The sequence below is a fragment of the Hydractinia symbiolongicarpus genome, chromosome 11 (genome assembly GCF_029227915.1).
Source record: "Hydractinia symbiolongicarpus strain clone_291-10 chromosome 11, HSymV2.1, whole genome shotgun sequence".
Taxonomy (NCBI): domain Eukaryota; kingdom Metazoa; phylum Cnidaria; class Hydrozoa; order Anthoathecata; family Hydractiniidae; genus Hydractinia; species Hydractinia symbiolongicarpus.
This window is the reverse complement of record NC_079885.1, coordinates 23,325,696-23,395,151: the sequence shown is the minus strand read 5'-3', so window position 1 is coordinate 23,395,151 and position 69,456 is coordinate 23,325,696. Positions and strand designations below refer to the sequence as shown.

Below are 69,456 nucleotides of genomic sequence, written 5' to 3'. Positions count from 1 at the left end.
CAAACAGCAATATGGAGAATCCATCTTGGCAGAAGTCAGATCGCTAGAGAAATCAAGAATAAAATACGCAAGATACACCAACCATCTTCGGTTTTCTCTACGTTGTCTTCACAACGAGATAACACCTAAAGATCTTCGACTTACCTGCAGAGTCAAGACTGAAAGAAGTAGGAAAATCTTACAACGCGGAAGCCGCCAGTTGTTGCAAGAAAGAATCCATCTAAATCACGTAACACGTAACACCCTACATCGCCAAATACTTGATCTTGACAACACCATCAAATCGAGACTCTCCACCGACCAATATAAACAGGTTAAGAATATTCATGATATCGTGTATGAAAAAGAAATGAGATCGGTTAAAGACAGACACCTTAAAAAGTTCAACAAAATCAATGACAGATTCAATGATGATACACAAATGGGTATAGAAAAGAGCAAATGGATTGTCAATCTCTCCAACAGACAACTCACGACAGAAGAAAAAAACCTTCTATCAAAAGGAATGAATTTCTGCATGACACCAGCTTCAATTCCAAAGAAAGAAATAGTTGCGAAAGTGGAAGAGGCAATTAAAGATATACCAAAAGAAGAGGCAGACACAGTAAGAGCTAAAGTAAGCCTCACGCTACAGAAAAGCAAAACACCAAAGGACAATTTGCAAAAATCTGAAAGACTGTCATTGAAGAATCTAAAGAAGGACAAAGATATCATAATCCTACCAGCAGACAAGGGGAGAACAACGTTCATCATGAATACACTTGACTACATCAACAAGTCCAACGAACACATCAACAACGGGCCTTACAAACTTCTCAAGAAAGATCCCACAGAAGTCATCAAACGAGAAGCGAGGAACATCTTAATGGAGTTGAAGAGAAAAGAATACATCGACGATAAGCAGTATTACCGACTGAAACCTTGTGACGGACCACCACCGCGATTTTACGGACTACCCAAAATTCATAAACAGGGAAATCCAATTCGACCAATAGTTTCCTGCACTGGAACACCGTTATACAACCTATCAAAATTTGTTGCTTCCATCCTCAGCAAATTCACAGCAAGTGACCACAGCAAAAACTCAAAAGAATTTTCGGAATACATCAGAGAAATAAAGATAGCAGACGACGAATGCATGGTATCATTTGATGTCACATCACTCTACACAAATGTTCCCATAAAAGACACCTTAAACATCATTAAAGACATTATCGAAAACGATGCTGCATTCGGTGAAAAGACAAAGATTCCAGTACCCGATTTTCTGCGTTTGGTCGAACTTGTTCTAACCAAAACATGGTATCTGTTTAATAAGAACTTCTACACTCAAACAGACGGAGTTGCCATGGAAGGCCCTGCATCATCAGTAGTCGCAGAAATATACATGCAAGCACACGAGACAACAGCATTAGTCACATCAGACAGACGTCCAAAGGTTTGGAAAAGATTTGTTGACGACGTATTTGCCATAATCAAAAGATCTCATCTAGAAGAGTTCCATGAACACATCAACGGCCTACATCGACAAATCAAATTCACTGTTGAGCTTGAACACAATGGAAGTATCGCTTTCCTGGACACTTTGGTCAAACGCAAGAATGGTTCCATTTCAGTTTCAGTGTATCGTAAACCAGCACACACTGACCAGTACCTTAACTTCGAATCAAACCATCAGAAATCTTGCAAAGAAAGTGTCATATCTTCATTACTGAATCGTGCCAACAGTGTAGTCAGTGACAAACAGGAGAGGAAAATAGAAATTCGACGTGTAAGAAATGCATTAATCACAAATGGATACAGTCATAAAGTCATCACGCAAGTAGAAAATAAAATGAAGAGAAGATGCAACGGAGACAACAAGGAAACATCAGAGGAATTTATCGCATCAGCATTCCTACCCTTCGTACCAGGTACCAGCGAGATCCTTCGTCGAGTTTTAAGGCAACACAAGATCAAATGCATTCTTACCTCTAAAGACACCCTAAGAAGCACTTTGTCTAAACCAAAAGACAAAATAAACTTGGAAGAGCAAAACAATGTTGTTTACGAAATCCCGTGTAAAGATTGTGATGCAGTGTATATAGGCGAAACAAAAAGAAAGTTTAAGCAACGAGTACAAGAACATATGCGCGCAGTGAGAAACGGAGATGTGAAGAAAAACGAAATTGCGGACCACAGCTGGAGCAGAAGTCATCAGTTTAATTGGGATGAGAAGAAAATCATTGACAGAGAATCCAGAACAACGGCCAGGAAGATTAAAGAAACCATCAACAGTGTAGAACGTAACAAACACATAAACAGCATCTCGTATCAACTTCCTGAGATTTGGTTACCAGCCCTACAGAAGAAGTAGTTACCTACATCCAGGTCCGAAAATGTTAATTACCGTAATTAACTGTAATTATCAGCTCGTTTCTGATTGGTTAATTTTTATGAATTTCGATCCTCTGCAATTATATAAATACATGCGCAACATCATTTTACTTTGCCCGATGGTGGGAGAAGGATCTCCCGAAACGTCGCCTACTAAACTATCATATTCAAAAAATGATAAACTTTCCACAGTAATAACTTGACAACTTGTAGAAATAACTCGGAAGGTTTTGATCGACGTTTTATGTAAACAAATGCAGACGTGCATTGACGTAAATCCAAAAATATTTTTTTATTGGTTCATTTACAAAAGCACCATTGTAATCAGAATAATTTGGCAAAGAAACGAGACCACAGTTATTATTCCTAGTGAAAAAAACGCACTCTAGTGATTTTAGCCATTTTCGTTTCCTGAGCTCTTCTAGGTGTGTCTCAAAGAGCTCTGGCGACGAGAACGGATTTTGCCGTGTCTTGTTTTATGAATTCGATTATTTTTTGTGTTATTTAGTTCCTTCTTCAGTCTCGTCACCTCTTTCAAAAATTGAATATCACAACTGTGATGGGTATAGCTTGGTATCTGATTTAACGTCTCGATGCACGAGTATTGTAGTTGCTAGACAAATGCATCAATAGGGGTACATAGGATTGTCTTACTCATCCAATGCATTTTTGTCTCAATTATGAGACTATGTGTCATAGATTAGAGCAACTTTCTTCTTGTTGATACTTTAGGGCATGAGACTACAGATATGGGTACCTAGTCTGCCCTAGCCAGGAGACCCATCATAATTTCTCTTACCACCAGGAAATCGGAATAGTAAAGGTGGGAAAAATTTCGCTGTGTGTCAAACAATTTTTCTGCAGTCAGAATACTGGACCCGCTTTTTGGTCGGTTAATTCTGTTGTTCTTTGCTCACGTGGTTAATCTCGAAAATCCTTTGTTTTCAGCGCAAATGGCCTCACTCACCCGGAAAAATATAATTTATTCTTGTATTATGTAAGAGGGTGAGATTTGACCACACCGACTTTGTGCTTGGTAGATTGTAATTCGGGGTTTGCTGTGAGGTGGATTGAAATTTTAGGGATTTGCTCTGATATTTGTTTGCGTCTAAGCTTTCGTTTGAGAGAAACTGAATTTGATATCCTCGAAGAAGAAAGCTTAGTTAACTAGGCTACTAACCGGAATCTTGCATTTTGAAACCAAAATCCCGGCAGACTGGACTGACTTTTCTATTTTGTGCATGTTTTGTGATAACAAAAATATTGAAGAATAAACTTTAAATACAAATTTATTTTATTTCTTTGTTAAAAATAATACATTTTTTTAAGGAAAATAAATTTTATGCATTAGGAACAACAAATATATATAAAAAAACTAAATTTTTATATTTTTCAATCTTGACCGAGAAACAACCTTCATGTGAAACGATCTGAACTTAAAGGAGAACTAACGAAAAAACTTATATATTGATATACTTTTTGTAATAAATACATTCTTACATATCCCGAAAACAACATGGCATAAATTTTTTTTTAATTTTTTCACATTTGCATCCTGAAGCAGTACGCAGCTTTTAAATGGGCCTAAAAAGAGAATACAAAATTACTTCTCAAGCACACTTTATTGCGCATATCATTTGACGCTTTTTTAAGTCTAGCAAATTAAATAAAACACCTGTTGTCTTCCAAGATGTTTTGATACAAAAATAACAGAAGAAAAATTTCATAATAAGGTTGAATAAACGTAATACTTATTTTTTTTAAGTGATAACTCATGTTTAAAACTCTAAAACTATATTTATAACAGTGAAACATTTTTTTTTATTCTGATAAAGATCTTTACTTTTCAAACCAAAATAAATAAAGTTTGTATACATCCCCGCGGACTTACGTCACACAAGTTAGTATTTTACCGAACGGAAAGTCCTAATCGACACTGTTATGCCGACCGTAGGACTACTTTGACCTTTTATAAAACTCGAGAATCAAATATAAAAATATAAAAAAATTAACACAGTTCATATTCACATCAATCGTTAGTTCTCCTTTATAAGCAAGTCATCTAATTTTATTTTGAATTTTTGTCTACTCTTTATAGACGTTTATATGTTCATTTCAGGGTTGATTTTATTTTGGTTTATGACTGGACATGAAATTTTATTTCGCCTAAAAATATTTATGTAAACAAGACTTACCCGAAATGAAACCATTGCACATGTGTAAAAGAGTTACTACGCATGTGTACAAAGTTTCTGCGCATGTGCAGTTCACGCAACCTCGGTATGAAAAAATCCATGTAAACGGAACGAAATTTTATAGCGGTTTAAATTCTCTTTTTAGCCCTATTTAAAAGCTGAGTACTGTAGGCTTCAGGATGCCAATACTTCCAGTTTATCTCCAGTTTAGTGTTGTAAATTCAAACAAGAAACCCCGGGGGCTCTAAGAATTTACGCTCGCTACCAAAATATTTGATGACCACCTGCTAATTCGTTGTGTTATCGTGCCAAACATTCGAAGAGGTTTGGTGCATAAAGCTCTAAAGATAAAGCACAAAAGTGACATTATATCTTACAACAAACGCAAACAAAACGAAACGTGTCATGGTTGAAAGTCCTGCGATTAAAACGTTTATGGTCTTAAACGGCATTTAGTTGACAAAAAATTAAAATTTTGATGTGACCATCATATTCAGCATATTTTTTTTATTAACTGGGCCAATTTTTGTCGAAAATAAAGTAGTTTTAATCTTTGGACAAATTTTGGCCTGAAATAACATTTAGGTGACAAAAAATCAGACTTTTGTATCATCATCATGTTCAGCATACTTTATTTGTTAACTGTGCCAGATTTAGCCAAAAATGAAGTGGTTTTAGTTTTTGGACCAATTTTGGCTTAGGTGACAAAAATCAAAATTTTTGGACCAATTTTTGGCCTAAAATGACATTTAAGGTGGCAAAAAATCAAAACCATTATGTTCAGCATACTTTATTTGTTTACTGTGCCAAATTTTGTTGAAAATAAAGTAGTTTTAATTTTTGGAACAATTTTGGCCTAAAATGACATTTAAGGTGGCAAAAAATCAAAATTTTGATCTCACCATTATGTTTAGCATACTTTATTTGTTTACTGTGCCAAATTTTGTTGAAAATAAAGTAGTTTTAAATTTTGGACCAATTTTGGCCTAAAATAACATTTAGGTGACAAAAATCAAAATTATGATGTCACCATTATGTTCAGCATACTTTTTTTGTTAACTGTGTCAAATTTTGTCGTAAAAAAATACCAATTTTGGCCTGAAACGTCATTTAGATGACTTCCTAGTACTTAGGGAGCTTGAGTACGAAGTTTAAATCTGTGACGTTGCAATTGCAATTGACCATTTGGGACAGGGTTAGTTAGTTAGTCGGTGATACCAATACTATCCTCCTCTCAGAGGAACGTGAAATCCCAAGGTCGATTTTTTCTCAAAAAATGCTCTGCAAGAAAAAAACGACGGTTTTAAAGAATTTCCTACGCCTTCGGGCGCGGAAATTCAATGACCACAATAAAAACACCAGCTTGCTAGGAGAAGTTTGACTTCTTCTTTCACGAATTCACACATGTATATACATTGAATATAAATTAGTTATTAAAAAATTATAAAAAATACATTTAGGATAAAAAAATTAATACAAAATGTATTAAAAATATGGAGCCTTTAGGGTCGCCATGCAGCTGTGGAAACTCTAAAATAATAACAAGTTATAAAGAGTATGAAATATTGCATTTCTAAATACAGTATATTCAACAACCCGCAGATAGAAAGTCACTTTTTTGTGTTTGTATACTACCACGTTCCCAACACGTGGGTAATACGTGGGTTCAAGGTAAAAGCTCCCCCCCTCCAACTGTCGTAGTAGTCATGTGTCTACTGGGTGAAGGGCTATAATTCTGACTTTTTTATAATATATGTACAGAATATATTATTTGTTCCGATCATTCCGATAGGGTTTTAAAAGTATCCTGGAACAGAAAATATAAATCCAAGGAGTGAGCCTAAATGAGCAAGACAAGACAATTGATGATAATCGGGTTTTTGTTCTAAGTTTATTTTTCAATATTAATGTGATCAATCAAACTCCATGGAGAAACCATTCAAACATGGCTAGAGTATTTTCACCAAGTACATTTTGTTTTTGTGTTATCAGAAACAGTTAGCAGTTTAACAACCCTTCACCTCCACTCGCACATCAAATTTAGGGGTGATTTTTAGCATCACAACAAATTTGACATGGAACAAGGTAAAAAACAAAATGCCAAACTTAATCAAACAAAGAAACAGGGTAAAAAAAACTGAATAACACGAAAAAATACATACATTAAGAGCTAAAATTTTCAGCGGGAAAATTTCCGGACAAAATATATAAAGTCAAAAAATGTATGGGTAAGTCTTTTGAACGAATTTAAATTAAATTTCAAAAGTAATGATTACGGGAAATGATACAAAAAGAAGGCTAAAAGCATTTATAGTGTACATATATTGAATCAAGATCTAAAAAAGGGTCTTCATGATCCAACTTTATAGATAGAGCCTCAGCCAAATGTAAAAAGTAGAAAAAACAAAATATTCGGCCAAAAAAATTTCGGCAGACACAAACTTCGGGCGGAAAAATCTTTTGGACAAAAAAAATCCGAAAGTTTTCCGTCCGAAAATTTTCATTTCTTACGTAAGAAGCTTCTGAAAACTAATACTGAAACAAAATTTGTAAAATAGTTTAATAAAAATCTGCTTACTCAACTGTCATAAATTAAAGAACATCCCTCCCTCCCTCCACTCCTAACTACTAATTTCTAGTCTCTCTCTAGTAATTCAAAATTATCTATCCCCTAGTTAGTAATGAGAAGGTTTAAGCTATGGCGGTCCTGCCTTAAGATTTCTGGCGAACACACTGGCTACCATGATTTCTGTTCTCTTAAGATTTTTATAAACGACCCTTTTTTAAGGCCCCCCTGCAATTCAACGCACAATTTAAACTTTTCGAAATTAAATACCCGTCTTAAAAGTTTATCAAAGCAAGATAGTAGATGTATTACCTGTAGGAAGGAGATAAAGTTCTGTGGCGGCTGCTGAAATAAATAAAAAAATAAATAAATCAACGATTTTTAACCACGCTGTTGCAAACATGTTATTTCTCCAAAAAATAAAAATTTAAGAAAGTGCTTAAAACGCCAAGGCTTTAAACCTGCTTATAAGGGGGTTGCTTAAAAATCTCACGGAAATTATACTCCTCTAACAATAGCAGAGAAAAGAGGATTAGAGATATAAAGTAAGGAAACCGTTCAATATGGAGAACAGTCTTCTGGATACTACCAGGTGAAGGAAGTCAAGCAAACACACAAATAAACAAACAAAAACCAAACAAAAACAGACAAACAAACAATCCTTACAAGATGTTAGCCGGGACAGGTCTTTGTCCGTGCTGATCTATAAAAGGTTCTTGTCGTAAAGAATACTAAATATAAAATGGTAAATGTCTTTAGTAATACAATCATTTCCAATCGCAAATGCAAACTCTACAAAAGTTGTGGTAGCTATAATGGAAAGCTTGAAAGGTGGAACTCAGCAAATTTACCTGACATAAAAGTCAGGTTAGTTAGTTTTGCAGATATAAAAAAACAAGATTTTCCGATATGAAATGCACCTTTAACAAGTAAAGTCAAATTTGCACAAAATACTCATGCTTCTTTATATTAACTAAATTCCATTGATTTGGGTACCGTATGATTGGGTGCATATATTTGAAAGTTCGTTCGTCATCATTCTGTATTTTTAAAAAGGAAATGCCGAAAACGAAGGATACAGGTATATAATAAAGCCTTATTCATTACCATCTGTGGAAGTTGTATTTGCCTTGATAAGTGACCTTTGCTTAGTTCATTGAAGACCAAACTCAGAATCCGCATTGTACAAAAAAGGAAATAAATTTTCAAAGCAAAACGCAGCGATACCACTGACGAAATGCTAAAAGCAGCGCTTGACGATAAACGAACTTTTAAATAGAAATGGTCATATCTATTCAGCAAAACAGTCCAGGAAATGCTTCACTATCCGTTGGTAAAAATATATTTCCTGAATTTCCCTCACCTCCCCCAATCACTTTGCCCAATGCTACATAAACTGGGTATCGGTATTATGCTCTGAATATTTTTTAGATGAATTTGGTTTTTTGCTATCAAAATGGTATATACCACATATGACTTGTTTTATATATTGTCAACATCGTCGCCAATATCGTTATCGAAACTATTAAAAAAAAGAAAACACATTTCTTATTCTTCACTACTATCTTTTTACATGTCTATTTCAAATTTTTATCAAAAATGAAAGATTTAAATTAAGTATAACGGGGCGAGAGCGTTTTTATTTTTGTCATTTCTGTGAAAGTTTGAAAGTTTTCTTTTGCGCGACGGACCCAATCATGGTGTATCCTCCTGCGTCAATAAAACAGAAGCTGCAAAAAAATTGACATGTGGTACTACAATATCATTCGAAAGAATATGAATTACATGTTTCTGATCATAGTCCAAACTAAGAATATGCAAATATGAATGCATGATCAGCATTTTCAAATTGAGTAGTTTAACTTAATGAACATGTTCTCCGCGGCCTTTAACGAATTTTGCGTCGCGCTATACTGATATCCTGTTATAAAACCTTACTGTTATTATATTACCCAAAGGTCAGTTCGGAAGCACCGTATAAAACAGGAAGTACCGACGAAATTGATATTTAACAGTGCGACTGTTTAGGTGTCCCAATAACGTATCTATCATTTATGTGTGGTTTTTTATCTTGTGAATTTATCGTTGCGCTATACTAATTTCCTGTTTTTATGTTTTATGTAAGCATATGGTTCCTTTTTTTTACAGAGATAAATTTGAGGAGATCTGATGATTTTTGATAAGAGTTTTAAGCATGTTTTAAGAAGACGAGACGGTATTTTTGTAAAAAAAAAAGGTGAGGAGATTTAGGGGTATTCTCACATTTTCCATAGAAATTGAGAATATTTGACGAGATTTTAAAGGTATTGTTGTGGGTAAATTATGTTTTTGCCATACCCACGTAGCATTTCTATGTGTTTTACCATATAGTATTGTAAAACTAAAATTAAAGAGATTTGAGGGGAAAGTTGTTTTTAAAAAAAACAATTTTAGAGGAGATGTAAGGATGCTTTTCAAAATTGAGGAGGATTGAGGACATGTGAGGAGGTGTGGCATCCCAGGTAAGTTTGAGAAAATAAATCGTATATTTGGGAGTGGAAGTTTAATATTGATGAGATGGCCATCACATTGGGACAACACTACTAAGAAGGTCAGAGATTATGTCTTGCACCAAATGGAAAAAATCCTGACAGATGCTTAAGCCTTTTTACTGTTACATTCTATGTGGTTTTTTTCTCAAAGCAATTCTTTGAGAAATTTGCTGTCTATAAAGGTAACCAAAAATTTAACATGGGTAGAAAAAATAGACTAAAAGACTGCACAAACCTTCCATGAAGCAGTAACAACTGGTGATAAATATCTCATAGTATAACCAGAAAATGGCAACGTCCCTTCAATATCTACAATAAAAAGAAGATTCTTACACACTAAATGCAATAAAAAATTTACCTTACATCCCGCATTGTGTATATAAGTATCAACATTTTCATACCAGCTTTCGCAACTTCATTACATTCAAGCAATGGTCCATTTTGATTCAGTGGAATGATATGACTAAAAACCAACATGGATGTGCTTGACACATTACAATAAGGAAAAACCCATCTCATGGCAAACCAGAAACTTTATGTCCACTTACGAAGTGGTAAAATGAAATTGCTGCCTTTTTCCAACAAGAAATTGATTTTCTAAAGCATTGCAAAGTCGCTTATGTATCTGAAATGGTCAATAGAACCTAAAAAACTCTTGATCTTTTTTATGTTGAGACAACGTAGGTGTCATGTCAAGTTGCTAGGAATCCATCTTATTTAACCATCATATTTTAATTTAATGTTATAATATTTACAATATTGTGAATACCGTAATGATTAAGGAAGAAGTGGATGCAAAAATAAAGACAGTTGAAGAAAATGAAACAGAAATAAGGTTTGAGAATGTGCCTGCAGTTTGGAAATTAATCAGAATTCCTTATTCACTATTCTGTATATTTTACTAGTAAATGTTGTTAACATTGTTTGGACAAGTTGTTTTGTCTATTAACAGATGGATTTCATTACATATTCTATATGCAATGAAATTCATCTATTTCACATTTGAATATAAATAATATTGCTACTGTAATTTTGCTGTAAAATTTTGTAGGGACGGTCGCGTTATGGGAAATTATTTAAAGATAGCATAGTAGATCCGAACGAAAAATAATAAAATAATGTGTCCTGCAAAAAAAAATCATACAGAAATTTCCCAGACAAAATAATAACATATTTAAATAGACTCGTTTTAGATTTGGACTCACCTAAATTATGTACATAGTAAAACCACTGACAAAATTTGGCTTGGTTGAAATGAGGTCAAATTCTAGATATCATTGTTACTTGGAATCAACTCACCTGTTTGAAAGACTTGACAGTGGGCCATTGTTTTCCATAAAATTCTTTAAAAAAATAAAATGGTGTTAAATATCCCAATTATAATATACCGTGATGATCCAAACATTGAATTTTTCATGGGCGCTTAATCGAGGGGCCGCTTAAAAAATGCTGGGCGCTTATGAATTTTTCCTAATTTTGTACAAATTAAAGACAACAGTAATTTTTAAAAAACAGGTAGTAAAAAAGGTAGTTTTCGATTAAGCGCCCCCTTTTATCAGGTGGGCGTTTATTCGAGGGGGCGATTAATAAGTGCTGGACGCTTATTGAACTTTGAGAAAATTACCTGGGCGCTTATTTGAGGGGTGTGCTTAAAAAATGCTGGGCGCTTAATTGGATCATTACGGTATTTATTTATAAAGATGTAATGGCAAATTTCTTACCGTGCAGTTAAGTGGTTTCTCAGCTGGTCTATAAAGTGTGATTGTAGCACTTCTAAAATTATCTAAACATCAAAAAAGGTTCGAAAAAATTAAATTCACATACTCTTTGGAGCCTAATAGAGGAGAGAGTTTTGTGTCATCTGGATACTTTTCATCTTATTTCTTTTTTTGAAAACTGACTTGGAAATTCAATTTGCATTTTACTACTTTTCATCGGAAGATCTGTAAAATACTGCAACAAGCAACACATCTTACCATTTTTACACCTAGTTGTTGTCCGACAATGTTCATCTGGAAGTTTGTGGGCTGCAGTATCAATGTCCATACGTCTAAATGTTGGCAGTTGTGGATGATACAAGCATTCTTTAACAGCAGGAAGTTTGTAGAGGCGTGGTCCAAATGCTGTATTAGATTTAACACTGCTAGTAGATATCATTATAGCTTTGCTGAAAATAAAAAAGTGACTTACATGGTATGTTGAATTTCTTTTGTACTTTTTGTTACTAATTCTTTGAAATATTTAAATGATGATTTTATTGTTGTTGTTGCCTTACACTTTGTCACCCCTTTAATGGCCAAAATATGTTATATAATAATGAAAATCGATAGCCCCTACATCATATCAACCTATTTGTATTTTTTAAAACCTTAATCAGTTCTCAAGATTTTTGATTGGTATATTGAAATAAACATATATGGACAAATGGAATAGATGTATTATTATAAATCATAGGATTAGGATGTTTCTCACTTAACCAAATCGGGTAAATGTTAGAAACAGTGTCCATACTCAAGTTGTTAATTTGACATTTCTCTCCCAAACCCACCTGGTCATGTTAGAAATGTCAATGTATACAGACACATGCATTATTCTTAACCCTGAGTAATTAAAAGATTATTGTATAAAATGCCCCTAAAGATGGAAATCATGTGACTAGGATGTTTTAGGTGATTCCTTTTTCGCTCGAAATACATAGCTCGAGCTCTGTTCACCAGCCTATAGTCGAAACCATAAAGTTATGTATCATCTGGAGATGCAAGAGCTAGAACAGTTTGATAACTATGCAATAAAGGGCTGTATACGCTAGCTATACAAATAGCTAGCATCAAGTTGTATAAGTATGCCTACATTTCTGTAAAACTTGCGTAAAATGCGATACGCTTATAGTGCTGATTTCCTGCGTAAAATGACTCTCACTTGAATTACATCACCTCAGCCACCAATCGAGTATTGCAGAAGCTACCTCACCTCTCAAAGAGATAGATGTACATACTTTACACACCTAGCCTCACAAATATGAGGGTACACGCTGTCTATTATTTACATGTGGAACAGATGTACTATTTTTTCCACGAAAATAAGGCATTGCACTCCGTAAGCAGTTGCTGAGAGTCTTATAAGACCTGAGGCTAGCTATAAATTTTTTAAAAAAGAGAATTTTTGAGCACTATACATAAGTGGCTGGGTAGCTATCTGCCTCTTGCAGTTTTTATGTCAAATTAAATTTTTTTTCTGTAGCTAGCTAAATATTCTAAAGTTTAGTGCAAATGTAGTAGTATTAGTAGTAGTAAGAGTAGCTATACAACATTCTCCATCATATGGCAAAACTATACAGACAACCTGCAGCCCCACCAATCAGGAAGTGTTCCTTTACATAAAGACAAAATAATTATGTACAATTCCCCCTTTTAAATTAGCTATAAAAAATAAAATATATATTTAGATATAAAATATTACATTTGTCACGGTAAGCTCTCTACCTAGCTACTCTCAATATATAGTATAAAGGTAGCTATAAAGCCTCTCCACTAGATGTTTCCGTAGAAAGAGATGGTGGATGGGGTGAAAAAAGACCTTTATTCAGCGATCTCTCCTGCATTTTCTGCCTGTCACGCTGTTGTTAGAGCTAGAAGGGCCTAAACGAAAATTAAAACATTCAAAAACGTCTAGCTAGCTATAACTAGCTAGCTAGCTAGCTATACATTTTTTAAATAATTTTGTATCGTGTCGTGGGTGTCTTCACAGTTTGGGATTGTGGCTTCACGGCAATGTAATGTCTTCATATAAAGAACAAAAACTGAGTTAACAAAAATCTACAAGTCCAAAGCCAGATATTTTCTTTAGTAGAAAGGTAAAGAGGTAACAAGTATAGTCAAAAATATAAAGGAGCGCCATTAACGAACATTTTGTTTTGCTTTAATGTTGCTATGGGCCCTTTATGATCTTGTGATAAAAAATCACGAAATTAAAACGGATGTTCCGAAATAAACGGAATCTCAGGTGAGAGTATCGGGTTTGGTTGATGCAATCCATTCTCGATTAACCAAACCAAATGGTTCAATGAGTGAGCGAACTGCACACGAGTGAAGTGACGAAAAGGAATAAGGTTTCGTGAAACAAAAACAAAACAAGGCGGCTAGTGTAAAACCTAAGGACACAATGACAGAAGAAACTGGTGATATGGTAAAAAAAATTATAGTTTTGCTAGCTACATAATGCATTTCTATATTTATATTCACCTTGTGTATAACCTTTCCCATCCACATCATATCAGCAGTGTTGGGAACAAGATCAATCAAATTTTTTGCCAAATAATGTTCACCTTCGCAAAAGTTTGAGACAATGGGACGGCCAACAGCATTAACTCGTAAATTCTCTGGCCACTAGGCTTCAGAAGTGCTAGCTAGCTAGCTACTTTTTCAGTTGCATAGCTATAGCTAGCTGGCTAAAGGTTGGTCAAGAGAAATTACATAGCTTCTTACCTACGATTTTTAGCACCTGTATGACAAAGGTCATTATCTCTAAAATTATCATTAGTTAGCTAACGTAAAAAAATCTATTTTAGTAATGGTAAATGGATCCTACCATGCAAAATTATTAATGAGTCACACATTACAAAATATCTTCCTGTAACTAGCTAGCGTATAATCCGCAAATGCCGTAAAAAATATATTTAACCTCCTTTATATCCATATTGTCAACATATTTGTTATTTCAAACTTTTATTATCGTAGGGCTGTCTTTCGTGGACTATTCAGGGGGTACAACAAGAAAAACATTTATTAGTAGACAAATAAGCCGTATCCAACATGTACTATCATCCGATAAAGTCGTGGCGGATCCTTCAACCATGTGAAATTTAAAAAACATGTTTTCTTGCTTTCTGATGACCACCAAAAATAATAAATATTCATTAGAAAACATTTTTCAATCATTGGACAGAAAAGGTATAACATGACTATAATTATAATCAATTACCTGAGCTAACAATAGATATTAAAAATGACCACTGTTGTGCTTGACTTAAAAATCACAAAAAGGTGTAGCTGGCTGAACTTACCGGCAAATTTTTGTCATGCTTGAGTTCTGAGACTTCTTAAATGATTAAGTGGTAGTTTTAACCCACCTGAATCGAATTCATTCATTAAAAATGGTAGACAAAGCTGTCGTAAGTTGTTGTAGGCTTCGAAAGCAATTCACAGAGTTATCGGATTCACAGATTTGGCAGATCATACACTACAACAAAATAAAAATAATTTTTTCCAAATTTACAAAGGAGTGGAAACATCATAATGGTGCTTGCCATACATGTGATTATCAGAATCTTTACAGATCAGATTTTAGTATTATTAGTATTATTTGTTCAATATACTGTTCTGCCCAGATTATGAATGATGCCCAGATTATGTACAACAGCTTGCCCTATTTATAAGCAGGGCAGAAAATACATAACCAGGGCAACATAATCAGGACTAGCCGGCTTACGTACAACAGTTAAAAAAAATTATTTACATCAATCTTAATATTCCCATACAAAACGAATAATTTAGGTCATCCCTAGAATTCAATTTCCCTGATTAATATGTTGAAATGTACTCACAAGAGGAGTTTATAGTAAGAATTACATCAACAATTTTTTTGCTATGCCCAGTTTTCAATGGTGTTTTATGCTGCAGAAAAAAATTATGTCGAGACTTTTTTCTTTCTCATTGTCTAGTTTTCAATGGTGTTCTATTTGCAGAGGAAAATACATCAAGACTTTTTTTCACAGGCAGCCTGGCCAGGGAAATATTGTAACTGAATTCATGTAAACCAAAAATTTTCTCCTCCATAGAGCTCTTTGTGAGGTTTTATCACTAAAATGATCTGAGGACAAGAATGGACTGATACTGTCCCCTAAAGATGGATTTCCACTCAAAGGCAAAACAGATCAGAACAAGAGAAATACTTAAATTTAATTAGGATACATATCTGCTAATTCTTCTTTGTGAAAATTTTTCCTGTTCCTGTCAATAGAGTTTATTTCAACTTTTAGTTTGGATCTAAACGGATCAGAATGGAAAGTATTACAAACCAATCAGATTCTACAAGTCACAATTGTCCATTCCGATCTGTTACCATTTCTTTTGGAGTGAAAATACACCTTCAGTGAACTAGGTGACCGGCATTAAATCCTTATTTTAATTAAATCATAAGATTGGCAGTCTTTTTGAGTAGGTGTGCAATGATTCGCACGTGTAAATCAAGTAACGTGTGCAATGTAAAGCGCACGTGCAAAGAATGTTACGCGTACGGTACGGGCTCCAAGGTTATTTTTTGTTGCGCATTCATTTTGCCGTAGAAGAGTGGGGGACGTTTTAAATCGTGAACCCCAAACACGATGATGGAATGTCTACTGTTATAGCGACTCTCTCAATCTTAACTTCCTTTTCTACATGTCCGAAATAGTATGCATAGTATACTGTCATTTTTATATTTATTCTCTTTTCAGGTCATCACAAGCAAATAGGCAAAAATATGCTTTGTTTTCAAGTTAAAAAAACAATTTATCCACAGGGCTTAAAACTTAAAAAAATTTACACCGCATCTTCGGACCTGAAGAAGTTATCTACAATTAAATCCATGATAAAATGTCTATTTCGCCTATAAGTGCAGTTTTGCAGGCTTGCATCATCCGTGCTCCGTTCACCTCTTCATTAGTTAAAGACCGCATGGCTGGATTTCTTGTGCAAGACCTGGTTACCAACTACGAAGGGGCCAGAAAAGGGTTTTAAAGGTTGATTTTGAAAACTCAATATTTGTTTTTCAGGCATGTGATTAATCACACGCCTGAAAAGATATGGGCGTGTGCCAAGGCGTGTGTGCGATCGCACGCATCTCCTGAAAAAGACTGGATCGAAAATAAAATCAAGCTTTTGTCCACCAACAATATCCCAATAAATTTTATATGGAAGAGGATGTATTTCCTGGACACAGCAAACTCATCAATCATAATTTTTCCATCATATTTCTTTTATTGAATGTTTTTATTAAATCTGGCGTGACCTTCTAATGAACAAGATATTTTGCCTTGGACCAACACTGTATGTATTAAATTGTTTGCAGGCCAAGAAATAAAATTCAGATATCAGACAATGTACGATCATGCGCAAAATCAATTTTGATCTGTCATTTTGTCTAACTGTAGCTACCTTTTTTTTACTTTTGTCCAACTGTAGCTACCTTTTTTTTACATATTCAAAATTTAAAAATGCATTTCAACAAGTTGATCCAAATACTAACTGTCTATTTTAATCTTCATTTCGTATTGCTTTTGTTTTGTTACTGTGTGCTACGATTAGAGCTTCTTAAATCATGATCACGCGTACCAGAAATAAAGTGTTACAGACTATTGAAAAACAAAGTAAGGCCGCTCATTTTAGTTAATCTATTTTGTTCATCTATTTTGTTATTAAAGTTTGCAGCTGTTTTATTTAACAAACTTATTCAAATTGCACAGCAAAGTCATCTAGAATGTTTCTTTGACGTCACACAAAAAAACCATGAGCATTATTTGATGCGACATTTGATCTTTAGTGCTAAAATTTAAATTTTTAGATCTTTTTAAAACTAATTTCCTAAAAGTTTTTTATTGTCACTCAGGTTTTGTCAATTGTAGCTACAGTCAAAGTACTAGCTATGTAATTAGGCTACGGTGGATTAATTAACAAAGGTGGACAGACCCTAGACAAATACCCAGGGGTAATTACTCTAGTCTGGGGTTTGTTGTTCTCTTCTGGGGTAAATTTCGAATTAAAGAAACCCCTTTCCCTAGATTTTCGTTCTTGTGGCTGACTGTGGTACTTATTACAACACGGAATGGTTAATGGAGTTGCCTTCCTTTGTGTATTTATTTGTGATAATTAAACAGTCAAGTCAACTGCTGCATATGGTGTATGCGCATGATTTAGATGTTCGTGGGCTAAAAGAAGGGCGAAGAACTTTGCATGCTTTCAAAAAAACAACACCTGAGTGTAATTAGCAACAGTTACTCTAAAGTCATTTTACAAATTTAAAATAATTGCTGAACCCTTGCTAATTTTTCACCTTAAGCTGTCTATACTTGTTAACTGTTAGTTGACCAAATATTTTTTTAAAAAAAAACTCACATTTTGTTGATTCGGCATCATTAGCTAAGCTTTTTATTTAAAGTTAGCTGAAATTTTTATTATGTCTTGCCGTTAGCTAATTTATCAGTCCCTTTCCTCATTTTAGCATTCTTTCTCTCACGACCTATGTTTGTTTTTATCCAGCCTATTTATAAAAATGTCAGATGTACTTCAAATACAAATTTCAAACTTTCTTGTTACCGAAGACGTGTTTAAGACGTGTTTTTTTACTGAGATAAAACTGAGGTTGATGTGTTTATATAAAATGGAAGTAAAATAGACTTTAGCCGATAATGTGTCTACACTGGTTTAGGAATGAGTAAAGCTTTTAAGTTTTTAATTTTGTTCATTTATTACCCTGGAACAATTAGCCAGGGTAAAATTTAGAATTAAAATGAAATTCACAGAAAAGCATCAGAATGCCAGGCAACCCCTTGGGGCAACGCTAAGAATTTTTAGAAGAAATTTTGATTTTTTCACTTTATAAACTATAGAAAACTTATTTAGCCAAAGGGCTAACAAGTTAAAAACAGAAGCATCCTCTGGATCCTCTGGTATTCATCATTGGTGTAATATTGGCTCGTTGGCCATATATGTTTTGCTAAGTTGACTTTTGGGGAAATAATGGTTATTTCAGATCTATTTCTGGATATATTTTAAAAATTCATAAAAATGTTTTTACAGAAATAGATTTTAAGTAGTATAAAATCTTTTCGTTTTCTCAGTGTGTTTAGACAGTTTTTAGATTTCTTGAATTTTGGTTATTTTAGGGTCTGATATGAGGTTCTATAACCGTAACAATAACCAAAATGTGAATAGCACCGAACTACCACTTGTCAGTCACTAGTGGCCTGATTAGGCAATGTCACCTTACAACGTGGTTATGTTTACTGAATTAAACTGCTCTTGAAGTATTAACTGTTTTGTTTAACACTTACTTGTAGTGTGACCATTACCTGCCTGTTTGGCCTGACCTGTTCAAATCTGTAAATTTAACATACCAGAAAGTAATAAGGTTTTTAAACACTTTGAAAACAAGTTCAAATTAACTTATCATGGTGAAAAGTTAAAAGTTTTGATGAACTGGGTATGCAGAGACCATACTGTAGTTAAGAGATTTTTGTGATCGAATTAATATAGGATCCCGATTTCTAGCAAATACTGTTTCTCAATAGGTTTAGAAATTGAAAGGTTGAAAATTCTTGGAAGGTTGAAATTGGAAATTTTCTCTAAATTTTAACTCACATTTGACATTTTTAACATAGTATTTCTTATTTTTGCCACAATAAAAAAGACGCAGTTTGTCATCCATATACATCTAACCAGAGACCTTACATCTAACCAGAGACCTTAAAATTTTCTTAACAACTCCCTCTTACAGGTCTCTGATAAGAGCCTTTCCTTATAGAAGCTAAAAAATACAAGAAACCTGAACACTTAAATAAATGCTCATGGTCAAAGTTTAAAATTTTGTTCATATTATTATTAATTTTACTTTAATTCCTTTTCAAAATAGCAACCATACCTAGCAACAGGGCTAAGTGCAATGAACATATTTTGGGTGGATTATGTGCTAAACAGGTCAATTTTCTGTGTGATAAGTGATTTTGTTAATTAACTTGATCTTTTAGTTGAGATCTTTAGGAAAAAAGGGGCAGTAGAAATTCTACTTAATCCAGACCAACCTGATTACTCTCTTGCAAGGCTAAGAAATGCGCCAGACACTGCTGATTGATTTAAAGCCAACGCGCAACTGACAGTGTCAAGTTATTTTTCTTTGTATAGGTGGGACCGGGGTACTTACATTCATCATGGGAGTTCAAGGTGAAATTTTGTTATATTTCAGAGGGGGGTGGAGTGGAGATATATTAGCTATAATACCTATGTTTTTTCAACAAAAACCAGCAGATACTGTATATAAATAAAAATAAATAGAAATGTCAATAGGCATTACTGATTACTACCCAACCAATACCAGAGGATATGTAATTGCGTGTTATATCAATGATGTTTGTAGATAAACACTAGTAACCCAACTAAAAAAGCTACATAAACTATTTTTTAAACCCACGAATATATAAACCTTTCTAATTCAAATTTTACTACCTAGTGATGTCTAATAAATAATACAGTGCAATGGTAATTGTTTCTAATGCTAAGCAGGTTTTCAAAAAAAACATCCGTCCATTGAACTTTCTAAAGAAACATTCATCCACCACTAGGGATCGTTTCAATCAAACAAAATCATATTAACAAACGATTCATCCAGTTTTGTCAAGTTTTGTAAATATCCAATACCAATCTGTTACTATTGGTACTATTAGCAATCATTGTTATATTTAGTTATTTGACCCAACTATGAAGAAAAAGAAGAAGAAGAAGGCACCGATCAACGTTGAGGAACTGGATGCGATGAACGAATCATCAGCTGCTGATACAACTCAGCCAGCGGAAACGAAAAACGAAGAGATACCAGCAGAAAGTACTGAAAAGGAAAAAACCAAAACAGAGAAAGTGACCATAGCTGACGATCTAGATGACTTTTCAAGTTTTAAAAAGAAAAAGAAAAAGAAAAGAGGGCCAGCATTGGATATGAGTGCAGTGGGAGACGCCTTACCAGTAATGATGTTTTGTTTTTTAAATTATTTAGGGTTTATCCATCTGACGTTTTGACTTGATGTTGCTCGAGAGACCTTAGCTGTTTGTAGTTGTATAGGTCCATGTGCTGGATTTCAACTAGCATTTAAACTAACTTTTTAAGACTTGTGCTGGTGTAATAAACTTTTGAATTATTTGGACCAAATTACTGATTTTTTTTACTTTTCTTTCTTGGAATGTATAGTATAAACTGTGGCTTTACACATTTTTAAGTAAAGATTTTATTATTATTTTTTCAGACAGATGACACAGAATCAAAAGGTATGTAAATATTTTGTGACTTATGTTTTAATAAGTAAAACTCAAGGGCCTATAGGAACTTGGAAAAGTAACAGTGGAATATGATAATTGTGCAAACATGGCAGCTTTTAGACAAAGTGCAAGGAATAAAAAAAAAAAGGAATAAAATTGGCAAAATTTCTTAATTTCGTTGACAAGTTTGATTGCATTACGGCTTAGGTAGTAAAGAGTGCTCTAATTTAAAATACTGTTGTTTGTTTTGATAGGTGAAAACAAAGAAAACGAGTCAGTTGAAGATGACAACAGAGAATATACATATGATGAGGTATGCATTGATTTGTCACACTCTATTCGCATGGGTTAGGTACGTAGACGTTTGTGTACGTGATTGCTGTAAAGACATTTAAGGCTGGTTTACATTCAGTGTTTTTATTAGCTATAACGCAAAAATCGTCGACTCATATTGTGCAACGCATGTGCAATGAACAAAAACTTCCCCTGATAACTGAATTTTGCGCCTAGATCGATGGTCCTTTAACTTTTTGACTAATAAAGTAAAAAAAAAAAAATTGTATGTTTGTTTACATATGCACAATCACAAAGTAAAAAATGACATTACAACTTACTAAAAACAGAATTTTTTTTCTGTAACTAATCCTTCAACATTATTTAATTGATAAGTAAAATAAATCTATATTATAATACCCGTATACGTCTGTCCGTCTGCGCAAGTAGCGAGACGCACGCAATGCTATATGAAAAGGACCGGCGAACCCGTGGATATTTCCACGGGTTAACGACTAGTATATGTTCTTAAAAAAGTCTAATGTTGGTGGCAAAAAAAAATTGAAAACTTAATGTAGGGTTACAAACTTAATTTATAGTACTTTACTAAAACGACTTCTATTCTCCTTTTCTTTTTAATTCCCATACCTCCTTCCCAGCTATTCTTCGAGGTTGGTTATTTAAATAACAATGTCAGGTCAACAATGTTAAATTTTGAAGAGGTTTTTCTGTTTGTTTAACATCTTCCTGTACGTTACACTTTATTAATCTACTAATGGAAATCAATTTGTTTGTGTGGCGCTGGCAAAAGAAGTTTGCGCTTTTTGCATTATAGCGACAAAAGCGCTGGATACCAGCCAAGTCGATGTGGAAGTTAAATTTTCTTTGAAGGATAAAAGAAACGCAATATAAAGCTGGAATTCCACTTAAAGATTAGTTCTGAAATGTAACTAGTTGATTTTCATTTCAACTTTTTTGCATACATAATAATCGCCTTCTTCCCTTTCCCTGAATGTTAATTTTTGATTTTGTTTCCACTCCACACGCTTTCCCGCCCTTCCCATATATTATTTTATTGATATAAACATTCTCTAATTCTGCATTAATAACTTATACTTTATCCTTACTAGTTGCTGAAGAGAGTGTTCGACATAATGCGCGCCAAAAACCCCAACATGGTTGAAGGTGGCAAACGCAAATTCGTTATGAAACCTCCACAAGTGGTGCGGGTTGGCACCAAGAAAACATCCTTTGTAAACTTCACCGACATATGCAAAATCTTGCACAGACAGCCAAAACATCTTTTAGCGTTCTTGCTAGCAGAGTTGGGCACCAGGTTGGTTTTTACTAATTTTTCTTTTGTCTGATACAAACCCCTATTCATTTTTGAATGGTTTGCCGTAAGTGACTTACCAAATATACACCTCACCCTAAATCATTTAGACAATTTCGCATCTGCTTTAAAAATTAGAAAGCAAAGACCGTTGATCAAGTATACAAACTATCTAAAAGATAGTATGCCGGGGGTGTATGCGGGGATTTTTTTAACAACCTACTGTGCATCATGTAGAAGGTTATGGTACACTTAATTTGCGATTTGCCTTTAAATATGGATAGCAAAACCTCCCAAGGAGCCTCAAAGTGACAGATAACAACGTACTTGAATGCAATTCATACTGTAATACCTTAAATGAACACAAATAGACGGTGCGTATATGAACTAATCACGGTAGCAAACTGTACCCCCAAACAAACGCCTCTTATAAAAAAGCGTCACACCCTAAAATGCAGTGTTTATTAGAAAACAGTGGTTCTTATGCATTGTTTATTGTATAAAGACTTTAAATTTGAAAAGATTATAGTTTTTGTTAAAAAATATAATCTTAATTGAAAAAAAAAGATTCTTAACTTGCACTGTAAAGTTAGTTGTAAACACAACTGTGGTTATTAGAGGAAGTACGGTTTATGTTATATGAGTTGCAGATGTGTTTAGTTTTAGGGGTGTATAATAAGGCAGTGAGTTCGTTTCTTAAACATTTTAATGCATCGTTTAGGCTGCCTGCTGCATCAGCATCCACTTGTATAAGCACCCGTCTTTGTCATCATTTTTTTTGTCTATTTTTATACATACTTATGTTTATTGTTTTTAGTGGTACAGTGGATGGTACGAATCAGTTAATTATAAAGGGAAAATTTCAACAGAAACACATCGAAAATGTTTTAAAAAGATATATAAGTAAGTCGTGTTTTGTTGTTGCTTTTGTAGAAATCTCACAAGACGTATTTCGTCCCTTCACTTTTATGCAATTTGCGAAGTTAAGTTTACAACTTGAATTCCCACAATCAGATTTTTTTTAATTCAAAACCCTCTTTTTGTTGCCACGCTGTTTTTTCTTACGGTGACACACTCAGAAATCTCCAGGCGTCGTGTGTAGATGTTACGGTGTTATCGCAGTCTTACTATCTGTTTTCATTAAAGTCCGCAAGTGTGCGAAACACTTCTGCAACTGAAGTAGGGAGAGGAAAAAATCTCTACAAATTGTGTTGTACATTTTGTTGTTTATAAAGTCGTAACGCGATGATGCACAACTATTGTGGGCCTGTTGCTCAACAATATTTATGCTAATAGAAACCAATCTTTTACTGTCTTGAGCAAAATCCTTACGACTTCCTTTTGGCCGAAATAAGTGTGGCTGTATTCTGTAATATATTCTTTGCTATATCATCTTTGTCAAACGTTGATATTTTTTGTAATTTTAGAGGAATACGTCACTTGTCACACTTGCCGGTCACCGGAAACTATACTTCACAAAGAAACGCGTTTGTTTTTTCTACAATGCGAAACGTGCGGCTCGAGGTGTTCAGTGCAAAGTATTAAATCTGGTTTCCAGGCTGTCACAACTAAGAGAGCTCAACTGAAGAACAAACAACAATAAAAACAATATACAGGAGTTTCTCCATGAATTTCGCGCCGAGATGTGGTACACGAACTACAAATCGCTAGTAGTAATATACGATGGTAAAGATATAATGTATCAATAAATTTTTTGTTGATAAAATGAAGATACATCTTTTGGTTGTTTTTGTTCTTGCTTAATTCTTTCTCGCCTTAGACTAAATGTTGTTAAAAAAGTTGAGAGAAAATGTTGTTTTGTCTTGAGCAATCTAATTTCGCTCGCCTTTTATTAAGAAATACCTATTTTGTTAGTGAATGAAAGAATACTGTGAACCAAGTGGTTAGGGTTCGATGTTCTTTGCGTTGTAGTAGTTAAATGGTTCCAAATTATCCATCGCATTCATCCATTGCCAGTCTTTGTAGTGAAAGTTTTGCTTTTAAAAATTCTTAGAAGAAAAAAAAAGCATAGCTATTTGTATGCATACAAGAAAACACATTTGCGAAAAGATGTTATTTTTCTTGGTTATTTGACGTGGCTTAATCTTCTTTGTATTGCTTTAGTGTCATTCAGTTTGGTTGCATGACTGTACTTATAATAAATATATATCCCAGGTATGACTTATAGCATTTAAAACCGGAAACGATGCTTTGGAAAAATAAGTATGACAGCAAAAACTTTTCAGGTCTATGCTTTTCTCATATACGTAAGCTTCAAATTTTTGTTTTCCTATGCAGTTGCGTCATTATTATTGTTCGGTCCCAGACCATCGATGTTAAACGCGTTCTGTAAAGAAAGGAGAATTTTTTGAGGCAAAAAAGAAGTTGCTTTACAAAGAAAACAATATTTGGGAATTAGGTTATATATTTTCATGAGTTTATGGACAAGTTGATCAATTATTAAAAGACGATTTTTAAATAAACTTCCCCTTTAAGGTAGACTTAAAACTACGCATGTCACCCCTGGGCATTTTGCTTTTTTGCGTATTAACGGTTTAGGAGCTAAAATATACTGGGGAAAAGGATGTTTTTCGCCGTAATATCGGGTCTGACTAAACGGTTTTTAGACGTGGAAGGAATAAAAAGAAACCTACTGCAGTGTCGTAGAAACCAGGGGTAGGCAAAGAAGGGCGCTTAATCGCCGGCACTTTCCCTTGCTTAAAAGATTATAGTTTTTCAACTTTTTTCCTTTTGGCATGCTGCATTAATACACACTATTCGTTACTGCTCCACACTTTCATAGTGAAATTACGTTAATATAAAAGCACAGTCGTTATCCCGCGGAAAAATCCACGGGTTATCCTCTCCTTTTTATACCGCATTGCGTGCGTCTCGCCACCTGCGCAGCTAAGCTACCATTTTGCGTGAAAGACAGACAGACAGACAGATGAGCAGACGTAAACAGGTATTATAATATAGACTAGTCGTAAGCCTGTGGAAAAAACCACGTCCTTTAAATTTACCCATCGCAACAAACTGGACAAAAATATATCGCATTTGGTATTGATGTGCATTTTAAAGTTTTCTGTTTACGTTACGGGACGCAGCTTTCGCGGACACACAAACAAATATGGCTATTATTAAAAAGATAATTTTTTTAGAACTAATGCGTTTTCCGGAAATTGAATGTGCTAATTTGTCAAAATCTGCTTTTTAAAAAATGACTCGTACAAAGGAGGGTGTCTGTTATCACAATTTTTTAATATACTAGTCGTTAGCCCGTGGAAAATCAGGAAGGGATTTTTAATGTATTAAAAATTACTGAAAGCTTTTCGTTTTTTTACAAAGAAAAGATGAAAAAAGTTCTAAAATGTAGAAGTGGATATTTAAATTAAAAATGGTTGTGTCACTTTTTACTTTGGTTATATTCGACAAAAACGTATGAATTTAATTCGTCGCCTCCTGTTGCGACTTGCGGAGCAGTTAAAAGGGTATCCATTTTCATTTCTATCCACCTGTCAAACACTTTTATTACGATGAGAAATACATATTTGTTTTATATTATTTCTCTCTCCTTTTCCAATGTTTTGTTGTGACCTAAATAAATTAAACGATATATTTCTTTTAGCTGTGGCTTGGCCGATGCGTACAGGTAAAAATTATTTGCTTATTTTCCTTTGTAAAAAACTCAGCAATGGATAGATAATTTTAACAGGCATAAATTGGAATATTTACACAGAATAGTCATTGTTGGAAAAACTGTTACCAATCTGGGTCCTCTGCTCGGAATGCATATATTAATGTATGCACCGGTATTGGCTATCCAATTTCCCTAACATAGTATGGGTTGACCCGTAGCTGTAATAAAGACACTTGCTAAACACAGCTGCGCTGTGAACCGAACAACGGACCTTGTAATTACAAAGCGAACGCCAATTTTTCAAATATAAAAAAACGTCAAGGGTTAATAGTATGTATCCTGCAGACAACAAACACGGTTTTAAAGTTAGTGATCTTTTCGGTACGCCATCACAACGAAATAATCGAAAGCCTCTAAATTTGAGAAAAATTACGATTCTGACGTGAGCAACAATCAGCATATTTCAAGAGTTTCCACGTAACGAAATAACCCCAGTTCTAAATCTGTTCCAATTATTGACTGCTCTAAACGATAACAGATTTAAAATGCGTAAATTAAACATAGAACAACCTCTTTTCCAGGAAGGCATTTCTTATTAGGTAAACTACCAATCTCGGCCCCAGGTCTCTTGTAGACATTCTGGTCATCCTGTCAAAATATCATGGGCGGAAAAGAACCCTGGTGATAAGGTTAGTAATTTGCATAAAACGACCAAATATTTTGCTATGTATTTATAGTAATCTCTATTATAATAGCCGTATACGTCTGTCTGTCTGTCTGTAACGCAAAATAGTAACCGCAGTGGTTGGACACACGAAATAGTGGACTAGTAATTATAGAAAACTGCAGAATATTCCCCCTGTCCTGTAAAGTTTTTTCATTATAAATCTTCGTTAAATATTTAGCGTATAGAAGATAAGAAATTTGTTACAATGTTATAAGTTCATCTTGAAACTATTTTTATTTTGATTGTTGAGGATGTACCCTTTTTACGTGTGATTGTAAAAAACCCCGACGTTGCATGCGTTGTTAAAAAAAACATAAGAATGTTTAAACCTTATATAAAGTTTAGGCATAAAGCGGTGAAAAATAATTTCCAATGTCTTCCTGAACATTATTGAGTAATCTATCTCGCGCACGATTATAAACTTGTTCACGTAGCTTGCATAGCGTTGCCGCCGTGATTGATTAATATATACGTAGTTTATTGTGTTATATGTCTTTGCTTCGTTACGTAAGTACATATTCTGCAGATTATATTTTTTGTAATCGTCTATAATGACATTCTCGCTTGCTGAAAATTGTAGAAAAATCGGTAATGTGGGCTAAGCACGAAATAGCCGTAAGCGGGATGTGTTCAATGAGTAAGAAATCCGATAACTGGAACACGTGCGCAGGCGAATTTGTAGGTTATTTCACGATGCAACGACTGGTCTTTTATCTCTGCGTGTAATGGTTGCGCCTCTGCTTTATTTCAGACCTTCGCTAAGTAATTTTATGACTTCATACCAACAGGCGGACAAGGATGCAAGAAAAATCGATGCAGAAAATATATAAGGCTGACGAGAATCTGAGACTGTGGATACATCCACGGCCCGTGGATTTTCCACGTACTAAAAAGTCAAAATAATAGCCGAATCGCTCGCTACTTTGAGCCAAGGATGCACACACCGCTGTCACTAGGATATGTATGACGAATGAAAATCTAAAGCTAACGCCATAACGCATAATATAAAATGTGCCCAGGGCAGCATAGCAGGAAAAGATTTATTTGTTCTTTTTTGAGGATAAAAGACTTTCGTTGGGAAATATTGCAAATATGTCCCTTGGTGTGCAACAGCGATACGCATCGCGTGACTTTAATTTTACAATTCTCTGTGATTAATACCGTAACTTTAAAAAATAGTAAAAATATTCACACCCGAGACCTGGTTACCAAGAATATCCAAGAAAGTGTTTGGAATATAAGTAAGAATTGAACTAGCATTATTATGTATTATTAAAAGCAACCAACCTTGTCCCCAAGCTCTTTATCTCGCCTTGCATAGTCGAAGTGCCGTGGGGAAAAAGCGACCCTGGAAAGTTCAGTTAACACTTTTAACTTAACTTGAAATAAAAGAGACCGAAATAACGTCTTTGTGAGTTTTTTATTCTATATGAAAAGGTTTGCTAAACCATTTGAAGTCACCATCGTTTTAACAAGAATTAACAAAAATATTAGGTGGTGTTATAGCGTTAAGAGAGATATTAGCAATCTTCATTGTATAGATCTTTTGCCCATTCATAACGTTTGCAAAGATGTCAGAGGAGCCATGTGTCGGTATTTACGAAAACAGATGTTTGAACTTAGCAATAAGTATAACCTTGGTACACTTTTGTGCCCTGTGTTTTTTAGGATTTTCTAAGGGACTTGGGAGCAAAGTTGGAGCTTAATATTTTAATCTTATAAAAGTGGGACGTATAATGTTAAAATTCAGCTTTGAGAGTCAAACCTAAATTCTTTGTAACGACAGTATAAGAACAGTGAACCCTTTTGAATTTGTCACCTGACTTCCAAATAACGGGCAGGGGACTGGTATATAGCTTTTTGTTTTGTGGCGCGAAAACTTAACACTAGCAATATCGTTTCCTATCTTTTTTGATTTGCTTTGACGCGCTACTTCTGAATATCTTCACTTATACAGTAGAAAAATACATAATTTTACATAAATGATTCACCTAAGTGAAACTTTGGGAACAGCTTCCACGTTTGCTAAAATTCTTTTTAGAGAAAGTTTTTTAGCTAGTTCTTCGTTATATTTTACTAATTACAGCGCACCAGAACTCCAGGTAAGACTGCTTTTATCACACTTGATATTTTTCAATTTACTGCAACTGTGCCACAGTGAGCGCTGCTTTATAAACATGGCTAGGAGTAAGTTAAAAAAAAAAAAAAAAAAAAAAAACATTCTCGTCCCCGCATTCGATGATTATCTCAAAGAGCTTTGGGGTCAAGAATAAATCAAAAAATCAAAAAATAGTAATTAAAAAAAATCATTGTGCTCATAAACCTACGTGATCAAATGTTAAATTCTTTCCCAAAAGCCAGAGGATATATTTCGTATAAAATGTGATAGAAGATGCCCTAGGGACGAGGCTGAGCAAAAGGAAGGCTGAAACTTTACCGGTTTTCTCTTTTTGCTGAAAAAAATTGAGAGCTGATATTTGGAGGTAGAACTTTCGCAGATTCAATTGTTGTGATTTTGTGGAACTTTTTCTTGCAAATAATTTTTAATGCGCTATAGTATATAAAAAAGAATAATTTCAAGCTAAACATGTAAAAAAATAAGAACACCTCAGGCTAGCCAAATTCCTGTGCATCTTAGGAAACAGGAAACCTTTCAAAACGTTCCTGGGAAGGAAGTTGTTCGTTCAGAAATATAAGTTAAAAAGTGAAAGTAACGTTTGTTTGTAAATTTTCAGTTTTATGTAAAAGAAACAAACAAAAAAATTTTTTTTACAACTGTCTAAAAAGTGACAGTTTGGCGTCAACTCACTTTATGGTATTGTCCAAAACATTGGTATTTGACAACTGCAATACAAACATCCGTTTCACGTTTAACATCATTCCATTAAAAGAAACTTTGAAAAAGATGTAAGAAACTTTGGCTAAAAATTAAAAAGTGAACGAAGTTCAACATGGCGGATAAAGCTGTCCCTTTTGTCATAGAAAACGGAAAAGCAAGCGATGGTATGTCTTCTCTGTTTTCTGTTTGTTAAAACGCTAAACCATAACACTATAGCTTTGTAATAATTATAAATACACAAATTTTGACGTTAAAACAATTAAATTTTACATCCCAGAAATTGATCACCATAAACGATAGCATACAAGACTGGATTTTTTTTTATCCACTCGCAGAGAGTCGATAATGAATATTTCCTAGAAATTCGTATTTCGCTTCGGCAGAATGTTATCCCTGTCGAGAAATCCATCACATTTTGGGGAAAAAAATGCTCTCTTAAGATCTTTCACTTTCACGATCAGATTAGCTGAAAGGAGGGGATATTTTCGCAATATTCCATCTTAAAGTCAACATTTTATTTCTGTTTTAAAATTTCAATGTCGGGAAAGTTTTTTTTCTTTATTTAATGCTTTGTGCAACTCTGCAATTTTTTTTTTGCATGATAATCAAAAGTTACAAAGTATTTCCCCGTGTGACATACATCCCTCACGCAATGACCTTTACCCCCGCTTGTACAGACGCAAAAGAAATCACGTTCGCAAATATGGGAAGCTAAAACATCGTTATGATCAACCTTGTTCCCAGGGTTTTTTAATTTCTTCCTTATGTCCTTCCTTTTTTATGAAAAACCTAAAGAACCCTGAGGACGAAGTAGCAATATGATGTATGTCAGCATAAATAAGTTGTCATTTTGAACGTTGATTTTCAAACTTGAATTGTATAATAAAACACGAAACAGTGAAGCAAAAGAAAAAGGTAAGTTTTGTATTTTTATTATTCCAACCTTATGATTGGCTCCGTAGGTAAAATTGTAGAATGTCCCGCCAGAAACAAGCACCCATTTGTCTAATCAATCCAGCCACATTCGATGGTTCCAATAGCGGGTACAAGCTTTTTGTTTTGTAAAAACAATTTTATAAGAACACAGGCCCTTAATTTGGCCGAAACATAGAAAATTCAGTTAAAGGTTAGTTTTGATTATGCGTCGACAACCATCATCAATTTGTAAACTACATTCAAAAAGACTTCTGAAGTTTCTGTCATGGCGGACATCTTTTTTAAATAACCAAAAAAATTTAGAAAACGCCGCCATCTTGATGGAATGGAAATTGAGCAAATTGAGCGTCGACTGGGACATGAACATTTAGATGAAAAATAGCCTTTAAAGGCTGCTTTCCACTTAGTTGGATTGGACCGGACCGGATTGGACTGGATTGCGGTCCGTTTCGTTTCTGAATTTCCACTCACGAAACAGGATCTTGGCACGCATACTTTTTTTATCCAATGTAAACAAATATGGCTGCCGTGAATATTCGTACATTGTTTCTTACTTTGCTGATTAGAAAATAAATACAGAGAAGACCTCAGGCTTGTGTTCCATAGGACTGGGTATGCCTGAATAATGTCAACAAGTTGTTCTCTAACTTCTGCATCATTTAAAGCTGCTTCCTCTTGTTGCTTCTCTTGAATAGCAGTTTGTACAGGCTGTTCAAATTGGAAAGCTGAATATTCGATGAGACTGTTGTCACGTCCATTTAAAATTCTGTTCAAAATTTCTTCGTGGTTATTCAATACTTAACAAATGAATTCCCTCTCTCTCGTGATAGACGTTTTTTCGGATAAGAACTATAGTAGCTGCCCTTATTAATTCAAAGTCACATGACCAGAAAAATACTCGTTCTTCATTGGCTTAAACATCGATCCACCCGGATCGATCCAGACCGATCCGGAAAAAGTTGAATGTTTTTCAACTTTTTTCAGATCCATTTTGGATCGTTCTAGACCCAAAGTGTGCGCAATCTGCGCATGCGTGGACCAAAAATTCGATACGATCCAGTCCAATCCGGTCTGATCCAACTAAGTGGAAAGCAGCCTTAAGTAAATAGTCAGGGTAAAAGACAACTTCTTTCCCAGGCTTTTTTGGGATTTACACAATCTCGTTTCAAGGGCTTCTTTTTCGCTTTCTGTTATATGTAGTAATACTTTTTTGCGCCATATCAGAAAGCAAAGAACAAGCTTTAATGTGATTTGAATTTACCGAAACAAGTTCTGTTCTGTTTGGAGTAAAAAACATGTTTAGTATATGTTTATTACCAAGCACTATTATTTGAAGAGAATTGTTTTCTCAGTCAATTTTGACCCTATTCATACCACGGAATGTAAAAACGTGATGGGTCAAACTTAATCAGTGTAACCTCACACAGGAGTCTGGGAATCTTATAATACGGCTCAGAGGTTAATCTCATGTTGATGTTTCTTGTTGCTTACTCAAACTTTTCGGTGTTCTTAAAAATGGCCTAAATTTTTAGACTAGGGAAGTATAGCTAACAGTTACAGAAAAATACTTTTAATATGTTTCCACAAGCCGGTAAATGGCAGCCACACTAAAAAGCAAGTTTGTTTTTTAAAAAAATTGTATTATAAACCGCTAAAGTATTAGAAGCCATAAATCCTTGCATGTATATGCTGTTAATCGCTTTTCTGAGTGGAGTAGAAATCTTCATCTAATATGCTTACTTTAAATTTTCTAAGTTTCTGCAATGACTAACATAATTTTTGTACGGGGAAAAGCCTTATATTATGCAGGGGACGCTGTTGATCATTGACACAACACGTTAATTTAAGCCGATGAGACGTCAGAATATCATAAGTGTAGAACAGCCCCGGGGATGAGGTTGTATTTGTTAAATACAACCTCATCCCCAACCTCATAAATATTATAAATACTATTTATAAACCTTAAACTATATTAGCTTGCAGCTTAACATATAAAATAAACAATATATGTCTAATCATTATTAAGTACTATTATTCTCGTTCTGTTTAAAAAAATATTCCCTGATTAAAAAAATGCTATAGTTTTATTTGCGAGTACTTACTACATGCATAAACAGTGGAACCTCTTTAAAGCGAACATTTTCAGGACCAAAGATTTTATCCGCTTTAGATAGGTGTTTGCCTTGGAGAAGCATTAATTTTGGCATAAAACGATCCAGATAGATGCTATCTACACAATTTAAGTACTAATTTTACTTGCATACAATAATTGATTTAAACAGTAAGAAGGTTTATTACCAGTTTTATAAAGGGGTACCCCTCCCATCCCCCCTGAAAATTTATCCTAGGAACAGAAATTTGTGAGAACGACAGTATATATTTTATGATATGAAAATATCGCAATTATCTACTATATCTCAGTAAGGGGAAGTACATTTGGTATTTAATATTTAAATTTAAACTCCATTCAGTTATTTTCTTTCAAAATTTCTCATAGTTTGTACGGGGATACTAAGTTGATTTTCGTGATATTCTGGTCTGCAAAATCCACACCTGTCCAAAATTTTAAACTAGTAAAAACACTTTTTTTATGGACTTATAAATATACCTACATTTGAATTTATTCCCCTGATCAGTTTTACTCCGTCCCCACCCGCCCTTACCGCCTCAGTTATCCGATAGTTTCTCAAGTACTTAATCACTGCACACAACAACAAAACTACAACAGGGACATATTAATTCTCCTTATTTATCAATTCACCGTGAATTGATTAATTAAATTAATTAGTATCAATTAGGGATTAGTATTCAAAATTACTTTGATAATAAAAGAGTAATTTCTAGAAGTATCACTTATAAAAAAATATAACATAATGATTTGCAGGGGAGACATATCTCCAAATTTTCAAGTTAGAATATAAATGAATCAAGTTTCCGGTGACTTAATAATACAATCAAACTCGAACAGTTTTTTTACCACTTCAGCAAAATATGATTATACACTGAAGCGAAACAAAATCGTTTCGAAAATTCATTTCGAATTTTAAAAGGATTTTAAAACAGAAAGAATGGATTATGGCCGGCAAAAAAGATAAGCTTAGCAGGGACAGACATCAAGTTTTTTCCCATGCGCCAAAATAGGGACATAAAAAAGTTTTTTTTTCTTTACGTAGCCCAGGCAACCATATGTCTCATAATAAATGCAGCTATAACAGAAACTCGTCGAAATTCATACAACAGTTAAGAGTCTTTAAAAGAAAGTCCAGAGTTCACTTCTTGCAACCTTCTACTCAGGCTCTTTTATCCATATTAAGCGCCAATGAGCTTCTGTGTTATATTATTAACAATTCGTTGAGACTATATTTTTTTCTGATAGTAGGTAAACATGACGATCTGGGTAGCGTTGTGTTGCGAGTAAAGTTCTACCTAACAACAAAAACGTACCGTGTGCGGTACAAAAATAGTCCTAGAAACGAGGCTGGTGGGAAGTCTTTTTTTATTTAACGGTATAAAGAATGGTCTGGAAACTAAGTTGTGTTGCGTACTGAGTGCATCATTAAAGAAATTAAAGCATCAGATTAAATATGATATTTCAATAAAAATTATATGTAATCGCTCCACTCACATTAACGAGTTTTGCTGCTCAAACAAGGCTTTGTTATGTTTCTATACACATGAACAGCTTAACAAATCTTTTTGTGAGGTTGATTTTTTTTATTATTGCCGTGATTGGGTTATAGATTGAAGTTAAGTTTTTAATAAGATTAAATTAATACAGATTTAGTATTTTTAAGTTATAATTTAACATAATTGTTGAAATTTTAAGTCGCTAGATAGGTATTGTGAAGACAATGTGACGTTGTATTTGGAGAAAATTTGTAGTTCATGGCAGTCTGCTGCCACTAAAAGTGCATAAAAAATACCCTTAAGTTAAATTAATCTAAGCTCACTTTTATTCTATGGTTAGTTCCTTATTTTTGTAATCCCAACAAATATATACTCTTTTTAGAAAACAAAGAAAAGATGGCTTCCAAAACACAAAATGGCGAAGATAAAATATTAATTAAAGAAAAACAAGTTGGTGAGGAAAAGTTGGAACAAACAGAAGAAAGAGAGACATGGGGAAACAAAATTGAGTTTATTCTTACTTGCGTTGGGTACTGTGTTGGACTTGGAAACGTGTGGAGGTGAGTTATCGCACCGACTTGTAGAGGCTTAGCTTTTCGCGCCAATTTATACCTTATAGGGGACCGACAAATGTGCCCAAGAGTTGTCTGTGTTTATTAATGTAAAAAGTCACCGTAACCGGAGCATTTAAATAACTTCTTCAAGTATTTAACGTGTTTCTTTAAGGAGGCGGAGATGGTTTTATGGGAGGTGGTTAGTTCAAAATATCGAAAATCATTAATTAGAAATCGAGGCCTGGTACTCTATACTTTAAGTATCAACAGAATCATTTGTTACTGCAAACCTGAAAAAAATACATTTTCAAAAAGCAGTTGTTATAGAAAGAGGTGTGAAAAAAATTTAAAAAGGAAATTGGGATATAGTGGTAGCCCCTTAATAACTTAAAAGCCCCTTAATAACTTACATCTCTACCGATCCAAGCAAAATAGTTAAGCTAGAAGAACTGAAAAGAAGCTTTATGTCTAGTAAGAGCAACAAAATAGACAAATCTGCAAAGGTTTTCTAGAGAAAAAGTGAAGAATAACATTAAATAGCAAATGTTTATTTTTTTACAAGTTTAACTTATATAGTGACATCTATTATGGTTTGTTAGAGAAGCTGGAATGGAATGGGAAAAAAGATGAGGATTTTTGAGATGCTTGGGTTTAGAGTTAAAATTAACCGTTACGAGAGCCAGCCTTTTACGAATGTCATTTGCGAAAGTCTGATATAAGCGTCTGTTGCGAGGGTCTGTTGCGACAGTCTTCTACGAGGGACTACTGTGAAAGTCTATTACTAGAGGGTCGTCTGTTATGAGAGTCTGTTACGCAGGACTGAGAATTATAACCAATGTTTGGCTAAAATCAATTAACAAAGCAGAACCAAGCTAGTCAGTCTGGATGACAAGATTCTTTTTAATTTGATGTTTGTACATAACGCATTCTAAATCACGTTTAGGCACATATCACAAGAATAAGACTGACAAACACCTTAAAAGCTTGGTCACTTGAACAATTGCCGTGTTTATGCTGTTTTTATATTTTACGTCGGAGTCTTCGCTGCAGTTAGCACCTCCCACACAGAACACGCATGAAAAGTAGCATTAATCTAAATTAAAGAGTTTTGACTGTTCGTTTAGATTTCCATACTTGGCTTTCAAAAACGGCGGAGGAGCGTTTTTAATACCATATTTTATTATGTTACTACTGTGTGGAATGCCATTGTTTTTGATGGAATTGGCGCTTGGTCAGTATTTTCGATTTGGACCTGTTAGCACGTGGAACATTGCCTGTCCAATTGCTAAAGGTAAAAAATAATTTTAATTTTTTTTATTTTATCTATTTAAGTGGTGTAAAATCAGGACCCAGGTTATCAAATTGCGCAAGTGAGGTTACACACAGCTATGAGTCACCGTGCTTCTTTTCAAGCTTTCTTTCTTACTGCGATATTTGGGGGCAAAGTCAACCGCAGCACATGTTTCTTTAGTTAGGGCTCGCTTTTCTAAATTCTTTAGCATGTATAAACAAAAGGTCAGTTAGTTTATGAAAAACTACTGTTACCATAACACTTTTAAAGCAATAGGATCGAGGTTGCACCATTCCGAAAATTCTAACAATCACTTCTATATCACTAAAAAATGTGCTTAATATTCTTAAGGCTACACTCACTAAGCTATGATTATGTTGACTCGACACTTTGTTTTAGGAATTGGGTTTGCGATGATAGCAGTGGCATTTTTATGTACAGTATACTACAACGTCATTGTGGGATGGGTTTTATATTACATGTATGCCTCCATGAGAAAAGAAGTACCCTGGAAATATTGTAATAATGAGTGGAACACAAACAGATGTGTTCAAGGAACTAGAAAAGGTAAACTTTTAACTTAACGAAGAACTGCTAAAAATATTTTTCTTCAATTTTCCAAGCTTTTTTCACCAGTGTTCTGTTTTTGATTTCGGAGTATGTTTTTTTGTAAAGCAACTTCATCTATAGGCCCTATCACTATTACAAGGAGTGAAAGAAAATTAAACCCTAAACTCATTCGCATGGCCATTTTTTAAAATAACACCTAAAAAACAAATAGGAACGAAGTTGAAACCCTAAGAACCAAATTGAACCCATACGTTGTCACATGTTTATTTTGAGCGCACCTGTTTAAAGGGCAAAGGACATAAAACGTTACTAATTACAAAGTTTTTACCCGGACATGCTATCTAAAGCAATACCAACCAGTCGGTGCTGTAATTATGTGCGCACTATAGACAGGATTTTATCAACTCGTTCTAGGTGAATAGAAATAGAGTGAGTATAAGCTTATATACAAGTATCAAACGTTATGACCATGTCTGTTCTTATTGCGTTATCTATGGGTTAACTCTGACTCATACAGCTATTATCATCGAAAACCAGCTTAACCTAAAAATTAAAGTCAACAAGACACGACTTAATAATTAGGACCAACATTTTTATTTTATATTTTTTAATTTTTGTGACCTTTTGTTATAAGTCAGTATGACGTCATTTATCGAACGAAAACACGAACGAAAACCTCACGCCTTTTTGTTGGGGACATTGTGAGGATTGTGGAGATAGTGGAGATTGTGGAGATTGTGAAGGTTTTTTAAAAAACCCAAGGGATAGTGGAGTTAGATTCGTGCGACGAATTTTTAAAGGCATGTCAAAATAAGCTAAAAAAAAGAATATATAGCAAAGAAGATATAAAAAAGAATATATAGCAACAAATAAAAGCAAGGAAAGGTCAATTAAAATCGTTAAGGAAAACGTATCTAAGTTTAATGTCGTAACAAGAACGAGCGATTAATTTCAAGCCCTTGAATACAAAACTTATATAGGTCTATTGTTGAATTATACACGAACTTATTTTTGCTTATCAAAGTCGTAATAAGCATTCACATTCATTATGTCTTCATTTACTTCTTTCGTTTACTTATAACGCAGAAATTTCGCTAGTCTTTAAATCAAGAATATTTGATGAGTACTTGAAATGAAGTTCTTTTTCCTGTCAATCCTTTGAATTTTCCTGCACGTCTGTTGAAAGCGCTAATTTCATTTTAACCTCGACAATAAGCCAACTCTCCCCTCCATATATAAGCCCATAAGATGCTATGAATAATAAAAGCCTATCGGCTTATTGGGGGTTTTACGATACAATAATGTTACAAGAAGGAATACATTTTATGGCATACTTAAAAATAAATATTTGTTAAATTTGCCGACTTTCGTAATTTCCCCCCAAAAAATTATTCTCACGAATGATATGACATTTTATCTGTAAGGTTTCAATATTTCATCTAGAGTTTGAGTGGTCTTGTCCACCCAGCAACAATACATCTAACATAACAAATACAATAAACTTCACAAATGTGGCCACAACTGCATCCAGTGGAATAATTAATACGACACTTTGTAACAAAACAAAACTACTGCTTAAATCACCAAGCGAAGAGTACTGGGAACGACATGTGTTGCAAATCACTGATGAGCTCAGCGATAGTGGCACGATTCGTCCAGAATTATTTGTCTGTTTGATCGTAGCATGGGCATTAGTTTTTCTGTGCTTATTCAAAGGTATAAAGTCGTCAGGAAAAGTACGTTGTTTTAACTTTTGTATTTAAATTTTGTGTGGATGTGGATTATGTGTATTAATCTGTCCAAATCAGTAGTTTCGTGTTTAACTTACACGAGGACAGAGCCCCAAGTTCGTTGAAAAGGCAAAGTAACCTGGTAAAAAGAATTGGGTTTTTAAAAGAGAAAGTGTTTTTTGAATTATAGTGGCTGTCCATATTTTATATTTTAGCGGTGTTTTTTTCATTCAATGTTTAACCGCAGTAAAGTATATTTTAATTAAAGGTTTTATTCTTATCGACTCTAATCTTCACCTAATTTAATCTTGCGTTATTTCTGAAATGTTCATGGTGTAAATCTCGCACGAAATATGTCTAAAAATTAAGCTACCTTTTAAAATTAACGCTATTTTAAAAGACGGTGTAAAATGGGCCAATGAGCTATTGAACTGATCAATTTCTTTGCACGAGTTTTATACATAACAAAGGCTTTATGTCAATCATTTGCATTTGAACGCTGTGATTGGATGTATATTGCCGCGAAAAAGATTTCAAAGCTAAACAAAATGTGTGCTTAATACTTTTAATGTTTATTTTTAAAAACTATTTTAAAAAATGATATATAAATTGAGTATACATACTATCTTTTTAGGTTGTGTACTTCACCGCAACATTTCCTTACATCGTTATGTTTATATTATTGGTAAGAGGCGCCATGTTGGATGGAGCTAGTCTGGGGGTAGAATATTATCTGAAACCAGATTTTTTTAAACTTGGAAATGCGGAAGTGTGGGTAGCCGCAGCAACACAGATCTTCTACTCCTTAGGTATTGGCTTCGGCTCTCTCATCGCGTTTGGAAGTTATAACAAATTTAACAATAACGTTGTCAGGTAGATCGGTTTTTTGTGTTTTTTAAACCTAAAAATAACCTTAACTTCCCTCCAATAAACTCCATTCTATAAGGGATTTCTGTCAAATAGACCTTTTCCCGAATTTCCTAATTATGCCAAACTTAATCAAAGAGTTCGATACTAAAAATAAGTCTCATCCCTAAGTTCCTTAACCCTAACCCTAACCCTAACCCTAACCCTAACCCTAACCGACTGATAGCCTTGTGGTAGAGCGTTCGCTTTCAGTGCGGGAGGTCTTGGGTTCAAACCCCGGCCGAGTCATGCCAGAGACTATAAAAGTGTGAATCTATCCTTTCTGCTTAGCGCTCAGCATGAGAATAGGATTGATATCTTAGGCGGTTGTCTAGTTGAGCGATTGCTGTGCTTCCACGACTTTCGTAGCTCAAATGGGAGCTTTAAATGCGCTAGGACCCCCTTCGCAGGACCCTCGTTGATAGCAGTACCAATAAGAACTGAAGAGGCTATCCTGGGTAAATAATAGTAATAATAATAATAATAATAATAATAATAATAATAAGGTAGAAAAAATTACCTAATTTTGTAAATATTTCCATTACTTAAGTGCCTCCAAATGCGAGTTAAAAGTTAGTGTCAAACCCTTCATAAAGACAAGCTTTCTAAGAATAGCCTCGTTTTCAAAATAATTATCTTTTTCAAATTAAATTAAAATCCAACCAGAATATTATATTGCTCTAAAAAATTCAGTCCACTTAAAATGCGACATTTTTTTCTGCTTCTTTAATTTTGTTACGGATATAGTTTTTATGAATTTTTGCAGCATATATATAAGTTCAATCCCTCCTACAGAGACCCAAGGGCTTTCAGGAGAATGACACTTTTCAGTAATGACTGCTTTCATCCATAAAATTCGCCACTCATTGGATACAAAATCTTGGCCAAAGCTTCTGGCACATGTCCTACAAATTTTTCTTTCTTTTTTTTCTGCATTTTTTTATACTCGTTTATAAGTGCACCTGTGGATAAGCGCACCCTCAGATAAGCGCATCAATATCTGCTGCGCTTGACATCGGCATTTTACGGTATGTGGAACAGTTTCCATACATTAATGTTTTGTGATGTTAAAAATATTTTTGGATGGTGGTCTTTGCCATTTACTAAATCCCATCTACGCTTCCAATTAAGGCGATTTTTACTTACATATTTTTTTTGAAATTTCCTTTCCAAGTGAAAGTTGTATTGTAGTCAACTTTTCGCGACAATGTTTTTTTAAAAAATAACCAATAAAATTCACCGAAAATGTGATTTCCTTTCTGATCCGTTCCATTCCAAGGTAATAGTGGAAAATTAAATTAATACATTTCTGTTTAATCCGATTCGTCTCAAGGCAAAAAATATAAATAAGCGTAAGTTATCACTTCTCCCCGTCATTAAAACCATCTCTGACAAAGAAGCGCCCAGGGAGATTGATTGTCATAAAATAAAATTGAGGATCAGTTTTTAGCAGAAATTTAAACTTGTTTATACTAGGCCTTTTTAAAGAAGAAAGAATTACTAAGAATTCTTACATTGCTTTTCAATCTTCCATCATAAACACATTTCTTTTTTCTAAATTAATATGTCATTTTTTCTTGGTTAGAGACGCAGTGGCACTGTCGCTGGTAAACTGCTTCACAAGTGTGTTCGCTGGACTTGTCGTATTTTGTGTTCTAGGAAACATGGCTTACAAAACTGGAATGGACATCGAGCAGGTTGCAACATCAGGTAAGCTATTTGTTATTTTATAGGAGATAATTTCATATTGGTCTTTTGCAATTAATGGCGTAGCGTACCGAAAGCAAAAATGAGAGCTTCACCGTAAGAACTTAAAGTTGTGTCTTAAAAGCCTAATCTTCGGGAGAGAAGATCCGAATTGTGAAAGATATTTTTCAGCATTATTGGGTTGTAATCTGATTAAGTGGGGGTTTGTAGTGATCAAGTATGCTTTGCTTTTATGCAACCTTGTCGTTAGGTCCTTTTGAATTTTAAACAAACAGAAGGCCGCGTACTTCTTAGGCCCTGGGGACGTTGTGTATAAAGCTCTATTTTTTGCTCTTATTGCCACTTAATGTTAATAAATTCTTTAACTAAAATATAAACATTGCAAAAAAACGTCTTTCTTCTCTCTTCTCTGTTAAAAAAACATCTTACTTCTCCGTTCGTGTCCAGACCTGTTTTACGTGCCACATAAGTTATGTTAATGTATTCGACAGTTCAACAGTATAACAGTACCATATTTTTAGGCCCCGGATTGGTTTTTGTGGTGTACCCAGAAGGATTATCAAACATGCCTATCTCTCCGCTATGGGGGATTCTATTTTTCTTCATGATCCTTACAATTGGACTTGACACGCAGTTCGCAATGTTGGAAGCCGTCATCATTGGGTTTGTGGACGAATATAAAATTTTAGGGAAGAAGAAGGTCTGGTTTACATTGGCAGTTTGCATTTTGGCGTGTTTGTTTGGTATCTCCATGGTGATGCAGGTAATTACATAACTTGTATATATTTCAATAACATTTAAAAACTCACTATGTAGCTCGTTTCCAGGTTTTTTGTCTCTCATCGGCGCTACGCTTATTAATAGGTCTGACGAAAAAGGTTTTATTCGTTTCGCTGTCCGATAAGCAAAAAGAGACAATAGGTCCTGGGATCGAGGTTGTATGTAGCTAATTCTCCCATCCAAACTGTTTCTCAGTTTATATCGAACCACCTCGCTTTCAGGGCGATTTTTGTTTTCATGAGAGTGATGAACACTCAGTGATAACTACTCAGGGAGTCATCAGGACGTCTTGTTGGTTACAAAGTGTGGTTATAGGAGCTATCTTCATAGAAAAAAACAACAACAACAGATTTGTATTTATTTTAAAAAATACCCAATTTGTAATATTTTTCACGCAAATTTTCGTTATTGCACCAAATTTAGTACAGAAATGACGCGCAAAATATTTTACCTAAAATTAACTCAGGCAAAAATATACTTTTTTTGAGAAACAAAAATCATTTTCAAAAAGCAATTTTTTCATATAATTCTGTTACATCACAAGTATTTTGAAAGGGGTAATATTGCTATTGGACGAAAATTAATATGCGCCAAAATAATTGAGCGTGAGGTGAAACAAGGAATATAAAATACATTATTATTAAAATTTATTTCTATTTTTTCAGTCAACAACGAGATGCAAAGTTTTGCTCTAACTCTGTTCTTCCTGCAATGTAAACTAATCAGCTGTGTTTTTTTCCACAGGGCGGCATGTACGTTTTGAATCTTTTCAACTGGCAATCAGGGGGCGTATCGTTGCTGTTTTTGGCATTTTTCGAAGTAATAGCTGTGGCGTATGGATATGGCGCAGATCGGTTTGAACGCGATTTAGAGGTCATACTGGGTAGAAAACCTTTAATATGGTGGAAATTATGTTGGAAATATTTTTCGCCTGCGATCATCTTTGCCATATTTTTGTCCAGTTTAATCCAATGGAAAGGAGTCACTTATAACTCGTATCAGTAAGTATATTTTCGTTTTCCATAGAACCTTAATCTCAGGGCTACTCACTTTCTGATGTCAGAAAAGATATAAGATGGTTAATCCACTCTATAAAGAAACGATTGCGAATGAACAAAATTCAGGCATAAAATCTATTTTATATGCAACGATTTACCGATCTTAGTGGCTACTAAAATCTTTCTTATTTTAGATTTAAGTGCTGCTTTGGGGTGTGAATCAATTGCGAGCTGAAAGTTACGGTCAAACCCTTCGTATGGCCGAGCTTACTAAGAATAGCCTCGTTTTCAGAATATTTATTTTCTTCAAACCTAAATAAAATCCAACTAGAATATTATATTGCTCTAAAAACTTCAGCTTTGTCATGATAATTTGATATTCTATCTGAATATCCTTATTTGAAGATCATAGAACCATTATAAAATTTTGGATGACGTCATAAATATTATAATTTAACATGCCCAGACTTTGCAGAATGATTTCCCTTGATAAAAATACGTTGGGTTGTAAGTTCCAATTCTAAGGAAAATACTAACGAAAGTTACTAAAATTTTCCCGACTATAACGTTTTTTGTAGAAATGGGGTAGTTTTGAGTAATTGCCAATACCTAAGACTCTGACTTTAGTTGTATCATACGCTACATGGTGTAGCGTACCAAAAAAGAGTTACTCAAAAAAAAATTCCAGTTTATAGTGCGTTCCCGTGAAAGTAATTGGTATGGATAATCGGAAATTCAAATTACTGAGTGATATTAACAAGGGTAAGATATAAGAACAAGAAATGAGAAAGGAAAAGGAAAAAACTTAAAATAAGTACTAGTTAGAATAACTGGAAGTCTTATGCACTAATTTTACCTTAATACGGATGTAACCAACTCAATAATAAAGTATTGTTTTTTCTAGGTACCCAGCATTTGGAGAATTTATTGGTTGGATGCTGGCGTTATTTTCCATGGCTTGGGTTCCCATTATTGCAATTTTCAAGTTGGTCAAATCTGAAGGTACCCTTGTAGAACGTTTTAAACAATTATCAAGACCAGATGAGGAACTTTTACGACAAATCGCAGCTGAACGTAACGAAGATATAATGTTAGAAGAAAAAATTTAGGTTAATAAATTCTGACAACGATATTGAGTAAGTTTTGAGAAAAAAACTATATCCCTGACAAAATATATAACGATATATACTGCGTTGACTTAAAAACAGCTAGATTTCTCGTTTCTAAAATTATCATACAAGATAGTTTATATAAACTGATTCTCTTTGTTTCTTACATAGAAAAAGAAGAAAAAAGGTTTTCCTTTATGCTTCTGAAAAAAAAAAAAAAAAAAAAAAAACACTTTTCGTTGCGCCAAAAAAAAAAAGAAACAAGTATACATTTGTAAATAGCCTAAAAGCAGCTTTACCAGGCGCAGAATAATAGCAGCGACAGTAACCGCCATTTTTTTTCTAATGGCTATGGCCTATACTAGTATAACATGCCGTACACGTAAACACCTGTATATAGTATTTTAAAGTGTATATTATAAAAACAACAGGTACATATTTAGTTTGATGCTTAAGTAAGAATATATTCTAACTTTAAAATATTATTCACAAATTATTCATCGTTTCTATAATAAGGATCTAATATTTTCCGTTCTTTTCGCAACTATGACCATGTCCAAACGCAAAATTACAACCATGATACCAACATTTGAGACGCATAGATATGTTTGGATCCGTTAAAACCACCACTCAACCAGAACAAACTATTTTTAATCTTAAGCAGGAATAGTGTTATTTTCATCGGTGGCACCTCTGGGTTGAAATGCGTATTTATAAAATGTCTCCCTTTTGTCACCATGCGGTGGAGAGCCGATTAATTTTACTAACGCGTCATGGTCCAAAACCTCATGATCCAGCAAGGCTTCTGCAACCTAAAATACAGCATCAGACTTGGGCGTCACACGGATCAGATATCGGTAGTTTATGGACCTTTAATTGGATCTACTTCAAGAGAAGAAGTGTTTGCGATAGAACTTATTGCGGAACTAATTCTTGCCATTTTGCCCCTTGTTCGCAATAATAAGTTTTGCAAAATAAGTTCCTCAAAAGAAGGCAAAATTTGAGGAGAAATACTTGTATCACTTTCATTGTAAAATAATCCAAATGCAAAATTAAGATACTTTTCCCTCATACAAGTTCTAAATAATTACCGCACATAAAAAAAATTCTAATCGCAAATATTTTATTTCAAGCCTCTTAATTGAGAAAATTTCGTTTTGCAAAATATTCTTTCCTTAAGGTAGGAATAATTCTGTCAAAAATAACACGCGCTTAAAAGTTTTGTTATTCCTCATTTACCTTTTCAAGTTTGTCTCGATGTTCCAACAGAAGTTCTTTGGCGACAACGTGTGCTTTTGCAATCAACGAGCTTGCTTCCTGTGAGGAAAAAAATGCTCGTGAAACAGAAAAACAACATTTTTACAAAACACTATATCTTATCTCGCTATTTAAATCATAGTTAAAAGAAACAAAAATATAGACAAAAGCAAATTGCAAGAAAATATTCAAATGTAAGAAAATAGTTGTAAACAAGGCTGACTTATTATTGCTGACTCAACACTCACTTTTTCAAAATTACAAACGTTACAGGGTATGGGTTCGAAGTTGGTACACATACCTCATCAATTAAGTTCGCCATTTTGTCGCTGTATGGTTTCTTGGACATTTCTCCTGGCTTTCGTAACGGTAATGAAATCGGACCTATGCGTGGATTCATACCGAATGTGACGATCTAAAAATGCGAAACTGTTAAGTTTTAACATAACAAGTTTGATTAAAGAGCCAAACAGCAGTTAAACCTACCTGTTGATACGCCATGTTAGTTACCATCTTTAAGTCATCTTCAGCACCTATAAAATACACCATCCCAAAAATATTAAGACACTACAGTCGCGCGCATAATTTTAGTCATTTCATGATATGGCAATACAGCATCGCCCACAGCCGGAAGGTTGCGAGATTTCTGCTTTGACATCTGTATAGAGCTAGTAAGGAGCGTTGACAATGCGCTAGTCGTACTTTTTGCTATACGCGCATTATAAAACAACTAGCGCGATAACCCGCGAATGGTCCTGGAAATAGAAAAAATAGCACTGACGTCAGCAGACTTACAGTTTGCGGTATCGGATCTAACCAAATAATCTAAGATTCTACGTTCACTGTACACATTGACAAGTGAACATTGAGAAGTTCAAAGCGCGTGAGTTTAATATAAAAAGGCCTAAATCATTGCTTGTGGATATTATCTTAGAAATGAAGCAGGTATTTCAAACGTTGGTAGTCGTGTTTCGTGCATCCTTAGCATAAAGTTATAATTTAATCAGCTGGAAGGGAGAACCGAATCAGTAAAACAGTTATATCGCATTTTCCACTTCGTGCATAAATATTTCGTTCTGCCGTTAGCACGACATTGTTCTCGAATGCTTACCTGTCGTAACTCGGTTGAATATTATCGCCTCAGCGACACGCCCACCCAATGAAGCGCACATCATATCGAACAGCTAAAAGTAACAAAATTATTAAGAAATTCACATCGCTGCTACAAAAACAGTGTGGTGCTCCAATTTTTTAATCACGAACTTTAAAAAGTCAATTCATTTACATTTAAGACTGAAAATCAGATCAGCCAACAAAGAGAAGTTTAAAGAGAAGTTATAAGCAACAAGTCTCATAGCTTATTTTTACTAGCTTTTGTTTATTCTATCTCTGCAAATAGGTAGAGGCCAGTGTCCTTACATAAGATCTCAGCTTGTCTCAGTTACATCTTTTCTTGATTGTATGCTGGATAGTTATTATAGCATTTAATTAAAAAAACGCGTAAAATGCGATGACACGAGTAATGTTAGTAAACAAAACAGGTCAATGTATTTGAAACAACTTGCAAATACACCTTAGGTGAAGATATTATCGCGGGTTGAGATTTTCGCGAATTTCGTCCTAATTTGCATAAATAAATTGCGCGAAATTAAATAGTTTCCGATTCGCGATTTCTTTCGCAAAATATGCCTTTCAGTTTCAACTCGCAAAAATCCCTTCCCTAAATGATTGCTATTAAACACAAACTCCAAAGGATAAGTATTGGAAAACTTGGTCTTATACGCTTCTTACCTGTTCGTTGGTGTGGAGCTTGATGTCCAGTGGGAACTTTCGAGAATATCCAAGTGGTGTCGATGTCCGTGGAACAATGGAAACCTACGAAGAAGAACTCAGCACGTCAGTTTATTAAAGTTGTCATTACGCAAAACAAAAAAGCTAATCAAGTCGAAAGTTATAGTGAAAGGTTAAGGTTGTAAATTGTCATGAATTCATAGCGAGGTAAAGGCAAATATTCTCAATTAAATTTAGCACAAGCACCAGACTGACAACAACCACAAATCAAAACTTCTTCCATGTCCAAAACATTAGCACGATCATAGTAATCACACTAAGCGAGGCAAAAAAAGGGCTACCTTTAGTACAGGTTCCGTATGTTTTAACATCCAATTAACGACGGTATGCCCCGCTTCGTGGTAAGCTACAGTTCGCCTTTCTTCAGGATTTAATGGATTCGAATTTTTCTTGATACCTAACCGCATAATTAGGAAGAAATATCATAACGCGAATAAATACGGTTTATTTCGTTTCTGTAACTGTAACAATTTCCGTGGTAAAATTCACGGGGTCGCCAGTCCTTAGATTTCCGCACGTCGTACATATTGCGTGCATTTTTTTAGACTGTTAGAGCGAGGTACCAACTATCAGTATAATGTATTACTCTGCTGGGGGGCAGGGAGGTCAGATATACAGCTAAGTGCGACCATTTTGAATCGACAAAACACAGGTATTAATAAAAGAGATGCCTGCACGACGGATTTCACAAATTTTTGACCCGCGAAAATTTCTTATTCTTTGCGGAGAAATGTTTAATATATTTTCTTTCATTAGTAAGAATAATACGCGCGATCAGTACGCTCATGGTAGGCTTTTCACCAGTTTTTGCTGGAATGACACTTCAAAACGAAATAACAAAAAACTTACCCGCAATGACACGTTCAATCGCGTAGTCGAAATTTTTGTCGTCCACTGCATTTTCGTTCAGGCGCGCAGCATGAAGCGCAGCCTCGTTGCATATATTTGCAATGTCAGCACCTGTAGCAATAAAATAAAAAGACATCCTTATTAAAAAAAATGGCGTGTTGAAACTAATAATACGGGAATGCAACCCAACCTTATAAAATAGTCATTAAAGTATTTAGTATTAAATGGTTGCCAAGGTTACGTACCACTTTTACCAGGAGTAAGCTCAGCAAGGCTTTTGGAGTAGGAGCGAATAGAATCTTCGAGTTTGAGCTTTTTTAAGTAAATTTCAAATATGCTTTGTCGTTCCGGTAATGTAGGCAAATCGATGGTTATGGTACGATCGAACCTTCCTGGACGCATCAAGGCCTAAAAAAATTCACGTCACAAGAAAATATTATTAGCCTGCATCAAAGATATAAAGCAAATATTACAGGCAGTGTGTGGTAAAAAAATCTTTTGATAACAGGCTTCAAAGGTATCTTTTGCTATTTTTGGGCGTTTCAGCCTTTCTAAATCAAATTAATTATACTGTTTCGCGTGGACATTTAGCCAACTCACGTCAGCAAAAGAATAAATAAATTTTCGTTGATTTGATTCACGTCGGCAATCCACAATTTCACGTCAGCAAAAACAGTGACATGAACTTTAATTTCGGTGTCTTACGCCGGCAAATTGCCTTTGATTCAAGCCTTTTTCTTTTCCAAGCCAGCTTGTTCACATTAAAACTACTTTAATTCTCTTTAGGTTAAATAAGAAAAATGCTTAGCAACCACTTTATGATCTTTATTAATTCTTGCAGTTAAGGAATACTCTCTATCGCAGATATAATCAGTATATATTTACGATAGATTCAAACCAATTAAAGGATTCTATATACTTCGGAAAAAAACTCGCCTCAGCACAATTTTGCCGACGTGACCTAATTTTTTTGCAAATCACCTCGTCATTCACCTCGGCATTTGCTGTGTACCGACGTGAATTAGAAAGGCTGGCGTTTTAAGATTCTTTACTGCAATTTTTGCGATACTTGAAGGTTCTAACGCACACAGCCACAAGAATGACTAGGTACGCAATGAAGTCATGTAAAAAATACACGAAAATGACAGTGCTAAATATCTAAGCGTACAAAGGTCAAATATTTAAAAATATGTTATCCTGTTCCCATTTTCACCAGGAAAACCACTATAAAAGCCCTAAGAAAATGTGTTTGTGCTGGCCAAAAAACAGAGCTGCATTCCTATTGTACCAAGAAGAAACTTTTAGTACATGTCTTATCTAAACACACTTAAACTTGTGCAAAAAGGAAACGTAAAAAAATTTAAAGAACAAAATAAATGTCGGTTCTACCTGGTCGAGAATATCTGGTCTGTTTGTGGATGCTAACATCACAACACCTTCTATTGTGTTCATACCTGAGAAATTTAACGTAACTTAAAATAAAAACAAGTTAGACACATTCATTCACTAATTCATTCATTCGTTTATTCTATTGGTACCGTTATTAATAATTTTTCTGCGAAAAGAGTCCTAGTGCATTTAGAGCTCCCATTTGAGCTACGAAAGTCATACTAGCATAAGAACCGCTCCTGCAGGCCACCGTCCTGTTTCTTATGTTATATTCTAACTAGAAAAAATTGATTTACACTTTTAGTCTCTGGAATGACTCAGGTAAGAATCAAACCCGCAACCTTTTGAAGAAGAAAACCCTTTACCACAAAGTTACCAGTCAGTTAATTAAAAAATACGGTCATTAAACCCCTTCCTTTATTATATGGATCTTTGGTTTAGACAATTAATTTATTATGCTTGTAATAAAAATAACAAAGATGGAAATGGAATTAATAACGTACGTACCATCCATTTCAACGAGGAGCTGATTTAAAGTGTTTTCTTGTTCACTGTTCCCTCCAACTGATGATCTATAGGCGAAGAAGATATAAAAATTTGTCTCAGTGTCATATATCAACACGAATATATTTTACTTTATTTAGTTTGACAAACAGAAGCAATTATTAGAATGGAAAAACAATAACTTGAAAAGGTAACACCAACAAAGTTGAAAGATATAATATGCCAATGTGAGAAGCGCATGAAATTAAAATTTTAAAGGAGAAAAAATCTATGTTTGGGTTAAGCCTTTCTTTTCAACAGAACCAAAGTTTTTGCATGGTTGTCACTATAAAATCGAGATAATTGAGGATAATTTTTGAAAGTTTTACAGAAAAGAGAAATTTTACCAGACTTTGTTGCCAAAAAATTCAGAAATAATGGAGGATCTATACTTCTCAATATCAAAGTTAAACTGTTATAACAGAAATTGGTGTCAGGACTTGGTGGGAGTTTTCCAAGGGGGAATTGTCCTAAAACCTAGAAAAAGCAGCCAAATAGAACATTTCAGGAATCCCCAGCCCACGCAAATGATCTGAAGGACATACAAAACAGAAATAAATTGGCACCAAATAAATATTCTCAAACTTACGATGATCGACGCGATCTTCCAATGGCGTCTATTTCATCAATGTAAACAATACACGGCGCTCTCTTTCTTGCTTGCGCAAATAAATCGCGCACACGTGCCGAGCCAACACCTTTAGAAATAAAACAAGAAATTCTCGTCAAAGCAGAAGTGGTTCATGAAAATTTAATTACAAATTTGATTACTAACATTATATTATTTTATAGGATCTCCTTAAAAGAATTATAATCAACATCTATATATCTCGAATAAGTTAAAAGATCATTCGCAAAAGTTATTTTTCTTGATCTCCCATAAATTAAAATTAAACTGAATTTCAAGAACATGTACTGAAAAAATAAAACAACAGGATCACCTGAGAACATCTCAACAAAATCTGATCCGGCCATGGAAAGAAACGGTACAGCAGACTCAGTAGCAACAGCTTTTGCAAGTAACGTTTTACCAGTGCCTGGTGGTCCACAGAGAAGTGCTCCCTAAAAATTCAAAATAAAAACAAAGATTTGCATTTTTGAGATATATCTTTTCCTAAAGGTTTTTGTCACGAGCAGCAGTTTAAAAAAACGTCACCCTGTACTACGCTATAGCTTCCAGTATATAACTGATGCAGAATATAAATATTTCTGACTTATATTCCATAAAAAAATCCATTATACAAATAAAGTTTCATAAATAGTTTTCTAAAAAATTTAGGAGATTTTTTAGGAGTATTTGCTAAAAATCAGGAAATTTTAGGATATTTTAGGATTATTTAGGAGGATTTTATTTTTTTAGGATTTTTAGGAGGCTTACCCTAAGACTTGACTAAACATTAAAACGTTACATACATCATCTTAACTTCGTATGATTCTGCTAAAATACTTGACATTTTCTTACTTTTTAAAATTCTAATCATACTGACGTAACAGTTAAAACGAAATGAAATTTTATTTTTGTCAATTTTTAAGAAAATAAAAAATAGTTCTGGTTGACCACAGCAAAGAAATTGCTGGCATTCCCTGGTTCGGAAATTTTGACAATAATTTATAAATTCCTGAGAGTTCGTCACAGAGTGGACATCCTATTAATACTGTTATTGGTAACTTTTTAAGTCGCTACTGATATTTTGGCTCTCTTTTCTTTCCATCACAGCAACTGTCACTTCAATGGAAACAAAAAAGTACCTTAGGAATCCTTGCACCCAACTCTTTGAACCTTGTAGGATACTGCAAGTAATCAACAAATTCTCGAACTTCCTCCTTCGCTTCATGCATGCCAGCAACTTCAGCAAATCTGAATAAAGAAAAAAAAGAATACATATTTTTCACGGAGATTATAAGGTTTTAAACGAAAGGTAAACTAAACAAAAATCATCTAAAGTTGAGTTTTTTCCAGTAATGCCAATTCGAGGTTTAAAAGCTGGAAAAAGTTGATTCCTTTAAAATATAAAACACAGCCATAATAGTGTAAAAACTGCCTTGCTTAACCGAACAAGTCTGCTAACAAAAACTGTATTATACAACAGCCTTTTGTAACAAAATAAAGTAAAAAAAAAGCAGAAAAACTAAAATCGACATACTTGATGCCTTTTTTTGAGCCTGGTTGAATAATCAGAGCTTTAGCACGTGTATGACTAGTCTAAATAATAAAATGAACGATAGGAAAACACATCACATCATTGTTCACATAATTTAATAAATAGAGCACCATCTTTATATATAATAATGCTGCTTTGAATACATTCCTGTCCACAAAAAATACGTTATTTTCATATCAAACAAAAACAAATTCTCAATATTACACTTACAAAAGGATTCCCACCAATTCCAGACATACCAGACCTTCGACCAAATGCAAAATAAGAAACAAGACCAAATAATCCGATTATGACAGCTACATTGAAAATTGTTGACCTAGTAAATAAATATAGATGTTTAGATGTCATCAAAAGCAACTACAGTAACAAGAACAAAAACAAACAAACAAACAAACAAACAACAGCAAAGGCTTTGAAATCTTGTAGGTAGGTACATACATTAATTCTGTGTCAAGAGGATTGTACTTTATTGGGATGAATTCATTTGGCTTTATACCAAGTTCTAGTTGTGCTGTTTTCAATTTCTCTTCAAACGAGTGTATGTTGTTAATCGAGAATGAATAATGTGGGCCGTAACCAAATACTTCTTTACCATTTATAATGGCACCATTTGCTAGGTACACATAGACTTTATCGCGGTGTGATGATACTTCTAATTTTTCAACTTCCCCTGTTTGCAGCATTAACCTTAGGAAAAGCGACCATGATGTTTCCGGTATGTTATCCTGATAACTCGCGACTAACGAAAATGCTATTAACGATGTAAATATCATAACACGAACCAAATTTGCAAAACCAGACTTTTCGGGGTCATCACCGGGTAGCTCTGATTTTTCTAGTTAAGTATAAAATGTGCGAATAAAACATAATTTTACTATTGAAGGAAACAGTAGGTACACTACAATCAAACAAACTCCGTTTTTTGTTTGAAAAGAAGCATTATAAATTAGTCTGAAAATAAAGTTTAAAAGGTTATGTCTATTTGAATATTGAAAACTATTCATGTTAAATAGGAAATAATTGGGATTTACAGTGTTTCATGATCTCAAAAGGTCACAGTAGGCATCTTAGTTTGTTTTTTTTGAAAAGGGAGGAAGGGGGCTGACGCTGAAGATAAATATTTCAAGAATCTCACTCTTAGATAAGCCTAAACACACAAGATCAATAATAAGGTTTTTGGAGCCATGGCTGCTCTACTCAGCGATCCAGTCTGCTATGCTTCTGTTTTATATTTCATATTAACAAACTTGTATTTTATCAAACAAATTTATAAGTACACAAAAATAATTTTAACCTCTCTCATCATCCTCTTCAACATCTCTATATGGTTTGTTATATTTCTTTTCAGGATCATGTGATGACCAAAGCAAAGCTACAAAGTGAATCTGATTTTTATGAGTTACTTGACATAATTTTTAAATTCAACACACAAAATCATTTTTGCCATGCTCAAACTGAAATTTTTCTTTTTTTAATTTTTTTTATATTTATAAACAATTTTTTTTCAAATATTTTTGATGCAAAATCCAATACACAAGTTTTCACAAAGTCAAAACAATTGATTCCGCAGAAAAATTTGCCTTGCTAAATGTGTTTTTTTTTTCACGAAGAAAAAATAAAATTTCAACCTTTCCTTGATTCTTTTGTTATTATAAAGCCATTTTTACTCACCTTTGTTCCTACAAAATTGTTCTTATAAAACACCTAAGAAAAACTTACAGTTTATCAAAGGAGACTTTAATGCATTTAAATCTTTATTTTTCAGCCATTGCCTTGATTGCCTCATCAGTCTCCTAATTGCTTTACGATGCATGTAATCATTTTTCTGCAATAAAAATAAATATCCTGCAGATGAAAATATTGTATATTATAAACAAACAAGTTGATGGCCCATGAAAAAATTCAAATAACAACTGCAGCTACCATTTTTCTGATAGTTGCATATTGTGAGTAATAATATTATATAGAAGTGTAAATTTAAGACTGTATAATGTCCAAAATAAAATTCCATAATATACCTTCAAGTACTGTAATACAATGGTATCTTTACTATTTTGGTCTTTATTGATATTTGGAATGTCTCTCAATGTACCAGCCTTGGTATATATGTTTTCTCTTAACAAAATTGATGGACACCGACACAATACAGCAGGGGGTTGCAAAAGTTTTGGTGAACAAACCTTTGATAGGTTAGTTAATTTCACACGAAACATGTCTAGCTGTATGTCTAAATAGAAATACCAAGTAACTGAAATTGTTAAGCTTTGTGGGATAAGTTTTCTGGATTTTTAACAAACAATATATGACACAATTTATACTTTGTTGGGACATGAACTCATTAAAAACAAAGAAGAGTAATTCAATCCCTAATTTTTGCTTTAGGTCGGCTTCGGATTCACAGGGCTTCCAATGGCAAAGTTTCTCCCAGCAGAAGCCTTACATGATGCACTGAAATAGTTAACACCACACCTTTTTCTTAAAAAATTCGAAGCAATCTTGACATGTGCAGTGTTGGTGACTATATATAATTTAAAAAAACAGATCTAGCTAGCTTAACTTAACTTACCTACAATTGGAAAAATCACCAATTAGGTCCAATTAGTGATTTGCAGTGGAAACTTTGACGTTAATCATAAAGTTCATTGAAAACTGTTAAATTGATTTTGATCGCGGCTCCCACTGTGGTTTATGTGTGTTTTAAATAGGTTTAAAAGAAGATTTTAAAGTTAAATGCGAACGTGTTTGTGTTTTCAAATTTTCGGCACAAAACATATTAAACCACAGATAAAATAAACCCAGGATCAAAAAATTTTGATATTGTAGTTTAAAGTTCAAAAGTGCTGAAAAATGCAAAATGAGATTTTAGGACACATTTTGCACATTTTTAGGTTGAGCAAAAAAGAAACAAAAAAATGGCAGACAAACAACTAAGTTTGGTACAAGAAAATCTTATCTAGTGATTTTTGATAAATGACACAGGGACAAAGATAGAAACGCAGCAGGCAACGCAAGGGAAGAAATCACTAATGCCTTGGTATTCATTCCGTCGGGTAGAGTTAGTTATTAGTTATTTATTTAATTTTTTTTCCATTAGATAGTATAAATACAATAATAACTTATCAAAATTACCTAATGGAGGGATAACCACCACAAGGCAAAAGCTTGAAAAGTGTGATTGCTACCTGGAAAAACATGACATGGCACAAAACCACAAAACAACACAGGGTCATATGAAAGCATTTGTGCAAAGTAATCACACATATTAATTTTAATTTAGAGGGACTGTCGGTCAAAAACTGTTAGCATCAAACCACAAAGCAAAAATGAAGAGAAAAGAAAGCAGGTGCAATTTAAAAATGTAATTAGCTTTTATAAGAGTTTATGAAATGTTTATGAAGGATTGTTTTCATTTCAATGGTATTTTTATTAGAGATTTTAAAGGGTAAAGAATTTTGAAGATTGTTTCAAGAATTAATTGCAAGAAATTTAATTAATTTTTTACCAATGGCAGTTGAGTGGACATGAGGTATATTTAAAAAGCCCTTTATTAATTTGTCTTATTAGGATTATGAAATTAGATTTTACTATGTTTTATCGTCGCCTTTTGTTCAGGAAAAGCAGCCAATAAATCTCAACTTATATAAATCAATATAATTTTTAGGACACATTTGAAATATTATAGACTTTATATTTAAACTCCAGTTAAACCACAGTGGGAACCAAGCTTTAACACGATTTGCTCATTACAAAAAAAACAAAGTAAAACTAAAAAACTTACCTTACCTTACGTCATCTATCCGCTCGCCGCGACTTGTCTAATGTTTTTTCACCCGCATTGATGGATGATGGTGCGTTTAGGAAATCCGATTTCTGCGGATTTTCAGCCGATATTACCACCACCTTTTATTCTTGCAAAAAGGCATGCGTCACAGACATGGGCATAACAAAAGCTTGGCTAGCTGGTCCCAACCACCAGAAAGATATATTTTGTTAATGTGTCTAGCTAGGTATATGTGCTTTAGCTGTTGCCAATTGCTAAATATTTATTAAAGTTGTTTAAGTTCACTTAAAAAGCTTAGAGCATTTTTTTAGCTAGCTATGTTTTTGTCAGCTGGTCCCAGAAAAAAAAGTTGGCGGACGGGCTAGCCCAGTAAAGCTTACCCTTACGATAATAAAGTTCAGTTTCTCTCACCTCAGCTATACTGATTTCCCAGTGGTAAGAGAAATTATGCCTGTTCTCCTGGCTAGTCTGTGATCATATGTAAACTTCAATATTTGTGTTTCTTTATTCTTCTATAGCTAGATATAAAAGAAAAACATTTTACTTGAAACTACAAAACAACTGTAATCCATAAAAACAGGTAGCTATGAATATGGATATAAATGTAGGCTAGGTTTTAGAGTAAATCTTTTTTACCTTTCCATCTGGCAATTCGTGCAAATTCTTTTTTGCACTCGACCTTGGAAGTTAACACTGATTTAACTATTTTTGTCAATGTTTCATGCCATAATGTATGAGGAAATTTTATTGTGGAATTTCATAAGACGGATGAAAAGAAAAAGACAAAAACGAAAACAAGGAACAATACCATCCTCTTACTAGTCCTCTTACTATTAAGAACTAAAAGAACAAATTTGGCTAAAAGTGTCCCAAAATATAAGAGCAGTCATTTTCAGGTCAGGTTGTACTGGTTCTTTTTTTAAAGAGATGTGTATCGAGTCAAGATGATTTAGGGCTTTTAAATGAAAGAGAAAGGGTCATGTAATATATAACAGTAAATGACAGGGGAATGGGGTCTGTTTGCTTTCTAAATAAAAATCTATTTTCCTTTATTGCCTTGTGATTATTATGGCTGTGTAGGTGACAGCCCTTGAAATTAGCCCAAAAACACGTCGGCAATAAATTGCCAATGACATAGCTAGTCATTTGCAGCAGCAATTCATCAGCAATAATTTGCCGAAGCGAGAGAGTGAAGCGTCAGCAATTTTGAAAATATTATTTTTTGAAGCTTCATTAGTCTTAATAACCCTTTAAATATGTCTCTTTCAGGACACTCCTTGCACACTCCTAAATCGTTTCAGGCGTTTGATTAATCGCACACCTGAACAATAGAGTTTTTAAAATCAACCTATAAAATCCATTTTGTAGTGTGCGATGGCAGCCCTCGAAATAATTTTTGGAGACTCCTCAAACAAAATTTCCACCACATTTCGTCGGACAAAGCGTCCGATAGATTTTTGTCTTGGTCGAAAACATTTTGTCTTAGAATTATTGAATAGTCCTGGTTCTTTTAATCCATGGGCAAGCCTATTCATAGCCAACCTAACCATCCTAGCTAATTCACAGACTCCTGACTTAGTTAAAAGAACTACATAGACCTAAATCTCTTTGCCCTGCCCCCTTCGTCGTTGGTAACCAGGTCTTACACAAGAAATCCAGCCATGCGGTCCTTAACTAATACGGAGGTGAACGCCGACGGAGCACGGATGAATTAAAGTCTGCAAAACTGCACTTACAGGCGGAACAGACATTTTATCGTGGATTTAATTGTAGATAATTTCCTAATCTTACAAAGCAATTGGAAACCATAGCAGGTCCGAATTTAATGGATCTTCTTTATGCCACAAGTGTTATTTAAACAATTTTAAAAACGAAACCCACGTGTGGTAAAAAACATTTGCTTGCATAAGTTTTGTTAAAATGTAGCTGATGGATAAAGAAGTTTATAACAATGAGAGTCATGCATACTATTTCGGACATGTAGAAAAGGAAGTTAAGATTGAGAGAGTCGCTATACGTAGATGTTCGATCATCGTGTTTGGGGTTCACGAATCAAAACGTCCCCACTTTTCTACCGCAAAATTAGCGCGCAGCAAAGATTAGCCTTGGCAGTTTTTTGCCGTCGCAAAATGAAACCGCATCAGGAATTGCCGATTGCCAGCGCTAATTTCGAGGGCTGAGGTGAGTGAATCATCCCTCAGATGATGATGGAAATTAGAAGTTATTTGAATGCAAAGAGTGATTGTGCACCTGTCATGTTTTAAGGCCTGATATTTTGGTAAAAACTTTGAGTAGTTAATAATTAAAAGTTATGTGGACTCTATTTTGTTATGTTTTTAATTAGAACTATTTGAATTATAATCCTACGGTCACCATTTAGAATCTTTATATACTCAGCATTACAATGGCAATGGTTTTTGATTCTGAGGAAGAGCAGGATATTGAGGGAATGTTGGATGAGAGTGATGACGATGATGATGATTATGTGCCGGATGGAGGTAATTTTTAGTTTGATAATTTATCATACAATCTTTTTAATTTAACTTTTTTTAACACACCATTATTTCACAATTGCAGTGGGCTAGCTTCAATTAAAAAGTGTATCATGTGGTGTATGTTTGAATTATTATAAACAAGAAAAAACTATACTTTTTTTTGCAACTTTAAGTATCATATTGTGCATTCGTCAGAGAAATGATATTACAATTTCTAAAGATCTATCAAATGGACATGTTCATAAAGAACTGGTTCATTTTTAAGGAAATGTTGCAAATCCAACTTTTGTTATAGTTTTATCCATAATTTGATTGGAATAATAACTGAGTGGGCCAAATTTGCTTTATGGTTAAGTAGATAGATAAAACTGAAACATTTTCAAAGAGCCATTTTTATACTGTTAGTTAGAGGCAATTTATTAACAATTAGTTCAGGGAAGAAAAATGACAAAGAATTAACGTGCCACAACTGTTGTGAAATGATAAAAACATTATAAAATGGACACGGTTAAATTTTTCAAGTTGAAATTTTCAGGGATTAATTTTGTTAGCATACCTGGTGGTTTAAGGGTGTTTTTCGGGTTAAAGAATAATAAAATGATAAAAATATAACACTCTCAGGTTTGAAAATGTTTGAAATGAGTCTTTTTCTTCTAATTTAAAATACATGACAAAATGGTTTAACTTCTTATTTGTAATGTCAATAACAATAAAATGTTAACAGAAACACTAAATAGAAAATTTACTATATATTATGTGAAAGAAAATGATAAAATAATAACAAATCTTAGTAAGAATAATCCTCATGTCATAATCAGTGTTTTTTTCTTATCACATTGATGAACACTATTAACTATTAACACTGTTAGAAAATCAAAATTGGGTCTTTTGAAGATTGAGAAACAGTTCTGGAAATAATTTGTATGACAACGAGACCAATCAAAGAAAGAAAAGTAATAAAAAATGAACAAATTGCTAACAATGTATCACATTTGTTCACTTTTATCCCTTCTTATCTCGTTTAAAGAATTAACCATTTCAAAAAATCAAAAGAATTAAGGAATAATAACACTCGATCATAAAGGCATATCAAAACGAAAAACAGACCAATCACACACTGGATTTATTCGATGTTAAACATAGAGGCTAAATAAATACAAAATACTGGGCAGTGGAATCATAGATCATTATGAAAACAAGAACTAAGAATACAGAAAGTCTGAGTATAACTGTCAAAACACACAGTAGAAGAAATGCGCACATTACACATAAAACTAAAAACTAAGAAAAAACGATTACACAAACTTGGGGATCGTCTCCAAGATCGTTTCGTTTTTTTTTACATTGTTTTATAATCGTATCATAAAACAAATTAAATGTTTCATATATTTTTTTATAAAATGATTAGTAACAGACTAAGAAAAATGGAACAATTTTGAAAATTTTTTTGAAACATATTGCACAAAGTTCTGAAACAATTTGATATGATTGTCAAAATATCAGTTCTGTTACGATGTACAGATCTTAATGACATATTATTAAAACACATTTTGAAATGATTTTGAACCAATTAAAAACAATGAAACTTGTGAAACATAAATAATTTTTTCATAAAAATTGCTCCATTTTGTTTTAAAATGAAGATAAAACGTCCCTGCAAAGCTTAAATATTGCCACAATTCGTTATAAAGTACGAGAAAACATCCCTATGAAGCTTTTTGGCAAAACAAGTTATGTTAAATCAATTCACCTTTATGATATCTATGTATTGATAAAGTTTGAATGCACATCCCTTAACAGGTCAAAAATTACTGATAACAGAAAATGTCAATATTTGCTATTGCCTAAATATGACATAATTTATGCAGCATATTAAATCTGAAATTCTTTAAATGTGAATATCTTGAGAATGAAAAGAGCATTTTAAGAAATTTAGAAAGACTGGTTAATCAACTTTTTAAGCATGAGGTTTTGTATTGTCAAAAATAATTACTAGCACTTTTTACAAGTCAGATCATTGATTAAAATCATGTTGAAATGGTGTGGTGTAGAAATAATAACTATTCTGTTGTGTTATTAAGGTAACTCAGATTCTGATCCAGAATATGGAAAAAGAAAAAGAAGATCATCGCGCTCTTCTCCAAATAAAAGAAGCCGGTCAACCCGCAGTACCTCATCAGAAAAAAAGTCTCCATCAAAAACTCTCTCAAAAAGAGGGAGAAAGCCTAAATTGACTGAGAAACCTGAGAAACGTGGACGTGGAGGGTCATCATTGAGGAGGTTGATTTTTTGTGTTGCTTGCAGTAAATACTTAAAAGTTTTTTTTTTACACATTAATTGCTGAAGAAACTTAAGTGCTTATCCAAAAGAAGTGACAAAAAACAGGCCTGGTTAGAAGTAACATCATCCACATGCGGCACATCACTCTTTTAAATTAGTGATGGTGTGTGATGATCGTTCGCCAAGATATGTTAGGGCCAAGATATGTTAACACAACAAAGCATAATAGGCGTGCAGCTCAGAAAATTCTACTACTTATCTAATCTCTATTTGTCTTTCTATTTATGTAGTATTATAACTACTTAAAATTAAAGTAACAATTAAAACCATTTCATTGTGGTGCCATGTTCATTTTGATTAACTTTTAACTTTCTAAAAATACACTGAAGTCTGTAATCACACATGCATAGTTGCCTAGTCATACAATAAATAAAGCATTGTAACAACTTAAAGCTCTAGACGCAAATCAATTTATTTCACAAATATTTTGAGCTTCACCAGCATCATTAAAAACAGTCTATAACCACTTGTGGAAAACACTAATACTTTTTGTGTCGAATGTTGATATTTATTTATCATGTTTTCGTAGTTGTTTTATAATTCTTGTTTATTATAAATATAATAGTTTTCTGTGTTATGAAAATCATTGAAAGTTAAAAAAATTAGAAAAGCTATTTAGCTGTTCTGTTTTTGTTGGGCTAAAACTTGAAAACTCACATTTTAAAATTTTAATATAGCACTTAAGACTACATTAAAAACAGAGATTATATAAAAGAAAATGCTTAAAATATGTTGCTAAACAATGAGTGAGAAAGCTGAGGGGAGCAAAAGATAGCATGCCAAAATTAATTTAAGTGATACCACAGGCCATTCCTCACCAGGCCTGAAAAAGTATTATTATTTTTTTATAATTATTTAAACTTGCTTTTGTCTATAAAACATGAAGGTGTTTCTATAATAAATATTCTTGTGTATCTAAAACAAATAACAATAAAGTTTTGAGATTTACCCTGCAATATTTTATATTATATATTTTCTCTGTAATTTGTGACAGATTGTCTCAATTTCTAGCATATGTAATAATAATGTGATAATTAATTTTTTTTCACTTTTATTTTTTCAGAAGTTCACGTAGCACACGTGTTCGGGCTGTGTCCTATGCTGATGCCGATGTTTCCGGTGAAGAATATTATGACGAAGAAGAATTGTTCGATTCAGATGAAAGCAACGAGGTTTATGAACACAAAAGCAGCAGGAACCAGAAAAAAAATGAGGAACGAAAGAAACATGTTGATGATTTGTGGAGTTCCTTTAAGAACGATGTCAATAAAAAGGACGAAAAGGTTTCTGGCAGTATGAACACTGAAAGTGTTAAGTCTGATGATAAAAATGATACTACCATAATAAAAGACAGTAAACAAGAAAACAGAGAAGTACTAAATAATACAAATGATAATAAAACATCACATAATGCGACGGATGGAATGGAGAGCGGGAAAAGTGACTCAAAGGAAGGGGAAAACAAAACACATGAAATAAAAGATGAAAATGTGACAGCTGAAGAAAAGATAAAGAAAGAAACAAACATAATTTCAAAGAGCGATGTTGGTGTTAAAAATGACAATAAAACAAAAGATAATAAAGATAATGAGAAAAATTTAGTAAAAGACAGTTCAAGTAGTAAAAATCAAAATAAGGATGACTCAGAATTAACTGTGAAAACTGAAAGTAATACCACAAAGCCCCCTGCTTCATCTAATTCTGAAAGTGAGAGCAAAAAAATTACAGCGCCAATTGAAAAAGATGATAAAACGAAAACAGATGCACCTACTCAAAACAAGCTGAAAGAAACCAATAAAATTGAGGTAACCTACCATCTTAAATCACGGTTTGTTAAAGTACCCTCTTAAGGTGCGAAACAATTTCAATTTTGTGTTGTGAAAAAGGAATGATAATTTTAACAACGCAACTTGCTGTACACTAAAATGTACGAGAAATGTGTGTGAAATGAAGTATTGATTTTGGATTTTGTCTGTATATCTTTGTGTTATTCTAGATTCCAAGCACAAGTGGGAAAGTTAAAATTACTCAGGTGTATGATTTTGCTGGAGAAGAGATCAAGTAAGTCTGCATTGTTACTGCAATGTTTATGTAAAAAGGACTGGTAAATATTAGGTGTGGTCACATTTTAGTTCTGTGAGGCTAAATTTCTATTCGAACACCTGCATAAGCTTTGGGATAGATAAAAAATCTCCCCCAAAACTTCGTTTAATTAACAACAATGTCAAATTTTAATCTTGCAAAATCGGGAATAAGCTTCAAGCTGCAATATTTAATTTCGGAAAAATGTTTTAGCTATATTCCTATCTCAGTATTAACTTTTTTTACCAATGGAAAACAGTAACAGAAACCTTCTTAAGTTGTAGTTTCATAAAATGAACATTCCATACAACGAAAATTTTTTGTTTTGACAACATCTCTGTGAGCATTTATAGTCTTTTGTGTCAAAAAATAATTTGAGTACCAAGCTTCATCTATGTATCAGATAGAGGGGCAGGAAAACAGGAAATTGCTTGGAATTTTCTTCTACAAATAATATTTTGCCTATCACCAAAATATAGCTTGCTTTGGTTAGTTTTTTCTCTGCATTACTTTTAATTAGGATTTCAAAGGAAGTTAATGTCGGCTCAAAAGAAGCCAAACAAGCGGGAGAAGAGCGAACAGCAAAGAAATCTGACGCAACGAAGCCATCCTCATTGAGTGGAATCAGTAATATTTTATCTTCAGGGTAAGTTGTTCACTGGTTGTTTATCTGTTCCTGTGGTTAACTGTCATGGTTTTAACTTTTTTGTGTACAGATTACTGATTCTGTGAATTTTAATTCAATAACTCGCGATCTGCAACTTGGTTTGCAGTAAAACTTTCTGCGTAAGCTATAGGCTCTATAAAATTTGATTGCAAAACGACGTGCAGTTATGAGATGGTCAGGAAAAATTAAGAATCCTGGGACGAGCAAACAATTTTCATTTTGACAAAAAAAAATTATGTTAATCAATTCATCTTTATAATATCTATACATTGATAAAGTTTGAATGCACATCCTTTAACAAGTCTAAAATTACTGATGACAGAAAATGTCAAAAATCCTATTACTTAAATATGACATAATTTATGCAGCATAATTAAATCTGAAATTCTTTAAATGTAAATATTTTGAAAACGAAAAGAGCTTTTTAAAATTTTTACGAAGATTTGTTAACCAATGTGAATATCTTAAGAACGAGAAAAGAGCTTTATAAAAAATTTAAATGATCTTGTTAAACAACTTTTTAAGCTCTATAATATAAGCGCACCATCATTTTATACCTCGGGTTCCCTTTAATGCGCCCACAACACACATTTTTAGTGTGTAATTAAAACTTGTCAAAAAGGTGTCGTTTTAATTTTCATTTAAAGTCTATACCATTATTACTTAAAGCTTTTCCCCATCGCCAGTAATAACACTCCGTACTTGTTTTGGAACATGCAAAGTTTAGTACAGGCACTTCTGTCACCTGAGTACTCCACTGTTGTTCATTGTAAAAACCACACTTTTAGCTGGCTTGCGTTTTGTAAGCCGAAGTTCGTATCACGTAACTTTTTGGTGCGAAGTTGTTTTAATTTGCGCAGCAGAGCATAACATGCTGCCTTCTGTTCAATACTCTATGTGTGCGTATGATCCTTTCTAACTGCTAAGAACACTTAATTCTTGCTTTATGTTTAACAACACTGCTTTGTTTGTAGTGTGAAGAAAAGTGGTGGTTTGTCCAGTGTGTTGGGAGCAATAGACAAAAAGAAGAAAATCAGCGTTTTAGTAAGTATGCTTTTTTTTAAAAAGTTTCCCTACGTGGTTGGCGCAAACTGCTGAATAAACTTTCCAACGCGTTTAGTATTTCTGAGCTTTATTGCCTGAAAGTCGTTAGGCCGTGGAACAATCCACAGATCTGCCGGTCCTCAAATTTTCGCCGGTCTTACATATTCTCCGTATCGGTATTTCGTTCAGATATGTCTGCCTGTTAGCACGAACTTTGTGGTGTGGGACGGGAGCGAAATTAAGTTACATCGCAACCATTTTGAACATACAAAATACGGATAAAAGTGCTGTAAATTTTGGCCACCTGAAGGTCGGTTTCCAATAACATAAAACGTGTTGTACAACAATCGGAAAAAAGTTGTACATCGGTCGCTCTTACGACTTTATGGAAACACATGTTGCAAAACAAATCGACACAAAAAGATGTTACACAACAAACGTTGTAGAGGTAGAATTTTTTCTATCTCTACAACTGTTCCATGATAATTACTGACTTAAATGGGACACCGCCTTTGAACCAAAACCACATTTGGTCGCTTTTTACCCAAATTTTCACTGAAACGAACGTAGCCGCGCAAAGAAAATTCGCAGTGATTCTCTCGCTCGATGTTTTGTTTGTCGTGTGCAGATCTGTTAAAATGAAAACTGGCTAAGAAAATTGGCTAAGAAAATTAGCAATAGAGGTCTTGAGTAGAATTTTTGTATTCTTCAGGATAAATCTAAGTACGACTGGGACAATTACAAAAGTGAATCGGGATTGGAAGACGAACTGAGGTCGAACAGAAATTCCGGGTGAGTTTGTACAGTGATAGCTGAATTTTTTTATTATTTATTATACATTATAATCGTAAACGCTAACGGACTTTATTTACGAATGCTTTTTTGAAAAACCCCGATTTTCCGTTACTTCATTTGCAACTGCTGTGCTGATTACCCGATGTACCGGTAGCTAGCAGACTTAATTTACGAATGCCGTTTTAAATAACCCGGTTTGTTATCCTATTTCCTCAGGTATTTGGATCGTCAAGAATTCTTACAACGTGTTGATTTTAAACAATGGGAAAACGAAAGAGAAATGCGTTTGTATTCAAACAAGAAATGATAAACTGACGCAAGTATTTGTGGACTTTTACAGATGAAGAAGAAGAAGAAGAAAGAAATTTTGTTGTGTCTGGTTAATCGCTAAAGCCATAAAAAGATCTTCTTTGCGTGCATTTCTTTCGTGTTTATTTCCTCTGTTTTTTTAGTTTATTTATCTCCCAAAGTTGTCTATATTTAGTCCCTTAATGTAAATATTCCAAAAATATCCCTATCAATCTATCATATATATATATATATATATATCAGTGACCAGCCAAGCTTTCAATGTATTTTGAGGCTTCAAGCAATTCACCTCGAGTGACGCTTCACAATGACTTGTAGTCCCGATATGTTTTTTATGTTTCTTCTTCTTTTTCCGAGGTTTGGCGTTCTGTTTGTTAGCAAAAATTTAGTGTGTTTTTGTGTGTGTTAGTGATGTGTCTGTGGTAGTGGATAGTGTTTGCTTTTATTTTTTATATACACCTTAAAACGGCTGTGATGTTTTTAGACGAAGAGATATTATTTGATGATTTGATTCGTTCTTGTTTTCTTATCTAATCCTTAATTTGTGTGAGGATTAATTTTTGACCAATTTGGGGACAACTTTTTAGGGGAAATTTCTGTGATAGTCAGGAAAGTCTCAGATTTTTCAAGCTGTGATTTATGAAAAAATTTTTTGACTAATTTATAAATATACGTAAAAGAAATAATCCAGCTCATTAAAAAAAGAATATTTTGATGGTGTTCCAGAGTTTCCGCTGCTGACAGACAACAACAGTCAAAAAGTTGGTGCGCTGCTCCAGCTTTACTAATCCGATAACAGAAGGGAATTTAATCGGATGCGTGTCAATAAATACGTAGTGTAGTAATAATTGTGAGTAAAGAACGTGTCGTTTGTTACATAACATAATTTTTAGATATACAGACAATAATAATCACTTTCAAAATTCAGCTTTTTTTCTTGAAAAATAAGTGTATATATGCACACTGTGTTATTTCTACACAAATTTCATGCAATATACTTTTTTGGCGGGAATATTAGTAGCAAGAAGACTATTTGTCCTCCGCGCAGAAGTTTCTACTCACTTTTATTATTCGTAAACGCACCGCTTTATATTTTACACGACCCCCGAATAATGATTGGTGTGCATGATAGCATAGTTGCCTAACTAAAAAGTTTCAAACAGTAATTTGACGCACGATGTTTCGATTTAAATTATTTAAAAATTTAAGAAAACAGCTTCATTTGCTAAACAAAAAAAAAAGCCCCTAGGCTTCGCTCTTTTTTTAATTCCATATTAAGAAGTGTAGGGAGACTCTGTGGATAAAGTTTTATTATAAGGTTAGTATTCGGGGTAAAATCAAAAGTCGTTTTCATAAAGTTTACTGCATTCAATGACTTTAAAAACTTTTTATTGCAATGTTCCATTTCGAATTTCTTTTGATTTAATTTTACAAAAAACATGTTTATGCCAGTGACTGTAGAAATATGTCCACAAGCGATGAAGAGATAAACTTTCCTTTTTTTGGCATCTTCGATAATAAAGTTTCCGATTTTTTATCAGGAAGTTGAACGGCGGGACAAACCACTTATGTTCTCCAGTGGTAGAGCGGATTTTATACGCAACAATGATTCCATTTAAAGAGCACATGTCATAAGCTGAAGAAAGTTTGGCGCGAAAACAGGTACAATTATTTTTTGGGCTTTCCGTGTACCTTTTACATGATATCGGGTTAAACATGGAGATCACTTCACGATTTTGATTGGCTTCTGTCAACAAAGCCAACAAAATAAAAATGAGACTAGCGCCAACCGGCAAGTTCTTCATGTCTGAAAAAAACAAAAACACTATAAGTTGAAAAAAAAATAAGGCAAAAGAGCATTCAGAAAGTTTTAAAAAGCTAAAGTGAAATTCATCTCATTAAGAAAGGATCAGAAAACTGTTGGAATTATAGTTGCCTATATGTGTTTGTATATAAGTTTTACATGAACGGACATAAAATGCAGTAAAAATTCGACTCTAAAATATGACAAACAAATAAAAAATCAGCTAGTAAAAGAGTTAGTAGAATTCTTTGTTACTGATTTAACAAAGAATTTGCGAATTCGTAATACGATGCCAAAAAATGCTCCCTTTGAAGAAACGACAACCATTTCCTTTTAAACTTTGCTAACAATGCATGGCCACGTGTAACATTCTCAACAAATTATCTAAACGTACATATTTGTTTTCTTCCAGATAAATAATTGAGAGCCTAGATTGTCAATATTTATCCCAAATTATCTAAGTGAAAAAGAATACTAGCCGCCATCTGATATCCAGGCAACCTTTTCGCCAAGCTGATTTCCGATCTCTTCACATTTTAGTTAGACATTTGCTTTCCTCCTGGCTAAAATTCAGAATTAGAAAAAATCAAGTAGAACCTACCCTCAAGAATATTGCTTGCTTCGAATGTCGGATTTATTTACGTATGAAAATGGAATTAAAAATAAAAAAGATAAAAAGCAAGAAATTGACAAACGTCTTTGCTTATGTCCTTCGTGAAATCTTATGATAGCAACTGATCCGTGTCATTGACACTGCGCACGATACATCAACAACAAAAGGCAAATACGTCAATTTATTTTTATTTTTTGGCGTGCGCTTACATTACAGGTCTGTCTTTCATATATCATGAAAATATTTAGCAGATACATTTTAGGACAACCTCATCCCCGGAGCTTTTTTCTCCTTTGTGCAGCGACGGTCAAGTCATACATCAGAAACGTAAAAATTAGCCCTCTAGAAACGAAATTGATTTTAACGAGGTGGCAAGTATTTACATGGAGAAGGAAAGTCAAAACAAATCTATTTAAAAAGCTCTACTTATATGAAAATGCAGGCTTAAGCAACACAGGCTTAAATTGTTCCAAACACGAATCTATTTGCAAGCAACAGCCAATCCAACCTCGTTCACAGCGCCTTTTTGTTTATATATATATAGAAATAAGAAAAGATACAAGATGCTGCAGCCAACCAAAAGAAAGTAAATTAAAAAGGAAAACAATAAAGAACAGAAATTTGTAAACACAGCGATTTTTTACGAGACGTTTTTTGTGATAAGACCTGCAAGTTTCATTCTTCAAAGTTAAAAGCAGAAGTTATAAATTTCGATTGGTGCAACTAGCCTCTAACAGAGCAAGCGAAAGACGTAAATTTAGTCGTCTCAAGTACGCAACACTTAGTTAAATATAAAAAGTTAAGTATCCAAAGTTTTGTGTTCCTTTTTTAATTTTGGTTTTTTGCTAAATTTTTATCATTATTATATGTAGTAAATAGTTTTGATCTTACACGCAAACTTGAATCAAATTCGTGTCGTTGGATAACAGATTTAATGCTTCGTACGTAATCCGCCCATTGGCTAGAAAATCACGTGATAATCAATGTTATGTTGTAAGACCGTTTTTGTTCAGAGATATGTAAAATCAAAAAGATGTTTTCATAAGCATCCCTCCCCAAAGACATTTACAGGTAGAGAGGCATCTAGTAGCAACTGAAAGAGCGATTATAAACGAATTATAATGCAAGAATACACCAGTGCAAAGCTTTGGGTTTTGTACAGTACAGCAGTACAGTAAAACTAAACTAATAATTTCTCCTCCAGAGTATTTTTAAAAGAAACAGGCCCGGCAGAAAGGTGGGTCTACCCCCCACGCCCCCCCCCTACATTTTCGCCAAGAAATTGATTTTTTATAAGGTTATCATACACATTTAATTAATTATTAACTGATAAATACATACATATGCCCTGTATGAGATCAACAATGCTTCCAGCTCGTTTTTAACTCCATCTCGATTCTCAATTTCCAAAAGACAGGACTGACAAACTAGACCTGATCAAAATTGCCATCGTATTTGTTCAATCGCACGACAACAGAAAGCGAGTATTCGGGATAATTTACAAAGGAGGACTGGGAGTTGTCATATACTATAGTCTTTCTTTGCATTATCTTTATTTTGCTTCGATGTTACTATTGCTTATTTTGAAAATATATCTTACATAAAATTTGGCGTCTTTATATTTCTATATATAATCTCCTGCATTTTGCGAAGGCTTTTGAGCGCAATATTTCGGAATATAGAATATGTTTAAACCAATCTAGGGGGACGAAAATTTAAAAATTTTC

General features: G+C 33.8%; 5 protein-coding genes across 8 annotated transcripts; 3 read left to right on the top strand and 2 right to left on the bottom strand.

The window, feature by feature from the left end:
* Positions 1–5,934: 5,934 nt before the first annotated feature.
* On the bottom strand, positions 5,935–12,205 carry LOC130614538 (testis, prostate and placenta-expressed protein-like). The gene is made up of 8 exons (XM_057435964.1): positions 11,645–12,205; positions 11,390–11,451; positions 10,968–11,011; positions 10,070–10,131; positions 9,904–9,977; positions 7,804–7,868; positions 7,450–7,482; positions 5,935–6,101 (listed from the first exon to the last, which is right to left on the bottom strand). Exons 1-8 carry the CDS (start codon positions 11,823–11,825, stop codon positions 6,074–6,076), a joined length of 549 nt encoding a protein of 182 aa, XP_057291947.1. The 5' UTR covers positions 11,826–12,205; the 3' UTR covers positions 5,935–6,073.
* A 1,487-nt stretch (positions 12,206–13,692) lies between these two features.
* On the top strand, positions 13,693–24,075 carry LOC130614537 (eukaryotic translation initiation factor 2 subunit 2-like). Its single transcript, XM_057435963.1, has 7 exons — positions 13,693–13,853; positions 20,162–20,437; positions 20,716–20,737; positions 20,983–21,041; positions 22,132–22,337; positions 23,152–23,237; positions 23,762–24,075. The coding sequence occupies exons 1-7, from the start codon at positions 13,830–13,832 to the stop codon at positions 23,935–23,937; spliced, it is 849 nt and encodes a 282-aa protein (XP_057291946.1). The 5' UTR covers positions 13,693–13,829; the 3' UTR covers positions 23,938–24,075.
* Positions 24,076–29,532: 5,457 nt separating this feature from the next.
* Positions 29,533–44,228, top strand: LOC130614535 (sodium- and chloride-dependent GABA transporter 1-like). 2 transcript variants are annotated; one of them, XM_057435960.1, is made up of 10 exons: positions 29,533–29,704; positions 34,486–34,663; positions 35,782–35,948; positions 36,348–36,515; positions 37,962–38,254; positions 38,883–39,121; positions 40,740–40,864; positions 41,383–41,624; positions 42,386–42,642; positions 43,544–44,228. In XM_057435960.1, exons 1-10 carry the CDS (start codon positions 29,653–29,655, stop codon positions 43,746–43,748), a joined length of 1,926 nt encoding a protein of 641 aa, XP_057291943.1. In that variant the 5' UTR covers positions 29,533–29,652; the 3' UTR covers positions 43,749–44,228. The 2 variants fall into 2 exon arrangements, with proteins under 2 accessions (XP_057291943.1, XP_057291944.1); XM_057435961.1 differs by lacking the exon at positions 29,533–29,704 and adding an exon at positions 30,261–30,455.
* LOC130614533 (paraplegin-like) lies at positions 44,146–55,658 on the bottom strand. Of its 3 annotated transcripts, none has more exons than XM_057435957.1 (21): positions 55,578–55,658; positions 53,818–54,026; positions 53,519–53,624; positions 53,094–53,171; positions 52,238–52,634; positions 52,010–52,115; positions 51,782–51,840; positions 51,387–51,495; positions 50,579–50,699; positions 50,227–50,335; positions 49,602–49,666; positions 49,095–49,159; positions 47,951–48,113; positions 47,706–47,816; positions 47,138–47,253; positions 46,797–46,880; positions 46,117–46,189; positions 45,492–45,538; positions 45,307–45,420; positions 44,988–45,065; positions 44,146–44,560 (listed from the first exon to the last, which is right to left on the bottom strand). In XM_057435957.1, the coding sequence occupies exons 2-21, from the start codon at positions 54,010–54,012 to the stop codon at positions 44,405–44,407; spliced, it is 2,352 nt and encodes a 783-aa protein (XP_057291940.1). In that variant the 5' UTR covers positions 54,013–54,026; positions 55,578–55,658; the 3' UTR covers positions 44,146–44,404. The 3 variants fall into 3 exon arrangements, with proteins under 3 accessions (XP_057291940.1, XP_057291941.1, XP_057291942.1); XM_057435958.1 differs by having other exon boundaries at positions 55,583–55,657; XM_057435959.1 differs by lacking the exon at positions 55,578–55,658 and adding an exon at positions 54,366–54,875.
* Positions 55,659–55,710: 52 nt separating this feature from the next.
* LOC130614536 (craniofacial development protein 1-like) lies at positions 55,711–65,823 on the top strand. The gene is made up of 9 exons (XM_057435962.1): positions 55,711–55,806; positions 57,961–58,078; positions 60,157–60,355; positions 61,479–62,220; positions 62,412–62,476; positions 63,018–63,143; positions 64,139–64,208; positions 64,921–65,000; positions 65,220–65,823. The coding sequence occupies exons 2-9, from the start codon at positions 57,985–57,987 to the stop codon at positions 65,308–65,310; spliced, it is 1,467 nt and encodes a 488-aa protein (XP_057291945.1). The 5' UTR covers positions 55,711–55,806; positions 57,961–57,984; the 3' UTR covers positions 65,311–65,823.
* The last annotated feature ends 3,633 nt before the right edge of the window (positions 65,824–69,456 follow it).

Coding starts and splice junctions, on each gene's coding strand:
- LOC130614538 (XM_057435964.1), bottom strand. CDS start 11,825: ATGATATCTACTAGCAGTGTTAAATCTAATACAGCATTTGGACCACGC. Junction 11,452..11,644: donor AACAACTAGGTGTAAAAATG/GTAAGATGTGTT, acceptor TTTGATGTTTAG/ATAATTTTAGAAGTGCTACA. Junction 9,978..10,069: donor TAATGAAGTTGCGAAAGCTG/GTATGAAAATGT, acceptor TTTTTATTGTAG/ATATTGAAGGGACGTTGCCA.
- LOC130614537 (XM_057435963.1), top strand. CDS start 13,830: ATGACAGAAGAAACTGGTGATATG. Junction 20,438..20,715: donor CAGTGGGAGACGCCTTACCA/GTAATGATGTTT, acceptor TTATTTTTTCAG/ACAGATGACACAGAATCAAA. Junction 21,042..22,131: donor GAGAATATACATATGATGAG/GTATGCATTGAT, acceptor TATCCTTACTAG/TTGCTGAAGAGAGTGTTCGA.
- LOC130614535 (XM_057435960.1), top strand. CDS start 29,653: ATGGCGGATAAAGCTGTCCCTTTTGTCATAGAAAACGGAAAAGCAAGC. Junction 40,865..41,382: donor CGAGCAGGTTGCAACATCAG/GTAAGCTATTTG, acceptor CCATATTTTTAG/GCCCCGGATTGGTTTTTGTG. Junction 41,625..42,385: donor GTATCTCCATGGTGATGCAG/GTAATTACATAA, acceptor TTTTTTCCACAG/GGCGGCATGTACGTTTTGAA.
- LOC130614533 (XM_057435957.1), bottom strand. CDS start 54,012: ATGTTTCGTGTGAAATTAACTAACCTATCAAAGGTTTGTTCACCAAAA. Junction 52,116..52,237: donor CCTCTTGACACAGAATTAAT/GTATGTACCTAC, acceptor TTTATTTACTAG/GTCAACAATTTTCAATGTAG. Junction 45,066..45,306: donor TGGCGAACTTAATTGATGAG/GTATGTGTACCA, acceptor TTTTCCTCACAG/GAAGCAAGCTCGTTGATTGC.
- LOC130614536 (XM_057435962.1), top strand. CDS start 57,985: ATGGCAATGGTTTTTGATTCTGAGGAAGAGCAGGATATTGAGGGAATG. Junction 60,356..61,478: donor GGAGGGTCATCATTGAGGAG/GTTGATTTTTTG, acceptor TTATTTTTTCAG/AAGTTCACGTAGCACACGTG. Junction 63,144..64,138: donor AGTAATATTTTATCTTCAGG/GTAAGTTGTTCA, acceptor CTTTGTTTGTAG/TGTGAAGAAAAGTGGTGGTT.